This window comes from Lampetra planeri, chromosome 1 (genome assembly GCF_965212315.1).
Source record: "Lampetra planeri chromosome 1, kcLamPlan1.2.h2, whole genome shotgun sequence".
In the NCBI taxonomy this organism is placed as follows: Eukaryota; Metazoa; Chordata; class Hyperoartia; order Petromyzontiformes; family Petromyzontidae; genus Lampetra; species Lampetra planeri.
Genome location: NC_136107.1, coordinates 2,972,165 through 3,031,744, shown reverse-complemented (window position 1 = coordinate 3,031,744; position 59,580 = coordinate 2,972,165). Strand labels below are relative to the sequence as shown.

The 59,580-nt window shown below is 50.5% G+C and overlaps 2 protein-coding genes across 3 annotated transcripts; one reads left to right on the top strand and one right to left on the bottom strand.

The window, feature by feature from the left end:
- The first annotated feature begins 3,142 nt into the window (after nt 1-3,142).
- Nucleotides 3,143-25,278, top strand: LOC144728167 (TGF-beta receptor type-1-like). Of its 2 annotated transcripts, none has more exons than XM_078607588.1 (9): nt 3,143-3,306; nt 10,800-11,048; nt 11,798-12,040; nt 12,874-13,104; nt 13,771-13,938; nt 15,676-15,832; nt 17,516-17,640; nt 21,891-22,021; nt 22,562-25,278. In XM_078607588.1, exons 1-9 carry the CDS (start codon nt 3,186-3,188, stop codon nt 22,685-22,687), a joined length of 1,551 nt encoding a protein of 516 aa, XP_078463714.1. In that variant the 5' UTR covers nt 3,143-3,185; the 3' UTR covers nt 22,688-25,278. The 2 variants fall into 2 exon arrangements, with proteins under 2 accessions (XP_078463714.1, XP_078463668.1); XM_078607542.1 differs by having other exon boundaries at nt 3,144-3,306; nt 11,795-12,040.
- On the bottom strand, nt 25,265-51,068 carry LOC144723117 (uncharacterized). Its single transcript, XM_078601711.1, has 15 exons — nt 51,063-51,068; nt 50,844-51,011; nt 49,344-49,592; nt 48,522-48,755; nt 46,631-46,822; nt 44,584-44,742; nt 42,771-42,863; nt 42,465-42,606; nt 40,953-40,987; nt 35,874-36,058; nt 33,278-33,338; nt 30,269-30,325; nt 27,438-27,566; nt 26,593-26,676; nt 25,265-26,061 (listed from the first exon to the last, which is right to left on the bottom strand). The coding sequence occupies exons 1-14, from the start codon at nt 51,066-51,068 to the stop codon at nt 26,593-26,595; spliced, it is 1,794 nt and encodes a 597-aa protein (XP_078457837.1). The 3' UTR covers nt 25,265-26,061.
- Between the last annotated feature and the right edge of the window lie 8,512 nt (nt 51,069-59,580).

Below are 59,580 nucleotides of genomic sequence, written 5' to 3'. Positions count from 1 at the left end.
ATGAGAAAAAAAACCTAGTAAACTTAGAAATATAACGCAATACAACACAGAGAGTCGGCTAACATAACAGTCAACACCTTGCCTGGTTGATTACGTTCTTCCAAAGATTGCTACATTTGAGATAGAGACAAAACACAGACACGGAGACACATAGACAGACACATAAGCAGAGAGAGATAACACAGAGACACGCAGAGAGAGAGACACACACATCGGCACACAGAGAAACAACGCCTCTGTGTCGAGGCCTTAAATAGAGAGAGAGGGAGGCAGAGAGAGAGGGGGGGAGGGTAGAGAAATTAACATGCCAATGAGAGATTTTGAGCTTTCGTGACTGCAGGAAATACTAGAGATACAAAACAGAGACACAGAGAGAGAAAATCAACTTAATAAAACAAACTTAGTAAAATGTGGGAAAGTAATGCAATGCAACACAGATAGTCGGTCAACACACAATTAACGCATAGCCTGGTTGATTAAGTTTTTTTTCCACTTACCCAGTTCACCTACCTACACCAAATTGCATGCTAGCGATCTTGCACCATAGCCACGGACTGATTTAGGTGGTTTACAATTTACCTTCTATGGTGACACCATCACCGCCACATGCAATGTAAAGTCATACAACAATCGCCATTCGCCACGAAGTGGCAATGTCACCACGGCGCCCGTGCCAGGCCAGGTGTACTTTGAGGTCACGTGAAGCTTCCAGTGCTCTGTGGCAAGGCCACGGGTCAGACCCAGGTCCCGAGTGTTACGGGTTTGACCGAGATGACTCGCATTATGCATCTCAAAACGCAAATCCACTCCACGGTCGGTCAAATAAAGCAAAGTGTGCGTGGGGTGAAAGGGGCTTTTGAGGGTATCATGGACCTAACAACATCGAGCAAGATAGGCATCTCGTGGGTTTAACAGAGAACCGCCGTTGTGTCCGCATTAAAAAGAGCGAGGTTGTTGAGACGACAAGAGCTGGCCATTGAGATTAGAGGGTGCGACATCCTGTTGTGCAAGTCTGTCTTCGGTGGTCACAATGGGGAGACAAACACGAGGGGGTGGGTGGGTAGGGGGGGTTAGTTCGGGATCTTCTAGACACCTCGCCAGCTCCGTGGAAGAGAGAAAAAGCCCTCCCTGGGCGCTGGCATTGATAGTGATGAGGGGGCTTCAGGGAGGGGAGGGGATGGGAGGCATGGTTTGTTTGGTCAAGAGGAGGAGATGGATGGTTGGAGGAGGGGGGGGGTGATTGTGTGGGTTTGTTTGATGAGCACGAGATTAGGGGCGTATTTATTCTTTAACTAATCACACAACAACAGGCACGCTTCAACGTCGGGATCAGAATGCGTATGCTGGTGGAATCCGATGAGCTTTGAAGCTATTTTTTTCACAGACGTCCAGCAATGCAACTACGTGTTCATGAAACGTCGCTCACGTGAATGATTTCGCAATCGCCGCATTCTCGAGGATTAGAAGACGCTCCGGATATTAAGACGCACCCCCATCACCAACACGTGTGTGTCCCGGTGCCGAGAACACCATATAATACAAAAGACAAAGAGACCCCGTATAGCCTTAACAGACTGTACGAGCAAGTGCTGTTAGCGAGCACCTATCAAGGCCGGCACGGCACACGAGGGGGTGGGTGGCCAGCAACCACGCCCGGCCGCCTTTGTCTCCCCCAGTGGCGATGTGGGAGGAGGCCCAGATTTCGATTTAAAGCTTTCGTGGCTGCAGGGATTCATCTTCTTGGTTCTTTCGGTAAAGTCACGTAGAAGGGAAATAATAAAATAATAAAAATAAAACATAATAAAATACAATTCTCACGACGTTTCGACCACAACGCAAGGAGCCGTCCTCAGGTGAAGAACAGGTCTGTCGGAAAGACAGCGTCTGTCTTTCCGACAGACCAAGAAGAGGCCCAGATTGTTGTTGGACCGTGAGCGAGAGTCGAACCCGGGTGGCCAGGTTCGTAGCGCGGCGCGCTAACCATTACACCACCGTTCCCCCTTACGCCATATAAACGCACACACCCACACCCAACACACCTACCGGATAACAAGACGCACTCCCAACGTTTGCTTTGAAATACACAGGGGGGTGACATCAAGGACTATTGTAATCCGCTGGGGTCGTCTGTTTGCGCGCCCGTGTGACCACATTGCCTCGAGACATCGCGACGCGGCCTCAAAGTGCACCTAGCCTGGCACGGGGCACCGCGGTGACACCCCCGTCGCTTTTGCTGGTTAGTGGCGACCAGATTCGTGTCACTTGGCAGCGTATCACTCTCTTTCTCTCTCTCTCATCCCCGAGTGTCTTCTAAAGCCGCGAGAGTAACGGCGTCTGCTGAAATCCCTCGCTTTGGATTTCAAACAAAGTTTGGGAAATCTTGACTTAAAGCTTTCGTGGCTGCAGGAATTCATATTCTTAGTTGTTTTCGGTAAAGTCACGTAGATAGGTTTAAATTAATAAAAATATATAATTAACAAAAAACCACGACGTTTCGTTCACGACACAAGCGATCGTCCTGATGACGATGGCTTGTGTAGTGGTTTTTGTTTATTTTAATTTGTATTAATTTGAAACTATCTCCGTGACTTTACCGAATGACCCAAATAATTTAAATCTTGATTTTGAAGCTTTCGTGACTGCAGGAATCCATAGTTTTTGGTTCTTTCGGTAAAGTCACGTAGGTAGAAATAACATAATTTTATTTATTTTTTATTCACTTTATTTCTTTCGGTAAAGTCACGTAGGTAGAAATAAAATAATAAAATTATTTTATAATTTTTTTTATAAAATAATAAATTTATTTTATTTTATTTCTACCTACGCAGGAATAAAATAATGAAATAATTTTACTTCTTTTTTTTATTTCTTTCGGTAAAGTCACGTAGGTAGAAAATAAAATAATTCTATTTTATTTATTTTATTTCTACCTACGTGACTTTACCGAAACCACCAAAGAGTCAAAGAATATATAAAGTTTGAGAAATTGAAGGGGCGGGGCCGACGCTGCAGGGGGGGGGGAGATGGGGGAGGGGCGTGGGTAGCAGCGGGGGGTTAAGGGGGGGGCACAGAGTCGTATCCCTCCGCCTGCTCGGCTCATCCCCGCGGAAGCATTCGCGGCGGTGAAGAGGGAGGGGAGGGGGGGGCACCCAGCTGATTCGGACACTGCACAGCGGCCACGCGGCATGGCCAAGCGGTGGTGGTGGTGGCGGCTCTGTAGCCTCCAGGGCCCGCGGGCCTCCTGCCCGCCAGTGCTGGCCGCCCTGAGTCTCGCGTCTATCGCATGCCTCCTACAGCCAGCCACAGGTACGTGCTGTTGCTGCTGCTGCTGTGAAGGGGGGGCGCCCCCCCCCAGCAGCCCTCTGTCTCTGTCCCGCGGTGTGTGCGGAGGACGCTGGGAACGAGGAGGAGGAGGTAGTAGGGGCAGCAGTAGCAAGCATCGTCGTCTGTAACGGCGGCGACGGTGGAAGCGAGGGAGCGTGCTTGAGTGAGACTGTGTGACTGAGTGAGTGAGTGACTGTGAGACCGTGTGTCTGTGAGACCGTGTCTGTGAGACCGTGTCTGTGTGACTGGGACTGTGAGACCGTGTATCTGTGTGACTGTGAGACTGTGTGTATGTGTGTCTGAGACCGTGTGACTGTGAGACTGTGTGTATGTGTGTCTCAGACTTTGAGACTGTGTGTGCGTCTGTGAGACTGTGTGTGTGTCTGTGAGACTGTGTATGTGTGTCTGTGTGACTGTGTGTCTGAGGCTGTGTGGTTGTCTGTCTGTGGGACTGTGTGACTGTGTCTGTCTGTGTGAATGTGTGTCTGTGTGAGTGACTGTCTCTGTGACTGTGAGACTGTGAGACTGTGTGTCTGTGTGACTTACTGTGTGTCTGAGACTGTGGCTGTGTGTGTGACTGTGTGTCTGTGTGTGTGTGTCTGTGTGTTGGACGCGCGGTTGTGTATGGAGCGAACCCGCCACACTCGCACGTGCTCTGATGTCGTTGCGAGGAGGAGGAGGAGGAAGAGGAGGAGGCGCGGTGGGGGGTCCATCTCTCCTCTCTCTCCTCTCTCGTTCATTCATCACCTTTCACTTGGAGGCTTTAAAAGCGCGCACGCCGCGTTTCGAGCGGAGTAGTGGCGAGCCACTTGGCGGTTCCATGCACCTACCACCAATATATCTCGTGCGTTGTTGGTACGTACTCACGTGGCCGCCTGGTGTGTGCACGGATGTACGCGTGGTGCGGGTTTATGTTCTGCGTGCAGTATACCAGAGTGCGTGCGTACGCAGTCCTTGTCAATCCACTGCTGGATGAAGGAAGGTTGGGGGGGGGAGGGGGGGGTCCTTCCCCACGCTTTGATGGGTTACGTTTTTTTTTACCATATTTCAAACTGGTTTGTCCGGGTTGGTAAACAGGGGGGTGCCCAGGAACGGTATCGATATCGCTCGCGTTAGTCAGGGCCGGGAATCGAGCTGAGGTTGCATGATTCCTAACGCAGTGCGCTAACCACTGCGCCACCACTCCTTCCCACCCTTTCGACCGCAGGGCAGATCAACCCCACTCATCCGCTCTTAAGTGGTTCAAATACGTAGGCTCACTCTCATACATGTGGACCATTGACTCAAGCACAACATTAGTAAAACACGATCTAAACCATTCCCCATCCAGCAGTAGATGGAGGACGCCGTGGTTTGAGCATAATCCACGCTGATCATTGCGGGCTTGGTTGCCGTTCTTGCGCCTGATGGCAGCGAAGTGGTTCGGGGGTGTGGAGGGGTTCTGTCCGGCGCGGGAGGGCTTCAGGAGAGAGTTTTTGCTTTTCCCTTCTCCATATGAATTAGCGCAGACGACCGTGGCCCTGTAAGACCTGGGGGGGGAAGGGACACGGACTCACGACGCATGCCATCCACACCGTGTACGGTGTTTTTTCTGCCATATTTTGCTGTCTTTTCTTGGATTTTCTGTTTGCACTTAGTCACATATTCACTTTAAGATGTTTTCTTGTTCATGTTTTTGTTTTATGTTTGTTGCGGTTGCACCCGATTCAAGAGCCGAATGGCTCACAGGGCTATACCTAATAAATGAACTTGAATGAACTTGAATGAACCGACGTTCGCCACGTGGGTCGCCTGGTTCACTTACTGCTCCACTGCATTAAAGCAAGCCGCAATATTGCAGGTCACAATCAAACATTCACCCACCCACCCACTCGTACACTCTCGCTCGTTGTGAGTCACGTCGCTTCTAGCTCTGCGCCCTCACCTCGTTGCCACTGCTCTCCCATGGAATTCCCGTCCCACCGTCTCCTTTTCACAACATTGCCCGATGATAACCGTTGCTCAATTCAACTCGTAGCCACTGCAGTACAACGTTGACTGTGCGTCTTGTTGTTTGGCGTTTTGGGCCAGTGCTTTGCTGTGGTGGTAAAAAAAAATATGACACTGATCGCTCACAATCTTGCCTACAAATGTTCTCGCCACACGCCCACGTGTGCGTTCAAACACGTGCAAATACTCGCCGACATCGTCAAACACGGTCGTAGGAAATACAACAGCACCGAGCCTTATTGCCAGATTGCTTCAGCATAGTGCATTCAATCCCGCAGTCAAAAATACGAAGGTTCCCTACCCCCCCCCCCCCCAGTCGCGTGAAGAACGTTTGAGTTTGAGGTGCTGTTAGGTAGCAATCCATTCTAAGGTCACAACGAAACGCGTGAGGTTTTGGGGATTTCCATGCATGGGGCCTGAATCTGACCTTGCTGGGCATTTTGCCTTCCAAGCGGCCGCGTCAGTGGCTCACCGCTTGAGGGTTTAACCGTGGCCCTGCTGGAATCGAATTTGGGAATGCTGATGGGTTCGTTGCGCGGCGAGTGCGATAAACCACAACACACACACTGCTCTGCCCATGCATGCTGCACACAAACCTAAAACACGTGTGTATGTGTGTATATAGACACGCGTATAGACTCCCAAAAACAACCGCCGTTCGCCACCTATGTGGCGGCGATGTCACCCACGGGGCTTGTGCCAGGCTAAGTGCACTTTAAGGCCATGTGAAGTGAACCTTATGGCGGGACCCCGGGGTCCCATAAGCCCCCGGCTCTCGCATAAACTGCGTTGGGACGTCATTTTATGTCTGTTGAAGGCGAACGATACGGCAATCTATTCCTCTCGACGAGCTCGACACGATGCGCTAATCAAAGTTTTGTTTCTTCTGCGCATTCGTCCTCGCTGCTGCGCTTGGACACGACACGACAACGGAATGATCCTCAGCCAGGCGGGTCGCGCTGTTTATGTGCGCGATGGGCTGGCAACAGGTCACGGGAAAGACCCCAGGTGCCATGGGTTGACCGACTCGTACACACACACTAGCTCATACATACTCACACAGACCCCAGCACCTACAAACATACTCGTGTAATGGGTTCAACCGAGTCGCAGACGTAGACTTGGAGGCAACACATGTATTCAAGTCCAACACATGGGGTAACTTCCCCTTAACAGAATAACAACCTGTGGTGGTGACCACCAGGCTAGCTACACTAGTTACCATGTAACTGCTACTACAGACCGGGACCAACAGCTTCGGTCTGGGTCCACGTGTTGGAGACTCGTTGAATGGAGAACGTAGACGAAAGGTTTCTTCCAGGATGAACAACAACACCGGTCCCTCTCGGGACCCGGCTGATATTCTCTGCGGCGTGGCCGGCTCCGCCCTTGGCCACGCCCACCTTCCAGAATCCTCGGGAAGGATCTGGGTCCCAACCACGTGACCACCTCTAGTCCCCCACTTGGGGCCCCTTTGTAGACTTAACTGGTCACGTGTCCTCCCGGGTCAACCAGAGTGCCATGGCCTCGAGTAACCTCATCCGTCGGCCGGCACCCACACACCCTGTCCTGTAGGGGCTGGCACTGCATGTTGACGTACAGCGATGTCCACTACACTCGTACAGACTCCAGAACGTACACTCAAGCGAATGCTTATACACATAGATAGGCTTGGCGAACACACTCGTCGTAGGCATAGCTGTCACAAACCCCCAAGCATAAACAGTACCGCGTGTATATTAAGCAAGGCCTCTTCGCACATACACTTAACGAATTCCACACACACACACACGCACATCTAGATGGAGTAAAAATTCCGTTCAAACTGTTTTTTTGTGTTCAGTTCAGTTTGTCCTTCCCCCCGCACCTCCGATTAGCACAGTTGGACTACGTGTGGCGCGAAATAAGTTCAGCGCTACAGGAACGTGCGTGCGCACGTACGCGTGCTGCTCACAACGCGTGCATGCGCGACATACACGGAGCCGGTTGGGGAGGACGACCATTTGGCCACCTCGGCTCTGCCCGTGGTGCGAGGTGTTGACGGCCTCCAGCATCGCATCCGCGATTGCCAGCGAGCCAGCCAGTGAGCCAGCGAGCCAGCTAGCCAGTGAGCCAGCCAGTGAGCCAGCGAGCCAGCTAGCCAGTGAGCCAGCTAGCCAGTGAGCCAGCCAGTGAGCCAACGAGCCAGCCAGCCAGTGAGGCAGCCAGTGAGCCAGCAAGTAAGCCAGCCTGCCAGCGAGCCAGCCAGTGAGCCAGCCAGTGAGCCAGCCAGTCAACCAGCGGGCCAGCCAGTGAGCCAGCCATTGAGCCAGCGAGCCAGCCAGCGAGCCAGCTAGTGAGCCAGCGAGCCAGCCAGTGAGCCAGTGAGCCAGCCAGCCAGCGAGCCAGTGAGCCAGCCAGCGAGCCAGTGAGCCAGTGAGCCAGCCAGCGAGCCAGTGAGCCAGTGAACCAGCCAGTGAGCCAACCAGTGAGCCAGCCAGTGAGCCAGTCAGCCAGTGAACCAGCCAGCGAGCCCGCCAGCCAGCGAGCCCGCCAGCCAGCGAGGGTGGCTCCGTTTTGTCGCACGGTGTTTGTCTCCCTGTGGTTTTCTCCCTCCACCCCACCCAGATTTGCGTGTGATCGCCGCCGTGTTTGAACTTTCGTGTCCCACACCACCACCACCACCATCCTCATTGTGACCGTCTCGGCGTTTGTGGTCAAAATATCTCTTCCCCATTGTGTCAAAGTTGTCATCATCCTCCTCGTTGTATCCACCGCGTTTATCCCACACCCTTGCCCTGTGTGTTTGGCTGTGCACGTACCTGTGTCTCAGTCCATGCATGCCCCCGGGTGTATTTGTGCACGCTTACCCACCCTGTGCCTCTGTCCTGCCGTGTGTACTGCCCATGTCTGCCCCTGTGCGTTTGTCCATGCATGCCCCCGGTGTATTTGTGCACTCTTACCCACCCTGTGCCTCTGTCCTGCCGTGTGTACTGCCCATGTCTGCCCCTGTGCGTTTGTCCATGCATGCCCCCGGTGTATTTGTGCACGCTTACCCACCCTGTGCCTCTGTCCTGCCATGTGTACTGCCCATGTCTGCCCCTGTGCGTTTGTCCATGCATGCCCCCGGTGTATTTGTGCACGCTTACCCACCCTGTGCCTCTGTCCTGCCGTGTGTACTGCCCATGTCTGCCCCTGTGCGTTTGTCCATGCATGCCCCCGGGTGTATTTGTGCACGCTTACCCACCCTGTGCCTCTGTCCTGCCGTGTGTACTGCCCATGTCTGCCCCTGTGCGTTTGTCCATGCATGCCCCCGGGTGTATTTGTGCACGCTTACCCACCCTGTGCCTCTGTCCTGCCGTGTGTACTGCCCATGTCTGCCCCTGTGCGTTTGTCCATGCATGCCCCCGGTGTATTTGTGCACGCTTACCCACCCTGTGCCTCTGTCCTGCCGTGTGTACTGCCCATGTCTGCCCCTGTGCGTTTGTCCATGCATGCCCCCGGGTGTATTTGTGCACGCTTACCCACCCTGTGCCTCTGTCCTGCCGTGTGTACTGCCCATGTCTGCCCCTGTGCGTTTGTCCATGCATGCCCCCGGTGTATTTGTGCACGCTTACCCACCCTGTGCCTCTGTCCTGCCATGTGTACTGCCCATGTCTGCCCCTGTGCGTTTGTCCATGCATGCCCCACCAGTTTATTGGTGGGCTTGTGAGGGCATGCTAAGTATTAATAACTCGTGTGAGATGGACCCTGCATATTGCGGGCGGGCGGGCGATTCGTCAAAAGCCGCGCTCCCATAAGGGGACACACAAGGGCAGCGTTTTAATGTTTTCTATTTAAATGCAATGAATAGTAACCGAGGTGCAAGCAAAGCTGGTTGGAGATGTGGCTGTTTTCTATGTACAGTGCTACGCAACAAAATATACAACACTGCATACTCTGTTTGTCTGAAATAGCCGCCGGAGATTCAAGTACAGTATTAGATTTGAATCATGTATGTCTTTTTGTTTTAGTAAAGAGATTGCATACACCTGCAGTGATGAACGTTATCCTAAACGCCAAGTCTGTAAATTGGCTACTTATTCATGTCCGTTTCCTTATTTGAATTTAACTTTGTACGAATATCTACATTGGTGTGTGTGTGTGTGTGCCCCATTTATTTTCCCCCGCCCCCCCCCCCCCTGAATCAACAGTGCTTATCAATCTTGATTTGAATCCATACTCTTTGGTTCTTTCGGTAAAGTCACGTGGGTAGAAATGTTTTTTATTTTTTCTACCTACGTGACTTTACCGAAAGAACCAAAGAGTATAGTGCTTATCAAGTTCATAGAACCGGCCTGCATCACGGGAGTGGGAAATTTCCATCGCTGAACTCGGGACCACCAAACGCAGCCATGCAACCATCTAAGACCTGTTTTTTCGCATAGAGGCACATTGAATTCGGGCCTCGTGAAGCAATAGTATCACGCTTGTGAAGTTATTTCCGGCTGTGGTAGGTTTCAGCCAGCGGTACGCTGACTGTTCTCTTAAATGCGCCCACCGCGCTCAAACACCGGGCAATGTCGGAATTTACCGCACATTTTGGGTGCACAGACTAATCTTCACGTGCAGATTTTCCCGATAGAAACACTGGACGTCAGACACATCGTTTAGTATTGGATGTTTTGACGTAGGCCTTCAAAAGTACACGCAGCACGAAATGCAATTTTAATTTGTTTCATTTTGTTGTTACGATTCTGAAAAAATAGTCTGATACGTTTATGTGAAATAAAATTAAGTTCATACTGATAAGAAATAGATCCACACTTTTCATTCCCATAAAAAGGTAAACATTTTAAACTCAAGAAATGTCATCGTCCACCAGTCCAATAAATACTTCCAACTTGCTTTGACTGGACGTGTGGATTAAAGTTTAACTCGAACACAAAAGTCTTTCAAATGGCAACAATGTTTGGTCGGTATAATCAAGAATCACAATGCGAGTGTGGCAGTCCTGGGAGGCAGCCTCAAGTCACATCCCCTTGTTAATGTGCAGTTGTGTGTGTGTGTGTGCACCTCCATGAGTACCTGGTGCGGTGTGTAAACATCGCCACTGTGGAGACAAATGCGGTCGGGGCGCGGTGCTGGCCACCCCACCTCCTCGTGTGCCGTGGTTGCCTTCACAGGTGCTCGCTAACAGCACTTGCCCCAACAGTCTGTTGAAGGCTACACGGGGGACCTTTGTCTTTTTTCTTCTTGGTTCTTTCGGTAAAGTCACGTAGAATGGAAATAATAAAATAATAAAAATACAACATAATAAAATAATTCTCACGACGTTTCGGCCACAACGCAAGCAGCCGTCCTCAGGTGGAGAACAGGTCTGTCGAGGAGACATTTTTATTTATTTATTATTATTTTATTTCCATTCTACGTGACTTTACCGAAAGAACCAAGAAGATGAATCCCTGCAGTCACGAAAGCTTTAAATCGACCTTTGTCTTTGTTTGCTTGTGCGCGCCTCTTCGCAGGGCTGCGCTGCGTGTGTCAGCTGTGCGCTCGCAGCAATTTCACGTGCGAGACGGACGGCCTCTGCCTCGTGTCCGTCACGCACACCCCGGACAACGGGATGGCGTACATACGAGTGTGCATCCCGGCACGCGACCTGCAGCCACCCGACCGGCCGTTCTTCTGCGCCCGCTCGGCCCCGCCAAGCAGGACTCGCTGCTGCAACACCGACTTCTGTAACGACATCGACCTCAGCCTGTCCGACTCGGCCGGTGGGTGTTTTCGTGGACCAAACTGACGGTGTCGATGAATAGGCCTGGGCAGTTTCCATATCACATGGCTTCAAATATAGTCGCTGTACTGTACTTCAAATGCGCAGAGCCTTTTGACCGTCCGCGCTGATATCCAAGTTTTTATATCTTGGCGTGCCTTCTCGCAACTGTCCTCTGTGCCTGGCTGCTACGTTTACCTTTTATTAGTTTATTTATTTGTGACTTCCACACAAATGGTTTCCAAGAACCCAACGTATTTGGTATTCAAAACTTTTCCAATTACAGAAGCACACCTATTCGATGGATTGTAAGTGAATTAATTTTTTTAATTTTAGTTTGTTTTATCAATGTTGCGTGAACGTTTATAGTGAGCTAAAGGGAATTCATTGTTGCCATGGCTGCAGTCATCCGTATCAAGATGCCTCCACATAAAGGGATTCATACAGTGCTGTCTCTAAACCAGTGGTGTCTGGCCTGGAGAATGGGGGCTGCGGGACTTTGTCAGAGGAATAGGGGATGTTAAGTTAAACAACAGGGGAGGCGTAGAGATTAAGAGCTGCGTCTTTTGAGTGAAAGGCTTGTTGATTTAAAACCTAATCCCAGCCTGCGTTTCGTTTGTTTGTGGTTTGTATAGCACTAACTGGGAGATTTCAAAGCCCTTGCTTTAACGGCAAATCCCAAAACATTACTCCTTCAACAATTGTTTTGTTTCGGCCACTTTGATTTCAATGTTGCTCGTTACCCAGAAGAGCGTGAGGCCGACTCGGAATTTGGGCCGCTGGAGATGGTGGTGGCAGTGGGGGTGCCGGCCTGCCTGCTCTGCCTGCTTGTCACGGCCGGCCTGTGCATCCTTCGGGGACACCGGGGTACCCGCAGGGCCCTGCACGTGCCGCTGCACACCAAGGAGCCACTGCCGCTGGAGCAGGTGTTCATCGACGAGGGAACGAGCATCCGTGACCTCTACGACAACACCACCACCGGCTCGGGCTCTGGTATGCGCAACTGTGGCAATTCCTAAAACGTCGTAGAGGTGCAGCCGTGCAATTGCCCACTTACGGCTTAGGAGCCCCCACAAAAGGCAGCTTGAGGGATCCCCCCCCCCTCTCTGGGATTTTTTGGGCCTTGTCTACCACGATGGTCAGGCGTTGGAGTACCCACACTATCGCACAACACGCAATCTGCCACTCAACAAAAAACACTGAGCATGAATCTCCTTTAGCCCAAAGGTAACCTCTTCTCATCTTTCTAACACAATGTGCGAGTCTGCATACTAGTTAAGCTTTGGGTAGTGCTCATCTCTGTTGGCCAGGACCAGCGGTCTTATATAAATACCCGCTGCTGCTGCCCCGCAAACTGGCATTTATCTACCCTAGCAGGATGATGGGTTGAGATGACCCCTGAATCTGATGTGAGGTGAGCGCTTTTATCACGCTGCGACCCGGGCATGTTTTGAAATGTTGCCTTTGTACGACCCAAGCCGCTTCAGTCCCTGCAAATATCAGCTTTTGTTGAAGTGATAAGATTAACGGGGCTCAGTAGAGGGAATCTTGGCTTGCCCGAGTGCCCTCCCTGTGCCCGCATTTCTCCCCGCCACCCCCCCACCCCACCACAGCTAGATCCGTGCCCTGTTGGGGTTTGGTTCACACACAAGTGCTTATTACATTTGGCCACTGAAACTGAATACGGGGTATGCCACTGAAATGTTTCGATGCGCTCGCCCTACCCTGCGCTCACAAATGATTCCCTGCTGCCGGGGATCAATGTGCCAACGCGCGGCCGAAGTTCCCGCACGCATACGCAAACGCCGCTGAACCCCCGTGCGCAGGCCTGCCGCTACTGGTGCAGCGCACCATCGCGCGCACGATCATGCTGCAGGACAGTATCGGCAAGGGCCGCTTCGGCGAGGTGTGGCGCGGCCGGTGGCGCGGAGAGGACGTCGCCGTCAAGATCTTCTCGTCGCGCGAGGAGCGCTCGTGGTTCCGCGAGGCCGAGATCTACCAGACAGTCATGCTGCGCCACGAGAACATCCTGGGCTTCATCGCCGCCGACAACAAGGGTGACCTAACCCGCCACACCCCCCCCCTCCCGCCGCACCTACACAAATCCATGTTTTCTCACACGTCAGTGTTTGTGTGATACGGTGCAACGTTGCACTATCTAACCATCGCACATCCACCCTGGCAATTAACCGTCCAGTTTCGTACGGCGTTGTGGAAAGTTGGATGTTGATCGTATGGGTAGGTCGGCCTCTGCGGCAAACGTTTGAAATTCTAACCAACGGCTCTGGATTTTGCATGACAATTGGACCGTATAACCATGCTGCTTTGAGCAAGGTGACACTTTTTATTTTTGATAGGATTGTGATGTTTGGTTTCACTTTGTCTTGCCAAAGTTTGCTCCCGTATTGTGTGTGTGTGTGTGTGGGGAGTGGTGGCCCAGTAGCGATCTGAGTTTGATTCCCACTTCATGGCCAACACCAGCGATGATTATTTGAACCGATGCTGGACCTGCCCTAGGTCGACTCAGCCCTGAATGAGTACCCGGTGCGGTGTGTAAAGGTCGGCATGGGAGAGAATTCAAGGAGCCGGTGTGGTGTTGCCCACCCAGCACCCCGTGTGCCACGTTGGCCTTAATAGGTGTGCTCGCTACCACCAACACTGCCTCGAACAGTCTGTTAAAGTCCCATTGCGGGGGATCTTTTGTCCTTTTGGTATTTCCACAGACAACGGGACATGGACACAGCTGTGGCTGGTGTCCGATTACCACGAGCTTGGCTCACTCTTCGACTACCTGAATCGCTTCAGTCTGTCGGTGGAAGAGCTCGTCAAGTTCTCGCTGTCTGTGGCCAGCGGCCTTGCCCACCTTCACATGGATATCGTCGGCACGCAGGGTAAGAGCGCTGGTTTTTTCGCGGTTGTTGTCGCGTTACCCCCCTCCGACGTGCGTTTTGGGTCGTGCCGGGTATTGTTCGGCACGACGTCAAACGTCTCGTTCCATGTGCTGGGAACTTCTTCGGAAAACCGAATTGACTTTGGTCTCCCTACGTGTGAGAGCGAAACGTTGGACAACGTGGCGGAACAAGTCGAAGAACACATGGGGGGGGGCGGGGAGTGCTTCTTTGGCTGCCTGTGTTTGTGTTTGCTTTGGTAATTATTTCCCCTGGAAGGGGGCCCAGCTTGTGCATGTCACTGCTGTGTTTGCCAAACAGCTCGCATGTTACACTGTCATTCATTGGCTTTTTTGATTAATTAAATTGCATCTGTGTCAGAGCGATTTTGAAGAGGTGGTTTTATGTTCGCTATGATTGTGGTCTCACGTAAGCTCATATCGGTGCCCTTAACAGTCTCGCAAATTAATTGCCAAATTGTTTTGTTGTGAGCCGTGAAGTAGGTTGTGGGATTTTTTTTTACGTTGTGAAAGAGGTTATTTGTAAAATTAACAAATTGCGGTGCATTCTCATCTTTTGTTATTACATTTACAAAACTACTTGTTATAAAGCCCTTGACCAGTATTCCATCAAAACATTCATTCAAAGTGCGTCACTTGCGAATGAGTTTGTCTCGATTGTTCAATGTGTTTGTGTCCCTACATGTAGTCATAAAGACATTGAATTCAAAACATTCATACAATTTTCTACCTACGTGACTTTACCGAAAGAACCAAAGAGTATGGATCCTTGCAGTCACGAAAACTTCAAATCTAGATCAAAACATTCACTTTGTAAATACATCGTTTTTAGTCGAAATGAATGGCTTATATTTCACAAGCTTTTGTATGCACTCATGTTGAACTTCTCGCGCATCGTACGGAGCCCACCGTGCTAATCGGAGGTGCGGAGGGAAGGAACAAGTGGCATTAAGTGGCAGTTGCCACGTGTCACCATGCAGAAAGATTCCTGGTGGCATCATGGCAAAGCAACTGACGTTGCGGGAATTATTTATGAAATACGGCTTGTAAAATGGTTCTGAAATGACTATAGTTTAACTGTAACACATTGAAACAAAACACGCATGCTGTAGATGTATTTTCCTTGACTTAATTGTAACGTTTGAATGATTTGAAGTGAAATTCTTTGTCGCCAGTCAATTGAAATGCAAAAATATTTGTATTTTTTAATGACGGTTAACTCTTTCCCATTCCTATTTACATACTTGTTCCTTAATGGAAGTAAAATATTGATATAAAACTCATAAAATATATATCGTTACGTCATCTGACATGAAGATGTACCGAGGCTCCCACAAGGCCATGCAGGAGACTGTGTGGCTCAGTTTGGCACCAGCTATTGTAGAGTGTGGTCATGTCGCTATCATTCTCTGTGGTGTGGTCAGCGCTATTTTTGGCGCAATTTTTAAAATATTTAGTTTTCTTTTCCTTTCTGCATGAAAAGTAATAATTTCCCTTCAAAATTAGACCAAAATGAGTCTATCTTTAAAAACAACTGCGCTATGCCCCTCTAGATAAAATTAACGCTAACCGCTTGCGCGTTCCGAGATTCGGCGGTGAACAGGAACACCCAACCTGCAGCCTGCAGACGTCTCGGAAACGGGAAAGGGTTCAGGTGTCGTCACGTCAACGGGCGTTTCAGAGCATTGAGGTGGCGCTGTGCGTGGCGTTGCGTGCGCAGGGAAGCCGGCCATCGCCCATCGGGACATCAAGTCCAAGAACATCCTGGTGAAGCGGAACCGCACGTGCTGCATCGCAGACCTGGGCCTCGCCGTACGACACGACTCCACCACAGATTCCATCGATATCGCGCCCAACAACCGGGTGGGCACCAAGAGGTCAGTGAGGGCAGCCCTCCCATCGAATCGGTTCACGCAGAGCAGGGGCTGGGGCTCTACGTGAACCGATTTGATCCCCTGTCTGCGACCGTCTTTAGTCTGTACATTTGTGTGACTCGACTTTGCGGATTGATTCAATTCTTTATTCTGGCGAACGTAACAGCTTCTTGGGGTTGGATAGTTCACGTGAACCTAACCTGTTAAATACAACATACACGCACGGAAGAACGAAGATTACCCCACGTGCAATTCGATCCATGTATCGTGCGCTTAAGAAGTGACATTAATGTGTGAAGCGATGCCTCATTAGATCATTATAGGGCAGTCATTCGACCCAATTTTCGTATTGCCCAAGTGACGTCTGCTATTTGTAAATCACTTAAAAATGAATAACAGCGCAATGCAAGTAGAGCTTGTCAAATTGCTCATTCTGCTGTGATACTGCAGGATGGGCGAGCCGTAATGCACGCCTCTGATGTGAGATCCACTAAAACACATCGGTCGCTTTCACACAAATTCAAAATCTTACAATCGCGCTTGACCAAACTCCGTGCTATAATTAAGTTAAAAACACACCAACGCAGAGCGACCCAGAGAAAATTCGTGATTCCATTAATTACATAAGTTGGAAGTGTGGCAATTTCGAATGATTAATACATTTTTAAATCCTTTATATTAAGTTCACTTGCTTGCTTGCGCGCTTACGACCGTGCAAATCTTTCGGTCGTTTTTTAACCCACTTCCCGTGATCCAATCGAGCTGACATTTTGCACACAGACTAGTTGTGCGTGACAATTTATTTTCGTGAAAATTTTTTTCCAAAATTTTCCACTTTTTAGGAAAAATTCATTTCATATTTAATTTAAAATACCAATGTGATAAAAATGAAACTCTTACTCAAGAAAAACAGAAATGAATAATAAAATAAAACCGATGCCACGCATATGAAGGATTTATAGTGAAAAACTTTGTTTTTACGGGTTAATTTTTTTATAACATATATGTATAAAACAGAAATCTATACTCTTATGTTTTTTCGGTAAAGTCACGTAGGTAAAAAATTAATAAAAGTAAAATAAATCTATATTCGCATGATGCTGTATTTCAGCTGTTCGGACATGACCTGCTGATATTGACGAGCCACGCTTGTGCGTGTCTGCAACTTAATGGGTGAGGTTTCGCAGTTCAGGACAGCCAGGTGCATTGTCGTCATGGGCTGCACGTTAGCTGGGGACACGGGGTCAAGATACGAGACCCTGCGCTCCACATCATGGGAACAAAACACCGACGACAGCTTTTGGAGCTCTTGCCCTTCGCTTCGTTTTAAACTGGCTCCGTTCATGCAGCCTTCCGTGTAAAAACCTGTGGGGGCAAGTGCTGCGCTGTGGTTAGAGTGCTTGACGCACATTCAGAAGGGTTCAAATCCGGCGAGGAATTGACCCGTCATTTCGGTGTATTGATAAAGTCGAGCAGCACTTTGTGGGAATTTATCATTGTCTATTATTGCTGTTCCAGTTTTTCCCTTGGCGCTGGGCACCAGCTTCTGAGGATGTTGAAGGCGGTGATCTGTTCCTAGCGTCTACAGCCAGTGGACAAATGTGGGAGTTTTTTATTTTTTAGTTAGCCTTCATTTGCACACAATCGACCCTAAATATTCCCGCGCGTGGCGTACGTCTGCAACAGGTACATGGCACCAGAGGTCCTGGACGATACAATCAACATGAAGCACTTCGACTCGTTCAAGCGCGGAGACATCTACGCCCTTGGGCTGGTGCTGTGGGAGATCTCGTGGCGGTGCGTTGTGGGAGGTGAGGTCGCACTGCAAGGCGTGGCTTCGTGTGACCAGCAGGAGCTGTCCAGGGCTGAGCTCTAGAAAATATTTCCACCTTTTACGGGGTTGGTGGGGGCTCCCGACAAAACATATTCCGTGATAATGCAATCCCTGATTGCACGGGTTCGAGAAGGCACGGTCATAAATGCGCCTTCCGAGGCACTCGTGAGTCAGCGTTAATAGATTCCTAGAAATATGAAAGAAAATTGCAATGGGAGGATTCGTGGAAGCATTGACTTGCCTTATTCATCAGTCCCCGTCTCACTGTAGTGTCGTTTGGACATTCGCGTATTCATGCATTGATATCTGAATGGCAGGTGAAGGCACACGTTTAGCCCAACAGCTCAGAAATAACTTTTGCTGAAAGCCCTGGTTTGAAGCCAGTGAGTGTGCCAGTGGTGTCGTGGTTAGTGCACTGCTCTACGAACGGACTTGTCGAGCCAAGTTTGGTTCCCGCTCGCAGACGAACATCTAAACCGGTCCTGGGCATCTCCCGAGGTCGACTCAACCTCAAATGGGTAACTGGTGCGGTGTGTAAAAACACCGCCGCTGGGGATACAAAGGCGGTGGTGTTGGCCACCCACCCCGTTGTGTGCCGTGCCGACCTTCATAGATGCTCGCTATAAGCACTTGCCCCAACAGTCTGTTGAGGTTATAAGGGGACCTTTGTCTTTTTGTGTACAACCACACACGCCCAAGCGGTATAATGCTTGTTGTTGTGCCTGCATATGGTGCGATTTAACCTTTGGCAGTCACTGAAGAGCACCCTGGTTCCACAACCCTGCATAACCGATACTAATTTTACAATTGCCGTATAACACTGCCATTGTCAACCAAGGAAAATCACAATACTGTTGTCACTTTCGGAACAGCGATAGAAGACGCTGTGTGCTCATATTTTTATTGAGTTCTTAGCAGGGCACGCGTGAAAAAACCTGAAGGTGGGCTCGTCCATCGTCGGTCAAACATCGTTCGTAAAATAAATACCGAATGAGCTCACATTTTCAGATATTGACCCTTTTATTTTAATCTCTGCACCAAATAAAATTCTACTGGTTCTCCGTTATAAGGATACGTTAAGAATGAGGACAGCGTCAAGACCTTGTTGTCTTTGCCCATTCTTGTAATGGTAAAATTAGCCAGGAGTGCACGCTCATTGAGTGCACATTGGAGTAGCGGGGGGGGGAGGGGGGGGACACTCAGGGCTCTTTGACCTTGACGATGCATCTCCTCCCACCTGGAGGAGGTAGCGATGACTGCGGTAGATGCACACCACGCCTGTGCGTCATGCATCTTGAAGACAAAAGGTTGCGAGTTCAATTCCTGGTTCAGGGGTCGACGGGTCCCACTGTGGTGAGATGTTAGCTACCTCGACTGGTGTGCAGGAGGTCGTGGGTTTGATCCCAACCCTGACGCCTGCTGCTGTATATTTGGAGTCTGCGTGTCTCTATCCCCGTGGTCGTGTGGATTCTTTTCGGGGTCCTCTGGTTTTTCCCTCCACATTTAGAATCAACCTGCGTTTAGAGTTTTTGGCTACAATGCATGTCCGCGTGAAAAGCCACTTCGTTGAGCTAACATTTGTGGCCAGGTCACTTTTGAAAAAAGAGCTGCTATGTATATCTCGGTGGGCCTTACCTGCTGAACTAAAAATAGTAAAACAACATTATTTTATCATCCCTCCTGGGTCGATAAAGTGGGGTAGATGCTTTGTTGGAGACGTCAATACTGGTCTTTGGTTCCCGTTCACAGCCTAACATTTTGTGACAAACATCTGAACTGGTCGTGAGCCTCCCGTCGGTCGAATCCCCTGTATGAACATCAGCAAGAGGGGAGACGAAGGTGGCCAGACGTGGTGTTGACCACCCACGCCCCCTCGTGTGCCGTGCCGGCCTTCAGAGGGTGCTCGCTTAACAGCACTTGCCCCTACTAGTCTGTTAAAGGCTTTACGGTGGTGGTGGGGAGGGGGGGGGGGGTATCTTTGTCTTTTTGTACCAGAGTGGTGCCGTTGTTGGTGGGGCCCAGCGATGTGCTGCGCACGTGCACACCTAGGAATTTGTAAATGTAGCCAGCGTGGCTCCTTGAAGCGTTCAGAACCCGATCGTTGCTGGAGGCAAACGCAGAAACCCACCGCCACAGTGTTTAACATGCTGCCTCATCGCTTAACAGAACTATGGGAGGGTAACGGTGCAGGCAATGGCAAAGGGGTAATCGTGCTCCAAAAGTGGGCAACTGCACAAAACTTTAGATTACTTTTTGTTTGTTTCTTTTAATGCGGTGTGATTGATGGTATTAGAGACCCATTTAAAGTCTGCTTGCAAATGCACCACTGAAAGTGGATTACGGTTCGGGTTTGATTTGGGTAACCGTCACGACTGTAATACATCTCTTAGCAATCGTGTGAAACTTTCGGGAGTTTTTTAACCACTTAATTTTCGGTGGTCATTGACAGTGAAGTACAACATTGAGCAGTGGATGCATATCTGGCCTAACGGCTTTAAAAACATTGCCCTGTTGGTGGTGATGTCGATGCTTTTGGGCACACGCTGTTGGTCGCCACGTCGTGGATTTGACTAAATGTGTGCACAGAAAGCAACTACCAAGTGACAAATCCTTTCGGCACTGAATTGGTAATGATATACAAGCAGAGACCTATGACACATCATCATTTTCTTTAACATTGCCGAATAACAAACATTGCTGGCTAATAACTGGGCTCTAAAATAGGGATCTTGCATGACACACACACTGAATATATATATTTCTACTGGAGTGGTGGTATAGCCCAGCAGCAGCGCATTGGGCCTCCCTTGTTACAGAGGTCCATGGTTGGAATCCGGCAGGCCACCCTGGTTATTAATTACTGCGGGTATATTAACTGTTAAATATTAACTGTTAAATACGCGCGGTCCGCTTCATGGTGGGAGTTAGATCCCGTGATGTGATTTCAAACGTGTAGACCATTAATAATAGTGTTTTTCCCCTTTTTTCTGGCAACAAAACTGAAACCTTTTTACAAGGAATCACGTGTGCATTAACCACAATACTTGTGGTCAAAATGCAAACAAAAAACACACTGATAATATATGCATTGTCTTTGAAATTGATTGGTCTAATGATGTAGATGCTCACCCCGAGCTCTCATTACTCTGATAGTGTCATTGTCTTTGAGCTGTACGCCTTTTGGCGTCCTCTGGTCTAGCACCAATTGAGACGAGGCTCAAAAGAAAGCCGTCTCTGGTGTGGACCAATCAGTTTCAAGGACAATGCTTATTTGTTTTTTGTTTGCATTTTGACCACAAGTATTGTGGTTAATGCACACATGATTCCTTGTAAAAAGGTTTCAGTTTTGTTGCCAGAAAAAAGGGGAAAAACCCTATTATTATATTTTGGTCCTGGCAAAGGAGGTCTAATGGGCGTAGACCATTGTTTGATGGCGTTCACGGCCCAAATTTGCCAAATTCAAATAAAAACCCGGAAAATACTCGATTGGGACAAAACGGCAACATCACTCCCCTCCGTTGAAACTACTGCAGACTGTCATTGTAAAACATCAAATTCCTTCGTGCTAACCTTGCACCATAAGAATGATATAGTGATCACCAAATGTATTGAGTTATGAGTCAGCAAATAATACAAGATGGTAGTGAGATTTTTTTTGTTCGTGCGACATTGATACGCACACGTAATTAAATGAAAGACAAAATCTTTATATGCATGTTGAACTTCTTTCGCGCACCGTATACAGCCAGTCGTGCTAATTAGAGGTGCGAGGGAAGGACAACAAACTAAAACACAACAACAAGCAGTTCTCAAGAAATGAGTTTTCATTTTAGGTTCAAAAGTGCACGACTCCAGTGGCTTCCTACCATCGGAAGGAAGAGCGTTCCAGACGGCCGCAGAAGCGCACCTGAAAGAGGGCGATGCAGCGACCGACTTTGTGCGATGGTTAGCCAAAAAGTCGCTGCGAGAACGAGCGGAGGTTTCGTGATGGTTTATACTCCTTGACGAGATGAAGCTATTGTGGATCATTTGTGGCACGCGCTTTGTGCGTAACGAGCGCGAGCTTTTCACAAATTCGTTCAGCGACCGGAAGCCAATGCAGCTCGGGGAGCACCGGACGGACACGGTCCCGGATCTTGCAGTTACCCCGTCCCGGATCTTGCAGTTACCCCGTCAACGATATGCTTGCAGCTTGCTGTGAAGTCCTAAGACGTCTTCTCTTTGCAGGAATTACCGAGGACTACCAGCTGCCGTACTATGACATGGTATCCCCGGACCCCTCCGTGGATGACATGCGGAGAGTCGTGTGCGAGCAAAGTCTCCGGCCTAACGTCCCCAACCGCTGGCTGAGCTCCGAGGTATGCATGCGTGGTTCGTGCGCTGTACGCTGTGAACCCAGCTACCAGAGTTCGATTCTCGCTCGCGGCAAACCGGACCTGGGCATCTCCCGAGGTCGACTCGGCCTCAAATGAGTACCTGGTGCGGTGTGTAAAAACACTGGGGATGCAAAGGCGGTGGTGTTGGCCACCCACCCCGTCGTGTGCCCTTGCCGGCCCCGTGCTAATCAGAGGTGCAATGTTGCTTGATCCAAATAGATTATTTCGGGGGTACATTTCATAATTTGTACCGTGATGCCGGCACATAATTGCCCACAGCATGGGATCTTTAACGTTCTACAATTTAGCACGGTTGGTTACGTACGGTGCGAAAGAAGTTCAGCATGTACACACACATAGGGGCACTGTGGGGACGACACACACCACATATTATACACACGATCCAGCTGCGGTATTATCCAGAGCGGCCTGCCTGGATTCGAACCACGAACCTCTGCAACAAGCGGAGGAGCCACCCCAACCGCCTTGACTGTGACCTGTCTTTGTGCTGCCGCTCCGCAGAGCCTGTGCGTGATGGGGAGAGTCATGCGCGAGTGCTGGTATGCCAACGCCTCCGCCCGCCTCACCGCCCTGCGCGTCAAAAAGTCCCTCTCCCAACTCAGCCAACTGGAGGACATCAAGATGTAGCCAGTCGGAGGCAAAAACTTTATACAGCCGCACACCTCTGAAAAAAAGACAATCTTTTCTCTCTTGGATCTGAAAGTGGTGACCCAAAGTGGGAGTGGAAATTTCTTTTTGCAGCAATTGGGTAGGCCATTAAATATTCTCCGCGCAGCCCACAAGGTATGGCGGTCTATTGGGGGCTTATCTTCTTAGGTTTTTTCGGTAAAGTCACGTAGGTAAAACATCAAAATGAATGAAAATAAAATAAAATAAAATCAAAAATCACGACGTTTCGATTTTATTTTATTTTATTTTCATTCATTTTGATGTTTTACCTACGTGATTTTACCGAAAAAACCTAAAAAGATGATTCCTTGCAGTCACGAAAGCTTCAAATCTAGAATTATTGGGGGCTTGTTTCAGTATTCAGCACCGGCCGCCCCGAGGTATATTGGTCAAAATTAGGTGGGACATTTATTTTTGCCCATTTACTGCCAAAGTTGTTTGTTACATGACCGGTGAAAGTAGTTGGAGCCTTCACACATCGCTAGGCTGCATTGACTCATGTCAGACTGGACCAGTTCACGGCAACTGCTCACTTTTAAACACTGCAACCCACACTACTCAGGACAGTACCCTGGCCGTGTTGAGGCTGCTGTAACCGTCAAGACTTCACGATGAACCCTTGAATGTAAATGGTGTGTTTGCATCGCCCATTTTTCTATCTTTTTTAAATGTTGCCGAACACGGTTAACGAAAAACACATTTGCTAAACAAGTCACTCGCTGTGTAATTCACGATCGTGCCTTCATTGTTTCCGTAACTCATGGCTACTTAACGACACGCGCGCGCGCGCACAAACACACACGCACACACGTGCCATTCACTTGCTGTAACATGTGTTGTCATTTACATGCAGGGCTGTAGCTTGGTGGGGAATCGCCGATGTTCAAAGCAAAGGGGCAAAATTCCGTTACTCCCAAACCACAATTGTTTGGTATTGATTGTAGCAGTGCACGGTTACCGTGAAGAGAGGGGTGTCGAGTATTCACCTCGATGGACGCTCCTCCAAGACCGGTTTTCAACCCTTTTATGATACGAGTGTAATTATCGTGTACCTGCAGATTTTTTTTTTTTGGGGGGGTGGGGGGGCTTTTTTATATTACGATTCACCTCGTGTTCGCTGTCAGGTGAATTCGTATAATGAGCCCGAATCCAGCATAATTTACGCAGCAGTCGCAGATGTCGAAAAATACGATTGAAGGTGCAATTTACTTGAATGAATGAGAACGGCTTGATTGAAATTGTTTACCGCGTGTCCTGCAAGTCGGGTCGAGACAAACGGGGAGGGGGGGGGTGGTGAGGTTGAGTTTGTGTAATTGCGGTTGTTTTTGGAGCCCCGGTGGTGTAAATATCGTCGGGGGATGTAAGGCGTTGCAACGTACGCGAGCGAGTGCACTGTCCAATAATCCTGTTGATGCCTCCGGTGCGATGTTATTGGTGACTGAGACTGCGGCTTGAGAGGTGTGTCCTAATCATTGGGTTGCACCCTGTGGGGGGTGCGGGTTACATCCTAACAGTGATTGAACCCAGCGGTGAGCGTAGAGCCATTTTTTGTTATCTGATCGCCTGGTGTTATCACTGTGAAGTCGATGTCATTGTGAGGTACAACATGCAAACGCCATGAATGACAAAGGCATGTAGTAAATCTTTAACTCACTGAGTCGCTTGCTATAGTAGGCCGATGAATGATGGAAAGACTAATGGCAATGATTTTAAGGCCTGTGTACAAATTGATTTTTAAAACTCGCTTAGAGAGGCTGTGGTCGTTTAGCAATTATTTCTTTAATATTGATATTTATTGCATTCTTAAGTTGCTGCTATTCATCTGTATATTTTATTGATGTCGCGTGGATAAATAATGAATGTATCTGCCAAATGCATCCCTGCCAATGTTAAGCAAAGTGGTTTGAACTTTTCTCTCGACCACCCCAGAGATACATTTATGTACATCGCGTTTCAGCGTGACCTAATCACACTATTTTTAAAACGAGAAAATCTGTTTTAGAAGCGTTATAAAGAGTAGATATTTTTTTTATGTTTTTTTTTTTACTAAAGCCAGTGTTAAGTGTGTGTGATGCTTAAGTGTTAGAAATTCTAAGTCGGTGTGAGTGGCGGGCTTCGTGATCAATGGCACTGAATAAATTGCGCAAATGGGATGCAGTAAGATTGGCAGGCCCTGTGGAATTTTAATTACAGCTTGCCAATCAATGCCAAAGCTTATTTTTTTTGGTCGTGCGGGGTTAGGGGAAGAAAGTGCAATTGTCTGTAAACAGATAAGTATCGTGATCTTGGGAAAGCTCAACTTATATTCCAGAGATTATATCAGAGGCATATAAGTTTACTTGTGGGTTTGTTGTAAGCGTAATAGGTGTTTTTGTGGCTTTAATATGTTGGAAGCAGCTGCTTAAATGTTGATGAATAAAAAAACCAATGCGATTAAATATCTATTAATAGCTGTGACCTTTTGTATTAGCTCAAATCTGCATTCGGGTATTTTTGACTACTGTACAGCAGAGATCTAAATGTAATTACAATAAAAACATTTTTTCCAATTTATTTCTGGCGGTTTCGTTTGTGGATAATACATGGACTGCCGATCATTTTTCATAGGTACTTTAGGACCCCCCATGCCTTTATTACGATAATAATAATAGCTTTATCTCATATGGCATCATTCATGCAAATTGCATCTCAATAAGCTGGAGAGTGAAGCACATCAACAGAAAATGGTCGGAACACAACGGAGACGACGCATAAAACGAGATCCATGTGGTAGAGGAGGGGGGGGGAGGAACCCAGTATCATGGTAAACACGGGGGGGGGGGGGTAAGTCACAAGCGGGATTGTGGAAATCTGCACTGAACCATTAAAGCCTTCTTTTTGGTTATTTCGGTAAAGTCACGTAGAATGGAAATAATAAAATAAAAAAAATAAACCAATAAAATAATTCTCACGACGTTTCGGCCACAACGCAAGCATCCGTCCTCAGGTGGAGAACAGGTCTGTCGAGAAGACAGTCTGAATGACACGCCCTCGGCTTGGAGCGACCGAAAGAACCAATAAGATGAATCCCTGCAGTCACGAAAGCTTTAAATCATTAAAGCCTTGTTCACAAATGCAAAGCTTAGGAGAAGCACGCACCGCGGCCGCACACATTCGTCACGCTGCCAGTGGAATTGCAATTATACGGTGATGATGATGGTGCTTCGAGCGAGAGGTCTGGATGATGAACACTTGCGTCCGTGTGTTTGCTGACGTCGCTCGGGCAGCAATGGGAGGTTGCCTCCGCCGTCTCCATGGGGCCCAGGTGAATCTGAACGCTGCTACGCTCCAATCTGTAATTACATCCATGACGTTTGTTTTGTGTTTATATAATACGATTGTTTCAAACGGGGTAATTGGCGATCATGCTTGTACTGCTGAGGGTGTAATACGTGTCGTTAAAAGCCTTGGTGGCGTTGAAATAAATACGTTTCGTTGGCTTTCCCCCCCCCCCCCCGTAAATATGTAATTTCGCAACTTAACATTCTGCATCATCGCTATCGTAAAATTTTGCGACAATTTGAAACATCTGTTGAACGGACACATAGAGTTGAGTGAGAGTAGTTTGGGACTGCTTTTTTTGAAAACTGAACATCATCCGTTCGGATTAAAGGTATTCGTTTTAAATCATGAACAGCGTCATCAAACACGTTGCAATCATGCACAGCAGCTGCTCGGGAAATGATCAAAATTGGCGACGGAACCTCGTGTCGAGCGATGCGCGCGTCCGGCAGGAACCACGTGCCGCTCTGTAGCGAGGGAGGCTGCATTTGGAGTGTTGTTTATCTGCCGCTGCTGCTGCTGCTGTTGTTGTTGTTGTTTACCTACTCCTTCAACATCCGAGCGAGCTGCACGGTGGGCAGGAGCGTTGCCAGCAAGTCCTCCGCCGCCTGCATCACGGCCGCTACCTGAAACGAGACACGGAGGCACCTCACGGGAAGTTGTATCCCGGGGCGGGCGGGGGGTTTGCACCGCGCTCGCGTGCGCCCAACGATTCGCTCCCGGCACGAACGGAGCTCTCTTTCCCGAAACGTCGGACGCCACGACGAAACGGCGCGCGGTCCAACGAGAAAGGGCGGCCGCGAAAACGCCGCGCAAGTAGCGCAAATGCGGCAAGTCCGTTCATCGGCAATTGATGTTGCACATACATAAAATACCGTATGTTTACGTATTTGTAAACATATGGTATTTTCATGTTATGTTGACTTTACATATGATAAAAATATGTTTTTATCAAATAGTTCACGCTTGTCCATGTTTATATAGGGCGCCACGGTGGTGAGATGTTAACTATCTCGCATGGTATACAGGAGCGCATGGGTTCGATCCTGGCCCGCATGCCTCGAAATTTGGAGACCCCGTGGCCGCGTGGATTTTTTTCCGGATCCTCTGGTTTTCCCCTCCACATTTAGAATCAATACGCGGTAACCACCATCACGACGACGATAATATCAATCGTCAAAATGTGTCCCCCATTCTATTGCACCCGTAGAGCATAAACACAAACCCCCACACAGCCGGATTGCTGGCTTCCACAGCACACTTCACAAATCGGTGTCCTCACGTGAACCTGGACGGAGCGCTCGCCTCGGCTGGGCTCCTCTCTCCAGCACCCTCCACAATCCCCCACCACCACACCCCACCAGCCTACCACCACCACCAGAGTTACCTTTGCAGTTGCCTCCTGAACGGGGACAGTGCTTGCGTCTCGCACGGCCGTCACGCACAGCCTCGCCTGCTCCATGCCCAGCCTCGCCTGCTCCATGCCCAGCCTCGGCTGCCCCTCGCCGCGCGCCAGCTGAGACCGTCCCAGGCCCCGTCGGCACCCCAGTGGCCGATCCGCACAGATTCCGATTTGTGGACAGAGAGAGAGGTCAGCGTGGGGTTCCACGACGCGATGACCTCGTCCGTTGAGTTATCGCTGTCCCTCCCGGTAGGCCTCGGCAAGGTAAGGCAAAAGGTAAAAACAACGAGCCTATCTTTACCCTACCTTTTACCTTACCAGAATACAATTACTCTACCCTACCTTTTACCCTTTAGCAGGTAAGGTAAAAGGTAAAAAACAACGAGCCTACCTTTTACCCTACTTTTTACCCTTACTCCATACAAATTACCCGATTACAGGGTAATTACTAGGGAACTACACATGAACAAGGTTTATAACGGTAAATGCTAGGTAGAGCGCTTTATTCATATAGAATACTCTCGATGATTCCAATTTTACACGCTTGTTGTCGTTGTTGTCATTGTTGTTGTCGTTGTTGTATCCTCAAATCTTGTAACACAATTTTAACCCACTTCCTAATGTGGTATCGACTGCAAACTTGGTATACTTATGTCATACTGATGACAACACTATATTCTATCATAAAAAATATATATTTTTAAACATTAATTTTTATGTTATGTTTCGGCTTGGGTCTAATTGTCCACGCTCAACTAACGTTGGCTGCAATTGGCCACGGTCCCATACGTTATGGCAAGCTTCGGGGCCACTTCCTGGAGTCGTGGAGTTCTGCCATTACTAGTACATTTAATAAAAGCGTGTTTTTTTAAAAGTTTTTTTTAAAATTACTTATTAAATGGAGGCCACGGACTGCGCCACGGAGCTTTTAGTGGTAAACTAGGTATCGTATTTACCGGGTAATACTTCGCGCTACCTTTACCCTACAGGGTAATTCTTCCGTGCTACCTTTAACCTACTCTTTACCTTACCCCTTTGCATGTCGACACCTTTACCCTTTACCTTTACCCTTTTACCCGGTAAAAAGGGTAAATTACCCTACCTTGCCGAGGCCTACCTCCCGGTGCGTGTCTGTGTGGTGCGTGTGTGTGGTGCGTGTGGCGTGCGTGTGTGCTGTGTGTGGCGTGCGTGTGTGCTGTGTGTGTGGTGTGTGTGCTGTGGTGTGTCTGTGTGGTGCGTGTGTGTGGTGCGTGTGGCGTGCGTGTGTGCTGTGTGTGTGGTGTGTGTGCTGTGCTGTGTGTGTGGTGTGTGTGCTGTGGTGTGTGTGTGGCGTGCGTGTGTGCTGTGTGTGTGGTGTGTGTGCTGTGGTGTGTGTGTGGTGTGTGTGCTGTGGTGTGTCTGTGTGGTGCGTGTGTGTGGTGCGTGTGGCGTGCGTGTGTGCTGTGTGTGTGGTGTGTGTGCTGTGCTGTGTGTGTGGTGTGTGTGCTGTGGTGTGTGTGTGTGGGGTGCGTGTGGCGTGCGTGTGTGCTGTGTGTGTGGTGTGTGCTGTGGTGTGTGTGTGTGGGGTGTGTGTGGCGTGGTGTGTGCGGTGCGAATGGGGAGCGGTAGTGTAGCAGTTAGCGCAACGCTGCGCTACGACCCTGGCTACCCGAGTTCGATTCTCGCTCACGGCCAACACGCAGCGACGATTATCTGAACCGGTCATGGGCCTCCCCTAGGTCGACTCAGCCTCAAATAAGTACCTGGTGCGGTGCGTAGTGCAGCTGGGGGAGACAGAGGCGGCCGGGCGTGGTGCTGGCCACCTACCCACACCCTCGTTGTGCCGTTCTGGCCTTCATCAGGTGCTCGCTAACAGCACTTGCCCCAACAGTCTGCTGAGGCTATACGGGGGATCTTTTTTTACTTGCGTAGTAAAGTAATTGTATTTTTCCATTTGCTATACAGCCAGATATGACAAATCGCTAACCTTAAACACCTACGTCGTTCATAAAAGTTGAAGGCGGTATAGTACTTTAGTAATAGAGCAAGTGCAGAATCACTGACACGGAAATGATAGCTTGAAAGCATTTAGCGCAAGGGCCCTTGAAAGTCTTAGGATAATCCGGCACTGTAACCAGGGCGTGCTAATTTAAAGGAGGCGGTGCATGGCCCAGCGGTAGCGTGGGAGGCGGTTGCTGCAGAGGCTCGCGGTCGAATTCCGGCAGGCCGCCCTGGTTAATACTCTTAACAGAAAACTTTATACGTGGTGGTCCAAATTTGCCAGCGTCGTGGTCCAAAAGCGACTTGTAAAATTACTTAATTGTGGGAACTTAGCAGGACCCTGTTGAAAGGAGTTGAGCAGCAAAAGCCTGTCCTGGGTAGACACGTGTAATAATAATGATGAGTATTCTTGGTTCTTTCGGTAAAGTCACGTAGAAGGGAAATAATAAAATAATATAAATATAAAACAATACAAATTCTCACGACGTTTCGACAGCAACACAAGCAATCATCATCAGACCTGATGATGATTGCTTGACTTTACCGAAAGAACCAAGAATATGAATCCCTGCAATCACGAAAGCTTTAAATCTAAATAATGATGAGGTGAGAGTTTTATTGTGGTAAGTGGTAGAGCATGGATCAGCTGATCTTAATCTGGATGCATTGCACGCTCCGGTGTTGAATTGTCCCGGACCAGTGGAGTATGCATGTTGAACATCTTTCGCACCGCACGTTAGCCAACCGTGCGAATATGAGCTTTTAAATGCTTCACAAATCTGTGCGGAGCAAGCCAAACCACGTCTTGCAAAACAGCACAGCCAACGATTCCATACCTTACTCATAATGTTTTCCAACAAGGACGACAACTTCACGCACTCATCTGCAAGTACCTGTGGAGGCATAAGCAAGGAAATGTATGCTTCATTATTACATCAGCTGCTTCTGAACAATGTAAAACAAGATGCATGTTTTTGGGGAACTTGTATATACGTAAAAAAAAAATCACAACATCTTCTGGGTTCTTTCGGTAAAGTCACGTAGAAGGGAAGTAATAAAATATATAAAATAAAACATAATAAAATACAATTCTCACGACGTTTCGGCCACAACGCAAGCAGCCGTCCTCAGGTGAAGAACAGGGCTGTCGGAAAGACAGCGTCTGAATGAATTATTTCCCTTCTACGTGACTTTACCGAAAGAACCAAGAAGATGAATCCCTGCAGTCACGTAAGCTTTAAATCGAAATTAAAACTAAAATCACAACAGTTGTTTTTCTTTAAAATAGATGATTTATAAAGTCTTCGCAATGCTGGACGAAGGTCTTCGCACGCCTTCGTGACCCACCACGGTCCTGCGATGCCACAACCCATTTCGCGAACCTAAGGGGTTGTTCGTCCACAGTTCGACTCCACATTCAAGCGTGGCAGTCGACACAACGGCAAGTTTCTCAAATCGCCTCCGGTATAAATGGCTTCACCGCCATAGTCGACGCGCAGGTTAGCGTGTGGTGATGTGATAACGTGTGGATATGCCCACCTCTACCAAACACGCACAGCTGGTAGAACAAACACAGCCCCCCTCTCTCTCTAGAGCTCCTTCGAAGCGGAGGTCCCCTTTCCGCCAGCAGTGACGTGAGCAAGCAATTGCAGGGCTGCGCCTTTGGCCAGTACCCCGTGCGCGATGCGCTACACAACTCCCCAATTATGCGTTGCCACTGGATCTGCCCACGGGTGTCTTTTGTTGTTTTTGACACCTCAACGTAGACCCTCAGGGAAGAATAACCGCTGGCATATCCACACGCAGTGCCCTCTCTCTCTCAGGCTAATGCACGCAACGTGCTTCGGAGCCAAAGATCCCGCATGGAGCATTAATCAGGCGACTGGGACAGGTGTTGTAAGCGAGCAGCACCTATGAAGGCCGGCACGGCACACGAGAGGGTGGGCTGGCCGAGACCACGCCCGAACGCCTTTGTCTCCCCAGTGGCGATGTTCACACACCGCACCAGGTACTCACTTGAGGCCGAGTCCACCTAGGGGAGGCCCAGAACCGATTCAATATAATTCGTCACTGATGTGGACAGTGAACGGGAATCGAACCCCGGCTGGTCGAGGCTTGTAACGCAGCGCGCTAACCGCTGCACCACCGCTCCCCACTACACTACACACGCTCGAGGCGGAACGCGCGGGTGCCCAGCCACGAGCAGCATCCCACGGCTTCCTTTTCAAGGCAGAGACTGAACCCCCCAAATTGAGGGGCCCCCGTCGCGACCAGGAAGGCAGAGAGACCCGCGGAGGGAAACGTGGTGAGCGGGCTTGGAGCACGTTCAGTGGCGTTGTTGCGGAGGCTCGCGGGTTAGAATTTGGCAGTACCGCCCTGCTTATAACAAACGAATCACAATACCTTGCTGGATATCGTCGAGGGGCATAAAGCAGATTCTGGCTGGCCATCGAACAAAGGCGGCGGTCACCGCATCGCGCGCTTTTGCGGCCGTCTGGAACGTTCTTCCTTCCGATATTGGAAGCCACTGGTGCTATGCACTTCTAAATCATCTAGATATAAAACTCATTTTAGATTTGTGTGGTAGTCTGTTGTCCTTCACCCCGCACCTCCAATTAGCACGGTCGGCTACGTACGGTGCGAAAGAAGTTCAACAAACGTTAAAGAGGAGCCCCGTGAGGTCATTCGGAAATGGTAGGCCATTGTGTGCCGACGTCATAGTCCAATTTTTTGTTCTTCAAAATTAGAAAAATTACTCGATTGGGATTACACGAAGCAAGACGTGCAACCCGCCGCCCCCCCCCCACCCCCCGACTGAAACTACTGCAGACTGTGTCTGTGCAACATCGCGGCTTTCTTTGCGATAGCATTGCCGCTATAATAATGCGAGCGCGAATGCGCAATGGCAGCGACACATTATCCTGGATTAAAAACGAGTTCATTGTTTGAAATAGCCACTGTGCCAGTGCTCAAAGTGAACCGCTGGAGAACAATGGGCTCATCGCTCTGGGCAACGTTGAGTGGCTTCGCGATGAGAATGGACAAGCACGGTTGTAGTAGCAGCGGTCACGGTGATACACCGGCTAATATTCACAGCTTAGACGCGGTGTAGAGATGTTAACGACCTCGCCTGGTATGCAGGAGGTCGTGAGTTGGATCCCAACCCTGACGCCTGCTGTATATTTGGAGTTTGTGTGTGTCTCTCTCTCATCATCATCACGGTGGCTAGGAGATGTTAACGCCCTTGCCTGGTATGCAGGAGGTCGTGGGTTCGATCCTAACCCTGACGCCTGCTGCTGTATATTTGGAGTTTGCATGTTCTCCCCGTGGTCGCGTGGATTTTTTTCCAGGTCCTCCGGTTTTCTTTCCTCCACATCTATAAACATGCGCTTAAGAGTATTTGGCTGCTATAGTTTTCCACGTTATGAGCCAATTCGTTGACCTATCATTTGTGGCCAGGTCGCTTCTGAAAAAAAAAGCTGCAAAAGTCAGTGGTGCCTGACCTGTTGGTGGTATATTAAAACAAAAAGCTTAAGTTTTAGTTTATCAGAAACAGAGCGGAAAATTTTAGATGAACGCGCGCGCGAATATCAACGCAGGACACCTTGAAAACATTTCCCAGCGATGCATATTCAAGAGTTTGCAATCACCCCGCAATTCAGGCCTGCTCGGTGTTTTCTCTCTCTCTCTCCCCGAACATTTGCATGCATCATCTTTTGTTCTCCTAATGACACGTGCGTGCGTTCGTGCGTTCTGTTGACGCGCATTCATTGCCCGCGTTGCGCCATCGCCGCCCCCGCTGAATATTGACGGTGTGCGACGATCGTTCCGTGTTCACTCCTTACCGCGGCCTTCTTGAGAAGGTCGGGCGTGCATTTGTGCAGTCCTCCTCCTCCTCCACCTCCTCTGTAGGCGATACACAGATAGGGGCAGGCATTTGACGCGTGAGAGACACCACAGACAGCCGTCAAAGTCATTCGTCGCTTTGTAAGTCACGGACCAGACCCCGGTTGAGAACATTATACCGGGCATTCTTAGTCGTATTGTTATTATTTTTATTCTGCTTGTTTGCCCAGGAAAGCCTCGCCGAGTCTCGAGACTATTTTTCAGTCGGGTGAAGCCAACATTGTCAAAGCAGGTGTGGGGGGGGGGGGGGTTTCTCTGTGTGTAATCCCAATTGAGAAATGTGCAGGTAACCATTCAGCATTTGGAAGTGTTTGACAAAGAACAGTTACATCGGATTGATTTTTAGCTACGCGAGGAAACCAGAGAACCGGGAGGAAACCCATGCAGAACAGGGGGAGAACATACAAATTCCACTCGCACAAAGGCATCCGAGTCGGGAATCAAACCCAGGCACTTGTAGCCGAGAGGCACGCGGCGTGTTAGCACTGCGCCACCGCACCGCCCACAACTTTGTAGAGAGACGTCAAGCCCTCGGAGATCTGGTAACCCTGTCGTCAAATATACAAAAGCGTGCACAGAAAGGCACTCGGCCTGTGTGCTTCATGCGTAAAAAACCATCGGCAAAATGTGACGAGACTCGAAGCGGTAGTTACACAGTCCCTATGAGGACTAATCAGCACCGTTTTAGTCACCAACGCTGACTGAGAAAGACGATGACTCTGAATGCGGATGAAACGGGTGATGATGACTGAGAGGACCACAATGCATTTCTTCATAGAGCTGCTGCTGCTGATGATGATTTTTAAGACATAACGCACAGAGGCTGTGTGTGGTTTGTGTGCACGTTTCTGTGCGCTTATTGTCTGAACCTCAGCTTTTCCGGCCCGCACTATTTTGCTCTCGCGACTTTGCTTTTCTCGTCAATTGTTAAAGATTTTGATCGAACATTCACAAACACCGCGCTGTACTACGTGGTACCTTCCCTGTTCTAACTGTACTTCTCTCCCCCCCCCCCCCCCCCCCCCTATTTTCAGTTTTTTTAAAAATCAACTATCGAGTCTTTGCCATGCAGGTCAGTGCAGAGTTGCCCGTGGCTCAGAGGTTGCCCCGTCTCTTGCGTTCCATAAATGGAGCGATTTCACGGCGCAATTACCCGGACGGTTATGCAACCACGCGTTACGTGGGCACACGGCACGGGGGTCATCCCAAGCGGGTGGGCAACTCGGAGACAAACCGAGCCGCCACGTGAGGTCCACGCGGTTAACGTGTACGCCACGAACAAGATGATCAATCGCCACCTGGGAGCACCCGCTGTGCATTTGTTTCTGGTGTACGATCAACAACAGCTTGCCCTGAAAGTGCGGGGAGGGCCTGGCAATCACATCACGCCTGCGTGATAGAACCACTTGCCCTTCGTTTCATTTGAACTTTGCCGGGCGGTTACAGGTGGTTTGAGGACTCAACGCACAGGCGCGAGGTTTAGAATTAAAATTCCAGCCGTGGGTCGACTCAGCCCATTGTTCCTCTCTGGGGATCGATACAGTGAAGTGGATGTGTATATAAATGCATGCATGCACCGTACGTAGCCGACCGTGCAAATCGGAGGTGAGGGGGAAGGACAGCAAACGTAGCACACAAAAAGCAGTTCTAATTAAATGAGTTTCTAATCCAGATTTAAAAGCGCACAGCTCCAGTGGCTTCGTAACATCGGAAGGAAGAGCGTTCCAGACGGCCGCATAACACACACAAAACACACACTGTTATAAAAAGAAATAAAATCGTGAGGTTTTCCTGGATAACATTATTATTATTATCCTTGGTGTTATTACTCAGTGGTAGCGCGTTCACCGCTTGTTGCTGCAGGGGTTCGCGGTTGAAATCCGGCAGGCCGCCATGGTTAACACTGTGGCGTGTGTTGACCGTTAAAGATCCCGTGGCATCGCTCAAAAGCAGAGAAGGGCCATTGCGTGTCGGCGTCAGGCTCCAGATTTGGCAAAATTTTGCTCATTTACTCGGCAAATCGCTCGATTGGAAAGTGCATAGACATTGCCACCCAAAAAACTTGGCAGGGCCCTCCTGAATAAGGGTCTTGAGACTCGGCGAGAACCTTTGCTGGGGCAAAACAAGTCTTAAGATCGACAACAACAACAATAATGATTTCGATTTAAAGCTTTCGTGACTGCAGGGTTTCATCTTCTTGGTTCTTTCGGCAAAGTCACGTAGAAGGGAAGTAATAAAATACTAAAAATAAAACACAATAAAATAATATATATATGCTCCAAGCTCGTGTGCTGTTTCATTCAGACGCTGTCGCCTCGACGGACCTGGTTTTCACCTGAGGACGGCTGCTTGCGTTGTGGCCGAAACGTCGTGAGAATTATTTTATTGCGTTTTATTTTTATTATTTTATTACTTCCCTTCTACGTGACTTAACCGAAAGAACCAAGAAGAACAATAATGATATAAAAAAAACCAGTGACCACAATAACACGAAACTTTGCGGCGGCGGCGGTGGCGGCCACCAGATCGGCTCACTTGGCGAGGAGGCACGTGGCGTAGGCCGCGTTGCACACGTCCTGCACACAGAGGAGCACGGCCGCGTCCTCCTTCTCCTCCTGGCCACCGCCACCCCCACCACGGGGCCAGCGCTCCACCTCGGCCTCCAGCTCGCTCGTGCGCTCCCGCACGCCGCCGGCCAGGCGAGCCACCTCCGCCTCGTCCTGCGCGCGCGTCAGCCCAACAAGCCAGCGTCGTCGCCGTCATCTGTCACCAGCAGCAGCAGCAGCTGCACCTCCAGCCACCACTCAATTCTGAACTCCTGGGCGAGGGATGCTCTTCGTGCACCAAAGGATAAACTTGAACCGTGCAAATTTTGACTTGAAACTTTCGTGACTGTTGCGATCGAAACGTCGGGGTTTTTGTTTTTGCTTTTATTAAAAATGTAATTTTTTTTTTAATTTCTTTTCTATCTACGTGACTTTACCGAAAGAACCAAGAACAGAACCGTGCACTTATATGTCTTGTAAACGAGCCTCAGTGAATTATCAGCTTTAATACAGTAGCAGGAGGCCGCGGTAGAACTGCATTTGTATTCTTCTTAGGTTTTTTCGGTAAAGTCACGTAGAAAGTAAAATAAAATAAAAACAAAAATCACGACGTTTCGGAGGCAACACAAGTCTCCGTCATCAGGTGGGACCGTCACAGCCAGATTAGCTGTATCAAGTGAGGCAATGATTCAAGATGTAATCCCTTAAAAGCGAGTTGAGGGGGGAGGGAGAGGGAGGGGGGAGCTCATCAGACTATGGTAGCCAATGAAAGGAACGTATCGGGAGGGAGGGGGGCGAGGCCAAAAGGGTGGGCGATGGACGTGGAAGCGCTTGTGCGCAAGCGGCCAATTACCCATTTGTTTGTACCCATCATCATTTTCGTTCTTTTGTCTATCATGTGTATTAGACCTCCCCTCCTCCTCTCTGCCCATTGTGTTGGCGGGTGCAGTGGCTGGCCGCTTGCGCACAATCGCTCCATTGGTTGGCGTGTGCAGTAATTGGCCGCTAAAATTAAGATTGAACCACTTCTACGGGGAAGTTTTAAGCTTATCTTTTTTCTCTCTCTCTGGCGACTTGTTTTCTCTGCCTGTGTCCTCTTTAGAATGTTCACACTTAAATTCTAACTTAGCAATCTTTGAAATACGTAATCAACCAGGCTATGCGTTAATTGTGTGTTGACCGACCCTCTGTGTTGTATTACATTTCGATATTTTACTAGGTTATTTAATTTTAGTGTGTCTTTCTCCTGATTTTCAGGCTTGCTTGCTGTGCCATCGTACTCGCAGCACCACGTTTTCTTTTGGACCACTCATTGATATGCTAATTTTTTCTAACCCCCCTCCCTCTCTCTGCCTCCGCCCCCCCTCTGTCTATTTAAGGCCACCCCACAGAGACGATCACCCCTCTCTGTCACCTGTGTTGCTCTCGCTATGTATGTATCTTGTGATATCTGTCTGCTAATATGTCTGTCTATAGTTTTCTGGTTAGATATTATGTCGCTATTTCATTATACCTGATGATGATTGCTTGTGTTGCAATCGAAACGTCGTATTCTATTATTTAATTTATTATTTTATCTTTAGACGTGACTTAACCGAAAGAACCAAATAATAATTCCTGCAGTCACGAAAGTTCTAAAATTAAGATTGAACCACTTCTACGGGGAAGTTTTAAGCTTATCTTTTTTCTCTCTCTCTGGCGACTTGTTTTCTCTGCCTGTGTCCTCTTTAGAATGTTCACACTTAAATTCTAACTTAGCAATCTTTGAAATACGTAATCAACCAGGCTATGCGTTAATTGTGTGTTGACCGACCCTCTGTGTTGTATTACATTACATTTCGATATTTTACTAGGTTATTTAATTTTAGTGTGTCTTTCTCCTGATTTTCAGGCTTGCTTGCTGTGCCATCGTACTCGCAGCACCACGTTTTCTTTTGGACCACTCATTGATATGCTGATTTTTTCTAACCCCCCTCCCTCTCTCTGCCTCCGCCCCCCCTCTGTCTATTTGTGATATCTGTCTGCTAATATGTCTGTCTATAGTTTTCTGGTTAGATATTATGTCGCTATTTCATTATACCTGATGATGATTGCTTGTGTTGCAATCGAAACGTCGTATTCTATTATTTAATTTATTATTTTATCTTTAGACGTGACTTAACCGAAAGAACCAAATAACAGTACAAAACATGTTTACTCGAATTCATCGGAACGATATCGTGTCACGAATCTCATGCATTTGTGAAGCGACGGTTCGCGCAGGGCAAGGCAAACACGCGCAGACCCCCTCGCAGCGGTGCCTCGTTGGGCGTCACTGGAATTGGTTCAATTTGCCAGAGCGTTCAGGACGAATTCATTAACTCGTAAAACGAACGAAAACCCGATTCTCTGGGACGAAACCTGGCGATTTGGCATCCGAGCGGTGAATCTGAACCCCCCCCCCCCCCTCTCGAGCTGAGCCACTGCACATCCATCTACGAATGGGAAACGCAATTGCTCGTTTCAGCTCAACGCTATCACTCGTTGTTTAAGTTACAAGTGACAGGGCACTTATTGTGATCCCAGTGTTAGCGATGATATTTAAGAACTTAGGATTAACGCTCGGGTTAGGAGTATGATAAGCTCCCAGAGTTTGGGATTCAGTGTAAAATAATCGATTTAGGAATATAGTCCACCTGAGGAGTATGGTAAGGGTTAGTTATTTAAAAAATGGTGAGCCCTATGACGAGGTGTTTAATTAACTCCAAAGATTATGGTTGACATTCGGAGAAACCAAAGGATTATGGTTGGGGTTAACCATAGAGACGGAGCTTGGGTTAATCCTAGGTATGGGTTAAACACAGGGTTAACCCTATCTCTAAACACAACATTCATAGATAACGTGTGCGTGGCTTATCTCGCGAGTGACCCCCGTTTAAGAATTTGGACGCACAAGCAACAGATCTCATTGCCAGCAGCGTATCCACGGGGCTGCCCCGGGTTACGCCTCCGCCGCCGATGATTTGAATAATCGTGGAAAACATCGTGGGGGCAGGAGGCCCGAATCCAGCGCAGATGCGGAACTCGTGGCCGTGCAGAGTGACGTGGTGTCACTCCACACGTGGTGTCACTCCACACGCGGTGTCACTAATCGTGCCGGCCCCACGTGACACTCCGCCCGAGTGCAAAACCAACGAGATGGACGCACTCCGTAGGGAAACCGCTGCGAGGGTTCGCCACCGTAACAAAAAATAATCACGTAACGGATTTCATTTTTAAGACAAATTTAGGCCGCTTGAGTGGCTCGGGAGTGAGAGGGCTGAGCTGGCACTGCTGGGCTGCTGGGTTCAGGCCGATGGTGACGGTCGAACCGTGCCCCCTTCTCGTGTGACGAGTCAGCCACGTCACCAACGAGTGTACCAAGAAAAGCCATGACATCGAATGCGGTTTGTTCCACTTAGTTTGATGCATTCGGGAGCTCGGAGAGTGTAGAGTGTTGGTTAACTGACGTGCGTCTGAGACACCTGTATAAGCAGGGAATGTGCAGAGGCCAGAGGTCGGAGGTCACCTGAAGCAATCTCAGAAGTACTATGAGACCTCCTTTACCAGTGGCAAAATATAGTAATAGGTTTTTACCCTTTCAACTGGTACAAAACTGACACCTTTATACAAGGGATCATGTTTGCAATAACCACAACACAAGCAGTCAAAATGCAAACAAAAAGAAACAACTCTGATAATGATATGCATTGTCCTTGAAGTTGATTGGTCCACACAGCTGTCTCGGGTGTGGACCAATCAACTTCAAGGACAGTGCATATCATTATCAGAGTTGTTTCTTTTTGTTTGCATTTTGACTGCTTGTGTTGTGGTTATTGCAAACATGATCCCTTGTATAAAGGTGTCAGTTTTGTACCAGTTGAAAGGGTAAAAACCTATTACTACTACAATCTCACAAGTAGTTCTGCGATGCCAGTGGCAACGCACCACGCGGGCCCTTCAAACAGCACGGGGTGGTGCACCGGCTCTACGGGGATTCCAAACGCCTTCTCAGTCCCATTAGGCCAGCGGTCGGGAACCTATGGCTCGCGAGCCATATATGGCTCTTCCAGTGACGGCATATGGCTCCCAGACAATTTTGAGTTGAAAAAAAAAATCAGTTTGGAACTGATTTTAAAATACTTGTGATACTACTTAATTATACTGTGTCATTTTTAAGTAAACAGAAATTAGTTTTGAAGATAAATTTCACGGGTCACGCCTGCATGAAGCTCAACCTCACCACGTATGAACCAGACTACAAGGCCATCAGCAAAACCATGCAGCACCAGAAGTCGCATTAAAAGTAAGACATTTAATTTATTATACGTTAAAAATATTATATGGCTCTCAATGAAATATATTTAGAAATATTTGGCTTTTATGACTCTCCCAGTCAAAAAGGTTCCCGACCCCTGCATTAGGCCATGGGCCACAGCAGAAATCGGTACCAATTAAGGGAGCAAATCCTTGCCAGTGCGGTACCGGTGTATTTAAACGGCCAATGAGAACGAACAATTTCGTAACTCGCCCATTTCAAAAGGTGCCTCTTGTTGGCCACACAGGAAAAATTGGAACCCGCCTCAGGGTCATGCCACCTCAGCTGGTACCGACAAGTGAAATGCGGACAACGTGTAAACGACGCCGATGGCGCCACTACAATAGAAAAAAATTACGTGAAATAAACAGATGAATGGGGAGCAGGTTGGAGCGCCGTTGGAATAAGCCGAACACGATCGTGAAAAATGTCATCCAAGGTTGCCAACGGAAGAAAGCTTTTCAATCATTGCGCACGACCAGCTGCGATGCGTGAGTAAATAAGTGCGTGCGTGCGTGCGTCAACGACAATTTGAAAGCAACAAGTTTGACGACGGAAAATGGGAGCTCTCAATGCGTGCAAGTGGATTGACCCCATGTTCAAGGCAACCCGACGGGGGGTGGAGCCACTGTGTTGTCAACAAATACGATCGCGGCGCATTACAGATCCATCGTCACGAGGTCCACAAAAGCACTCATGCACCGCGCACAGCAGCAGCGGCCCTCGTCTTACCCCGTGGCTGTGAAGCGATTGGCTCGAGCCTTTCTCTGGAGGAAGGAAAACAAACACAAAAGAGGAAGAAGAAAAAAAAAGCCAACACGGAGTTTTTAAAAAAATGTGTAAATTACCTCGTTCTCACCGTCGAAAATGCTTTTAAAATCTCTGCGAGGCCACCGCTTCTGTTTTCAATGCCGCGACCTCCACCCCCCACGCCCCCGCCCGCTAGCCACCCGGCTGAAACGCGACCACGCGGCAGAAGAGGGGAGCGGCGTGGTCTCTTACCTATTGCCACATTACGCGCGTTGTGTTGAGGGGGTGGGGGCTCTGCCAATATGGGGTGGGGAGAAAGGGGTCGTGTCCTTGCAGAACAACACGGGCGTGGAGAGCGGCGAGGCCGCTCGTCCGCGCTCCGCGCTCAGCACGGCGGTACGACATGCAGAGCATCCAGCAGCTCTCGGTTGAGAAAGTCACGGAGGGGGGATGGAGGGTGGGGCGGGAGGGATACGGGGGGCAGGGGAGGCAGTCTCGCCAACGACACGAAGCCCGTGCCGAACGTTGATTTGTGACAGCAGCACGGCAAGAGTGGCACTACCACGTGGGCGCATTGCTGACGCGTCTTGACAAGCGTGCCAGCTATGTTAGCGTTGCAAAACAGTAATAATACTATGACAATAATTATTATTCTTTGGACAAGCCGCACTGAGTCTCGAGACTATTTTTCAGGAGGGCACCGTCAAGTTGTTTGGAGTCGGCGGCGATGTTGCTGTGTGGAATCGAAATTGAGTAATTTGCGAGTATTTTTTTTTTTATAATTGGCATTTGCCGATGCCAGTGACACTGTGTTTCTTTCAGCTATGAGAGGAAAACCGCATAGCCCAGAGGCAATGCATGCAGAACAGGGGGAGAAGATACAATCTCCGTGCAGAAAAACACCCTCGTCAGGAATCGAACCCAGGGTCTTATTTCTGTGAGGCACGCTGACATCCAAAATTAGATGTAGCTTTTGCAGAGACATCAAGGCCTAGGAGATATGATAATCCTGTCATTAGATATACAAACGCGTCTACAAAAAGCACTTGTGTGCATTACGCAAAAACCATCAGCAGTCTTTGAAGAACTGCACTTCGGTCAACATCAAAATAAATGCGAGCATGAGAATACTCGGATGCATGGAGACAAACACACACACACACGGTCCCACAACCCCCCGTACACATCTCTACGTGTGCCACCAAGCCAGGCCACGTGTGTGCGCGCGCTAGCTCCACGCATGCCCACAGCTTCCAAGTTCACAGCGGAGCCGCAGAGCGACGCCAGAGGTCAAACAGTGGGTCACGATGCGCAACCGAAAACAGCGCCGTCATCTCGTTCCATGTGTTCTGCTGCGGCTGTCCGGCTAGTGCCGGAGGTTGGGAGCGAGAGCCTGGGCCCTATCCCCTACCCCTCTGACCCCAGACCACCTGCCCTATCTCCCACTTGCCCTCTCCTGACCCATTCGTCCCGCCCGCCGCCGCACCCGCGCACCGTAGGAGGTGTCGACGGTGTCACGCACGAGCACGGTGAGTGCCGCCAGGCACTCGGCCCACGCCTGGCGGCAAACTTCGAGGAGCTCGAACGCCGCTCGGCTCTCGGGGTTCTGCACCAGCACCTGGCTCGCGGAGAGAATCTGGAGTGGGGGAACAGCGACGAAAACAAATGAACGATAGCCCCCAGGGCGAACGCGGTGGGCGTTCTCCCCCAGGGCGACTTCTTCACCAAGCCACAGCCTCTTTTTGGAGTCTCAGAAAAATGTGCGATGACCGGAGGAGAAAGTGACCGTGGGTGTGGTACCTGTTGCACGGTGGACTGGATGCAGTCGTCGAGGTGAGAGCACCTGATGCCAAGAGGCTCCGTCTCCGCCACGTGACGCAGCAGCCGGCAAACCTGCAAGCCGCACATTTCCGGTGAACGGGCCATCGTTAAATGTCACCGGTGGACGAGATGTCATTATACCTGGTGGATAAGCCATCATTATTCCTCGTGGATCCTGCAGAACACGAATCGCCGCGATCTGATGAGGTGTTAAAATGTATAGTTTAAAAGAACGATCTATTTTTACCATTGTAAAAATCGAATCAAGGGTATGACTAGTGCATACATGCACACATATGCTCTAGGAATCGAAAGTGCTTCATTTAATTCTTGCACAGACAATCTATCATGGGACCTTTTTTGCAAGAAACAAAGTATGAAAAATAAGGCAAATCGGTTTCAAAGGCAATTCATGTATAATCAGAGCATGTTTGTTTGCATGTTCGTCACAATTACCGTGTGCGCGGTTAATGCAGTACTTGATTGCTAGCAAAAAGATTCCTATTTGGTGTTTGAACATCTTAACACCTCCTCTGTTTTATTGCCAGGCAGGGCATAAACCTATTACGCTTGAAAACCCGGCGAAGTCCCCACTCAGCTCCACACCAATTAGGGGAGTTAGTGCCTGGAATGAGGAAGAGGGGGGAGCGATTGAAGTTCCACCCGGCCCACAGAAGCCACGGCGAAGCGAGTATCTGTCAGGCGAGCCGGCAGCGATGGATCCCCATCGTATTTGGGATATTTCACCGAAACGATGGCAATGAAAAAAAAACGCAACCGCCAACACGGCAGAGGTCGCAACCGGGTACCCGATACCCGTACCCTACCCGATACCCGGCTACCCGTACCCGGCGTACCCGTTTGCGACCCTGGTGCGGCCGGTTACGGGTACGGGTAGACCGTGAGTCACTGGTGAGTAACCGTTTGTCACTCATTTCCCAACGTCTTGTCTCTTCTCACAATTCAAGTTCCTAGAATCAACCCACCCGCGCCTGCAACATGGCTTCATCCCAGAGGTCGCAATCAGGTACCCGATACCCGTACCCTACCCGTACCCGGCCAGGTACGGGTACGGCTGGGTACGGGTACCCGTTTGCCGACCGCTCAACGAGGGCTCCGGAGCAAGTCGGGGGGGCGGAGAGGGGTGGGGGCGGCGGGCAGCGAGAATTCCAATTTGCCGTGGATTGACGGTGGCCGAAACAAGAATTATAATCAGATCGATGGCAACTGAGACCGAGATGTGCAGACGGGCGCACGCCGGCTCGTCCCAGCGTCCCCACCGGCCTTGCCTCGCGAAACCAGCGTCTGGCGACCGTGCCCCGTGACCCCCGCGAGGGAAACCGGGTCGGTCAGGTCCCTGACGGATGGCGATTGTGATCGCGCTGGCCCTTGTCGACGAGACCGTGAGAATCGCACGCGAGGGAGAGAGACATTACGCAATGGCCGCGTACTCATTCGAAGCCGAGATACGCTCAGCTTTGAACGAGTACCTGGCGCAATGTGTGAATACGAGCACTGGGGAGAAAAAGACGGCCGGGCCGGGCGTGATGCTGGCCACCCCCTCGTGTACCGTGCCGCCAGGCCATCGTAAGGTGCTACTCGTTAACAGCACTCTTAAAGGCTTCACGGGGAATCGTTGTCTTCGTTTGTATACGAGCCCACACGCGAATGCGGGTCTCCGTGCGAATGAATACGGATCTAGGGCGTGACCCGAAAGATGCGGGCACGTGAGCGCGACGACGATGATGTTGTGCGATGGCGAGGTGAGCGAGCGAGGTGAGCGAGCGAGCACCTCGGAGAGGGCCTCCTGCCGCTCGGAGAGGCTGGCGGCCAGCTCGCGCACGGCGCCTGCGTGGCCCGTGGCGGCCTCCTCGGGCAGGCGAGCCAGGGTGCGCTCCCCCGGCCGTGATGACAGCAGACGCATGGCGCCCGCCACGGCCGCCACCTGCAGCTGGGACGGCGGCGGGAGGCCGGACACGGGCGGGAGAGACCGGGGGGGCACGGCGCGCCGGTTCAGACGAGGGACGCACGCAAGCGCAGCCGTGTCAGTCACAATACCACCCCCTCATTCTGCCGCGTCTGCTATGAGCACGGTTGGCCAGGTACGGTGCGAAAGAAGTTCAATGCGCATACAACAACAATACGCACCCCGTGCCCTTTAACAAAACCAGACCTTGGACGCACATTCTAAAGAGTCGGTGCTCACTTGATACAGCAATCGTGCTGTGACGGTTCCACCTGACGAAACGTCGTGATTTTATTTTATTTTACTTTTTATTAATTTCAATTTTTTACCTACGTGACTTTACCGAAAAAACCTAAGAATATGCTCACCTCCTGTGTATTTTTTTTTTAAGAACTTAAAACATTGCCTGTTCAGCCTGGCTTTCACAGACGACAATTGAAGAATCGTTGATCAAATCTGTGGTTGCAGCTCAACGCAATCGCTACTTTAATAAAGGCGCCTTTAAATGAATGAAGTTTGATTGCTCCTGGTTACAGAACCTCAGGCAGTGGTGGAAATTCAAGCTTGCACTCCATTGTTCAGTTTATCGGTGGTGTCATGGGAGGCGCGGAAAAGCGTTACAAAATATCTTCATCAAAAGTAGCAGAAACCTGTGACCGAAATTACACGTTGTTGCGAAAGCTGGCGAAACGTCGCTTTGCGCCTTTGCACCCAGAAGCAACTTCCAATTTGGCTATCGAGAGGGCGGTGACCCGGCCTGGAAAGAGCGAGAAATGTTCACGCTCGGTTAGTTGCGATTACTCACCAAATTACTGTACAATTTCAAATCATCACGCGACTCCTTGTGCGTCATTGTGCCGTCATCGCCAGACTCAGAAGCCAGAGCAAATTCCCGCTCGCATAAGCACAGAGGCAGTGTTTGTATATCCAGATTGTAGCCGGCGGTAGGAATTACATGTTCCCCTGCCGGGTCTGAGTACATCCATGGCACAACCACTGTTGGACTTCCCCCACCAGGCGGTGTCTATTTTGTCGACCTCGGAGGAATGATGGGACGAGTTTAACCTCCAACCAGGATTTCGAACTCACCGCCCTTCTACCACCCCGACAACAGAAACCAGTGCTACGAACTGTGCTACGAGCACGGCTAACATCAGCGGCGAGCAATGGCCGAGCCGGTCCATGAGCCCCCTCCTTCACCGACCCGTACTGACCAGCATGGTGAAGTATGGTCAAACAATCCCCCCCCCCCACCCACGATCGACACGGCGTGGAGAGGCATTCATCCAGCAGTGGATTGATAGAGGGCCTGTGGTGCATGCAGACGGGTATGACGCGTGCATGTTTGTGCATCTGCCATTGTGTTCGTATTTCTGGCCTTGCAAGCCCTACTTCTAAGTGACAGACTCCTTATTTTATTCATACAAAACCCTATTTTTATTCATATAAAAAAGCTTGTTTTTACAACAGTCTGCAAGCTTCTGCCCTCACGGAAATTAGTGAGTCTTAATAATAAGTATCGTCTTACTTGGAACCAGGCTGGAATATTACATGACAATGACATTTTCTTGAAAAGGGTGTAAGGAATGCACGGGTTTAACGCATGCCACGAATTACAGCAAAATCATTTACAAGCTTCTCGTTTAAGCCAACGTGGTGGATTTTTTTTTCTCTTTTAATTTACCGCGTGCGCTTTTCATTAAAGATCAATCGCCCCGTTCTGAGGCGGCGTTCTCAGAATACAACGCAAGCGTGTGCGAGCATCGTCAAAATCTCCGTCGTTAAATTGATATAAACGGGCTCGATAATTTTCCCGGAATGAGCCAATCTAGGACCGAGCGGTCCCAAGGCGCTCCCTAATGGCGTGAGTCACCGCCACCGCCGCCGCCACCACCACAGCCGCCGTCGTGTTAAGCGCTCCGTGCGATGTGGGCATTTTTCCTGCGGCGGTGACGGCGACGCACGGCTGGGGCCAAACCTGTCTCTTGAGCTGATCCAGAGTCTGGCACGCGGCGATGAGAGTCAGCTCCATCTCGTGGCCGCGCTGGAACTGCTCCAGGGGAACCTGCAACGGCGGGGTCAGAGTCAGTCTCGCTGGCGAGGCCGTCGGACGAAGACGGTGGTAGTCGCGTCGTCGCGCTTTTCGGATGCGCTTCCGCGCCCGTCTGGAATGCTCTCCCTTCGATATGAGGAAGCCACTGGAGCCGTGCACTTTTAAATAATTTAGATTGATAAAAAAAAACTTATTTGGAACTGCTTGTTGTTGTGCTTAGTTTGTTGTCATTCGCCCGCACCTCTGATTAGCACTGTTGGTTACATGCGGTGCGAAAGGAGTTGAACAAATCTACATCATGGGACCTCCTTTTCCAATACCAAAATATGAGAATAGGGTTTTCCCCTTTTATCTGCCAACAAAACAGGTGTTAAGTTGTTAAAACACCAAACTGAAACCTTTTACAAGGAATCATGTCTGCATTAGCCACAATACTTGTGGTCAGAATGCAAAAAAAAACATTCTCTGATAATATACTGTTCGCATGGTCTTTTAAACTGATTGGTCCACACCAGAGACAGCTTTATTTACACCTACATACACTGTAACCTAGGCTTGCCAGAATCAGAATGTCTATTTATCCTGAAGGAATCCAGTGAGCTATAAAGTTTTTTTTTTCCACTGTCCAGATCATAAACCGACTGGGACATTATCGTGGGATGACGATCTCACAAGACCAGACGAGGGGAGATCGACATCTACATTCTATCATCTTGAGCGGTGGATTATTGTGGTGGATTATTATGCAACATGACGCCCTTGCAAATTAAATGCTCCATCTCAAGAGAATGTCCCGGTGAAATATTTATCTTGCAAAATTAACTCATGTTACATAATCGCTTAGGTTTACCACCTACGTTCAAATAAACTAAGGGACGTGTTCGCGTAAGGCGCGCTATTCGACCGGCCATTGCAATATCAATGTCCCCGGCGAAGACTTTCACAGATTTTCCAGGAGAGCCTCCTCGAAAGGAGGACGTCTTGGGGAGACCGGCACGGGGGTGAAGTGTACGGTTTATTTTGCTTAACGAGTCGCGAAAGCTACAGAGTGCAGGAAAGACCCCATTTGTATATGTAGGGGTGTCAGGGGAAGGATTCCCACCAATAGGAGGGTTAGTGGGAGGGGTTATCGAGGAGATATAAGGGGAGAACGGGCGGGAAGAAGGGGCCTTTGGCGGGAACGAGATTGGGACGGCTGGGGACAGGTGTGGATGGGAGAAAAGGATTAAAAGACGAAACCCCTGCAATCTTGTGTCGGCTCTCCTTTACATATACGTCAACCTGGGGGTCACCAAAATGCCAAAGAAATGACGTCGCACGAAGCGCAACGACGAAGCGAATAGAAACCAGCGCGAAAACCAACCGCATTTATGGAAGAAACAGAAAAAGGCGCGCCAACACGAACGGACGTTAAAGTCAAGTTAAAGTATAAACGTCTTCGCTGCAAGTGCAACGGATCCGCTCTATTTCCGAGCCCGCTACCCGATGAAGCTCAAAGCTGTCCGAGCGACGCGTCGCCTCGCGTTGGCGACGCGAGTTGGTCGCGAGGGGACCTTTAACCGGTTGGAATTTGATCGACACTTTTGGCAACGACTCTGCGAGGACGACACAACGGGTCGGTCGGTCGGGCGGCGGAGGAGGAGGAGGAGGGGGGGTTCACGACAACGACTATTTTTTTAGGCCAGGAACTACGACGCGGTCCCCTCGAAACCGACGGCGAGCCCTCGGCGCTCACCGCTTGCTCGACGGCCCCGGCGATCGCGTCGACGCGGACCTGCGCCTCCGCCCACAGCCGCAGCAGCCGGTCGCGGTGCTCGCCGCTCACGCACGCCGCCTCCGTGAAGTCGCGGACGCCGCTCTGCGCCGGGCCCAGCAGCAGCAGCAGCCGCGCGCGCTCCAGATGCCTCGCTTGCAGGCGGCCCTCGCGCAGGCCCTCCACGTGCGTCTGTCGGCCGGCCGCGGGGAGCGAGGGAGGCAGGGTTAGTGTGACAACGGCAGCCGGAGGTGCGATCGCGAGCGCCGGGGGGAATCGCGAGGTTGGATCGGTATTTAACCGGATAGGAATTGCGCCAGTGGCGCGGTACCGTGGCAGAGGAAACGAATCTCGGTGAAAAGGTTCAATTCTGTTTGTGACCAGCTTCTGTTTGCCACCCGAGTTCATTATCCCAGGGCTGTACACAAAGGTGGAGGGGCAGGGGGTAAGTTACTCCCAGGTCTCACTTCTAAGGAGGCTTCAGAAAGAGCCGAGGGGATGGCGCACGTGGTGTCCGCGTACATCATTTTACACTTGGCCTCCAGAAAAGCTTTTTAGCAAACCCTGCATCGTACACCCAGAACCCACACAGCCAGGGCCACTTTGTGGGTAGTCTACGGCAACTCTCTAAGTCCGGGCAAATTTCCACGGGCCGGGCCCAGCCCCAGCCGCGATCCCCCCCTGCCCCCCCCCCCCCCTCCACGCGTGCTGGTGTCGAGCAGGGCAACGCTCTGCTCCGCGACTCCTCCGCGAGGCCGTCGCATAGCGGCCTACGCCGACCTTGACCGCGTCCACGGCGCCGCACAGCCAGGGAAGAGCTTCGTCGCGAGCGTCCTCCTCCCTCCGGGCCCCGTCTGTCGCAGCCTGCCCGGGGACGCCGGCCCACGTGCCGGGGCCCGACCCCGTCACCGACGGCGCCGACGCGGGCCGCTCCTCGTCCCGCCGGAGCGTGGGGCCCCACGGAGGGGAGCCGGGTGGGCTCGTCGCCACGGCGGGGGACAACGACGCAGCCGTGCCGTCGGGCAAGAGCTGTGGGAGTCCGTGGCCAAGCGTGCCAGTCGGAGGAGGTGCGGGGGAAGGACAAACTGAAGACAACAAGAAGCAGTTCTAAAGAAATGGAGTTTGTCGATCTAAATGATTTTACGAATATCGGAAGGAAGAAGGTTTCAGACGGCCGCAGCAGCTCGCCTGAATGCGCGCGCGATGCGGTGGCCGTCTTTGTTGGACGGTTTGCCAAAAGCCGCTGCTGCTGCTGCTGCGGCGAGGATGACCGTGAGAGTTCGCGTGACGATGGTTGATGCTCCTTGACGACATCAGCAAGGTACCGTGGTTCTCTTTGTGGCGAGCACTTTGCGTGTAATGAGCGCGACCGGAAGCCAACGCAGCTCAGCGGGCACTGAACGGACACGGTCGGATCTTTGCAGCACGGCCAATTAGTCGATGCAGCTTGGGATCTCCTCCCATCAGTATGCTAATGACAGGACCGTTAAGGGTTAGGATTTGCATTGATTGCAGTGCTTAATTCCACAGCGTTTCGAAGCACGCGTCACGTTAGAATGCGATTTGGATGATAATAATAATGATGATGAATAATTTTCGCTGGTGACTGGGTAAATACACCTTTGGAGTTAAAAGGCGCACGAATGCGACTGTGGATGAAGAACAGGCTAATTGAATGTGGCAACGAGCGCTGTGAAGCGTTCCAATCAGCGGCCGAGCCAACAGGGATGCAGGATTCATCTTCTTGGTTCTTTCGGTAAAGTCACGTAGAATGGAAATAATAAAAGAATAAAAATAAAACATAATAAAATAATTCTCACGACGTTTTGGCCACAACGCAAGCAGCCGTCCTCAGGTGAAGAACAGGTCTGTCGAGAAGACTCTGTCTGTTCTTCACCTGAGGACGGCTGCTTGCGTTGTGGCCGAAACGTCGTGAGAATTATTTTATTATGTTTAATTTTTTTTATTTTATTATCTCCATTCTACGTGACTTTACCGAAAGAACCAAGAAGATGAATCCCTGCAGTCACGAACGCTTTAAATCGACATTTAGGGATGCAGGATCCTTGTACGCTCCCTCGGGCCCTTCCGCTGCTCCGTCTTTCATCGTCCTCGCGACTAAACTGAAGCGGCGACGATTCATCCCTGGGCCGTGCAGCCCACCGCGAAAGCCCGAGTATGCTTGTCACGTCCCGAAATATGCACATGTGCATATATATGCGCTCGGGCTACTTAACGAAAATCGTTTCTGAAGAAAGTGCGGTCTTGTATGGAACTCACCGTGGTGCCGGTGGGGCCGCGGTTCCCGCCGCCGCCACCGCCGCCTGCCGCGTGGGTCGTCTCGGCGGCGACGATGTCGACCACTCGGCACGTGGCTGAGCGCACGCGGCCCAGCACGCGCTCTCGCGCCGCCCGCGCATCCCCGCAGCCGCCGTGCGACAGCAGCGTCTGCGAGCGACGAGCGCCACCGGGTCATTGCAAACACAATTTTTTTTTTACTTGCATAGCAAAGTAATTGGATTTTTTCATTTGCTATACAGCCAGATAATACGACAAATCGCTCAACTTTAGCCACCCAGTCGTTCGTAAAAGTCGAAGGCGGTATAGTACTACAGTAATAGAGCAAGTGCAGTATCACTGAACCGGAATTGATAGCTCGAAAGCATTTAGCGCGGGGCCCTTGAAAGTGCGGGGCCCGTAGCTACTACATATGTAGCTACTACACATGTAGCTACTACATTAGTAGCTACTACTACACATGTAGTAGTAGCTACCAGAGGTGTGGACTCGAGTCATGTGACTTGGACTCGAGTCAGACTCGAGTCATGAATTTGATGACTTGCGACTCGACTTGGACTTGCATAACAATGACTTTGTCCCACCTATGAGATGTGGACTCGAGTCATGTGACTTGGACTCGAGTCAGACTCGAGTCATGAATTTGATGACTTGCGACTCGACTTGGACTTGCATAACAATGACTTTGTCCCACCTCTGGTAGCTACTACACATGTAGCTACTTTTGCTCCTAGGATAATCCGGCGCTGCGGTTGCAGCGCGCGCAGCAGGCAACCGCACTTGCCTTGCACGCAGCAGGCAAGCGCACTTGCCTTGCACGCAGAAGGCAAGCGCACTTGCCTTGCACGCAGCGAGCATCATCATGGGGGCCTTCTCCAGCACATCCCGAGCGACTCCGATCCGCGCCGCCTGCCGCGCGTCCTTGAGATCCTGAGCGCCGGCGAGGAGGGAACGATTCTCACGAGTGAACGCCCCCCCCCCCACGGCCCCCCCCCCCCGACCCCGCAAGCCAGGAGAGCACGCCTATTGTTGTGCGCACGTACGCTTGGATTTCTTTCGCGCCGTACGTAGCCGAAACCCGAGGCGCAACAAACTGACCGCAAGTGTTTTGGACCGTGCTCATCTCTGTCGGTCAGTCTTGAGCTCGTGGCGGAAATTCCACATTACAATTGCAGGGACAATTCATGGAACGGCCTGACAGCAGCGCTACCGATTTAACCGAGTGTAGGGAGGCGAAAAGTTGACCCTTGACAGGGATTTATGATCTGCCCACCGCAGGCCAAGTGCAGTAGAGACACGACCTCTGAGATAGCACATCTGGTGTTAGGCTGCCAAAATTGTGGAGACAGACGTCGATCATCATCATCATCACTATCATCATCGGTTAAGGTCAATCCACTGCTGGATGAAGGCCTCCCCAATACACCGTCTACTCTCATGATCTTGCCATGCATCAATCCATTCAGCACCAGCACACGAACTGCATAGATCCCTAATGGGGCGAAAGCAAATTGTGACTACGACGAATATGATTGCGATGATGATGATGATGTAGGAGATGATGATGATGTAGGTGTAGGTGATGATCATGATGTCGGAGATGATGATGATGATGTAGGTGATGATAATGATGTCGGAAATGATGATTACGATGATGTAGGTGATGATCATGATGTCGGAGATGATGATGATGATGATGTAGGTGATGATCATGATGTCGGAGATGATGATGATGATGTAGGTGATGATCATGATGTCGGAGATGATTATGATGATGTAGGTGATGATCATGATGTCGGAGATGATGATCATGATGATGTAGGTGATGATCATGATGTCGAAGATGATGATTATGATGATGTAGGTGATGATCATGATGTCGAAGATGATGATTATGATGATGTAGGTGATGATCATGATGTCGGAGATGATGATTATGATGATGTAGGTGATGATCATGATGTCGGAGATGATGATTATGATGATGTAGGTGATGATCATGATGTCGGAGATGATGATCATGATGATGTAGGTGATGATCATGATGTCGGAGGTGATTATGATGATGTAGGTGATGATCATGATGTCGGAGATGATTATGATGATGTAGGTGATGATCATGATGTCGGAGGTGATTATGATGATGTAGGTGATGATGGTGTGAGAGGCACACCCTCTCCCGCTCGGCCGAGAGGTTGACGAAGGGCTCGATGGCTTCGGTGAAGTCGTTGAAGGCCAGCACCATCTCCGCAGGGCTCTCTGCACTCTCCAGGCCCTCCAGACTCTGCAGCACCTGCACCCAGCCACGCCGCGGTGAGACACCCTCGCCACGGCGTGTCGGCCACGCCACAGCGCCACCGCTCCCCAATGACAGGTGCACACAAGACAAAGATAAAGATCCCCCATATAACCTTAACAGACTGTAGGGGCAAGTGCTGTTAGCGAGCACCTATGAAGGCCAGAACGGTACACGAGGGGGTGGGTGGCCAGCACCACGCCCGACCGCCTTTGTCTCCCCAGTGGCGATGTTTACACGCCGCACCAGGTACTCATTTGAGGCTGAGTCTACCTAGGGGAGGCCCAGGACCGGTTCAGATAATCGTCACCGGTGTTGGCCGTGAGCAGGAATCGAACCCGTGTCGCCGGGTTCATAGCGCAACGTAGCGCTAACCGCTACACCACCGCTCCCCACTGCAGCACCTGCACCCAGCCACGCCGCGGTGTGACACCCTCGCCACGGCGTGTCGGCCACGCCACAGCGCCACCGCTCCCCACTGACAGGCGCGCACACACACGCACACACGCACACGCGCAGGCGCTCGCACCTGATTGCGGAATCCGACGATGTGCTTAATGGCTGCGCGGTCGGCCAGGAGCAGGGTGCGTGCCACGGAGGAGAGCAGCAGGCGGGCCGCTCGCGCCAGCCCGGGCTGCTCCGGCGCGGCGTCCGGGAGCCCTGACCTCTGACCTCGATCCAGAGAAGGGTCGTCCTCCTTCTCCTGCCCTCCGGGGACACCTGCGCCCATCAGCTCCGCGATCCTCCTTCCTGCGAGCGCGCGCGCCCGAGACGCCGCCGAAACAAACTCCATCGGACACGAACCTCGCGGATAAACGACCGACGATTATGAGCGTACACTGGGGAGGGGGCCTTGCTTTACATGCCCATTCAATTCACCGTTGGATGAGGGCTCCGCGTAGGTGGTCTCCATTAGGAGATGCCACACGTGCCCTTGGCCGCAGACAGACGGGCTAATTGATGCGCGTCACTGGAAACTAATTTTACGTTGATTACCCGCGAAAAAATCCCGCCCATCCAAAATCGGTGGGGAAAAGAAAAAAAATCAAATAACAATCCGATCGTTTTTCTGCCAAGCGTGAGAAGCAGCTGCCTCTCCACCAACGCGAGCCTTTGGCCCCGATGCTCAGCAGCCACCGCTGCGTGGCGCCGAGGTATCAAATCAAATCGTCAGCGCATTTAGCGTTTGAGCCGCGGTCACGGCGCAAGGCTGAGCTCATTGTAAAACGTTGAAATTTGGCAAATTTGGACCACGAGCACCGGCACACACGGCACCTTCAACGTCTGCTGCGACGCAGACGGCACGCGGTCGTTGCGTTTCATACGCCCTCGGTATTAGCCAGGACGGCCACAGGGTTCGAACCACCGCAACAAGCTGACGCGTGAAGTCATCACTGCTTCACGTGTCCCCCCCCCCCCCGTGACTCCCACGTCCCACCGCCTCTGAACCCCCCCCCCACTTCCCCTCTCCCCCCCCCGTCCCCCCCCCCCGTCCCCCCCCGCCCCCCCCACTTCCCCCCCCCCACTTCCCCCCCCCACCCCCCCCACTTCCCCCCCCACCCCGTCCCCCCTCCACCCCCGTGTCCCCGCCCCCACCCCAGCCCCCAACCGCCGCGTCTCCCCGTACCCGCCCCGCGGACATCGGCACTGGCCCGCAGTGCGGCCGGCTCCAGCTCGTGTTCCTGGGCGGCCAGCAGCTCCCCGAGGCGGGCGAAGCGCTCCACGGCGTGCAGGAGGTCGCGCCCGGCACGCGCCGCCCCTGCCGCCTCTGACGCCGCCGCCGCCGCCGCCGCCGGCGGCCCGGCTGCCCAGCGCCGGGCCGCCTGCCAGCTGACGAGGGTCGTGGTCTGCGGGGAGCGAGTTGCGTTGGCCGTTAAAGCGCGGACTTGTAAACGATGTTTATTTTTGGCCAGGTGAGGCCCGCTGAGGGGCCGTCCGTAAATGACGTCTGGCGATTTTGGAAGATTTTTGATCCCCCCCCCTCCACCCCCCCCCCCCCCATCGTCAGGCGGCGTCACAAAAAGTCAGACCCCCCCCCCTCCTCAAATGACGTCACAAAGCTCTGCCCCCCCCAAAAAAAAAATGCTTCAAATCGCTTTAAACTATTGCCATTGTAGTGCGTATTTAATGTGGCGCTGCACTCTGATGTTGTAGGAAAAAACATTTATTTTAAAAAAGTCTATTTAATTAAGTAGAACGTGTTGTCTATATTTATTTAAAGTTGCGCATTTTGATGTGACGTCACATTTCTCACCCCCCCCCCCTCGTCCCCCCTAGGTGCGTGACGTCATTTATGGATGGCCCCTGAGCTACGTGTGTGGATCCATTTTTCAGGAGCGACCTGGCTATCACAAGTGAAGTGGCCTATCATCATCACACGTGGACATTTATATCGGACGAATTTCTCTAAACGCGTGATGTTGATTCTAAACGTGGAGGGGAAAAATCGGAGGACCCGGAGGAAAAATCCACGAGACCACCTGGAAAGAAAGAGACATGCACACTCCAAATATACAGCAGCAGGTGTCAGGGTCGGGATCGAAGCCACGACCTCCTGTACACCAGGCGAGGTCGTTAACATCTCCTAGCCACCGTGATGATGATAAGAAAGACACACAAACTCCAAACATACAGCAGCAGGCGTCAGGGTCGTAATCGAACCCACGACCTCCTGCACACCAGGCGAGGTAGTTAACATCTCGCCACCGCCAGCGGTAGTGAATAGTGGGTGAGTGGGTGAGGGGGAGGTCCTAATCCATGGAGGTGCTGCCGCAGGGTTCTAGAGCTGTCGCGCTGGCTTTGCGATCCCCAAGTCACCGGTTCCACCGTCCGGCGCGGCAGTTGAAAGTTTCTTGAATCTCCCCAGGCACCTTTGTCCATCAAGCCAGTCGTGTAAACTGTCAACTGGGTTCGTCCTCGGGCAGATGATCGGCAGATCACGAGTAAGCGGGGAGTGTAAAGTGTTCGGTTTGTTTTCTTTCACCAAGGGGGCGAGGATTGCTGCTTTTTTTATTATTCCCATTGGATAATTTGCGTGCAATTCCCACGTGTTCCAAGATGTCCTGGCCAGTGTGAAATATTAGCCCAAATGCCATTCTGGAGGGGCTCTCTAAAGTGCTCCCTCTAGCGGAGCCACCACCCCCCCCACCCCCCACCCACCCTTGCGTGCCTGCAGTGGCGCGAGCGAGCGATTTCAGCGCTAGCGCCTTTAACTTCGCGGCGCCGAGTCTCCTGCAGGACGTGCCGCACCCTTCGCAGGGCTGCCCGCTTCTGGCAAAGCGAGCGCCACACGGCCGCAAGCTCCGATTGCGGTTCTCGGGCGCGGGTGGTGGGGGAGGGGGGTCAACTTTTCCCCGGCCATTCCTCCGAGGCTGATTGAAACAAAGTAGCAGCTTTCCCCGAGACCTGTGCATGGCATAGGAATGCGGAATATTTGAGCCCCCTGACGTTGACAACGGCCAGCAGAAGAGACTGCTGTTCCATCGCTCGTTTAGCGCAGGGAGACACCTGAACTCTGTGTGACCTTGCTATGTGTGAGTCTCTCTCTGCTTGTCTCTGTGTGTCTCTCTCTCAAATTTAGCAATCTTTGGAGGAACGTGATCAACCAGGTGGGGTGTTGACTGTTGTGTTGGCCGACTCTCTGTGTTGTATCGCATTATATTTCCAAGTTTACTACGTTTGTTTTCTCATTAATTTGTACCTGACGATGGTTGCTTGTGTTGCAATCGCAACGTCGTATTCTATTATTTAATTGAATTTCTTTCCACGTGACTTTACCGAAAAGAACCAAAGAGTAATTCCTGCGGTCACGAAAGCGTCGAATCTACTTTGACCTTACACACTTAGTCCACACAAAAGGGACCAACGCAAAAAAATATCTGACGCGTGGTCGGCTTGTAAAATGAAAGAGATGTCTATTTCACCCACCAGGGAACCCATATTTTGGTCACAGCACCCTCCCCTCCACCCCCCCAACACCGGGTCGTGAGAGAGGCAAGCAGCTGTCTACGCCGCGTCAAAGAAGGCGCGGATTTTACGGGCCTGAATGCCAGCCATTCCCCTGGCCTCGTCACACCGAGGCAGCAGTGGAAGGATCAAGGCAGGGCCTGGTCACGTGCGCGATCCCCTTACAGCGGCTAAAACCGGACGTGCCGCTCGCCCGTGTGAGTGTGTGTGAATCTAGGACACGTGGCGTTGTGGTGGTAGTCTCTGAAAGTGCTTGTTGCAGTGGTTAGAGCCTGGCGACACGAGTTTGATTTCTTGCCAGGTGAAATATGAGCGGTGAGCGATATCCAAAACTGACGCTAAGTCTCCCCGCGTTTCGCCGACCCACACTGTCCGGTGTGGTGAAGTATGGTCAAACATCTGACCTTTGAGAAATAACAACAAAAATTTAGACATTTGTAAATAACACTGTGTGTGGTCTTGAGAGGAATACATATAGTATACGCTACATTTTGGAAAATAGCTTTTCATAGCACAAAGGCCAGAGATGAGAGGATGCTAAGAGTTGCAAACTTTACACAATGGGGCCTTGAAAAAAAAAACATTTATGATGACGAATTTTTTTATTGACATATGGATAGTTACACTAACAGTCGCAACTAAGTACCAGACATACACCGTCCAGCAGACGATGACCTCCTCTCTCCAGCATGGAGAGAGGAGGTCATCGTCAGCATGGAGAGATGTTCTCATCTGACAGTGAACTGACAAAGCTACCGGTAAGATCACGACTAACGGGCTTAGTGTTATCAAATTATCAGAGGAGGCAGGTGGTATTGGTAATTTCATATTTGTACTCTCGTGTTTAGCACGCAATCAGATTAATGTCACCGAGCGATGCATCGGTTGATTACATTTTCATGATTACTGTAACCTTTTATTTTCTGAGCGTGTCGGCGGCTGGGTCTGAACGCAAGAACAGCTGCTGCTCATCCAAGCGCAGATCACGTTACGAAACGATGCGAACTTAGCGGAGTGCCGTGACTTCCCCAACTAATAAACATGCGTTTAAGAAAAAAAAATATGACCTTACTTTTGAAAATAACCGATTAAAGCGTGACGTTATGGGAGACAATTACTCTATTGCTCCATGGCGTAATCAGCAAATTATGAATGTCCTAAACAAACTCTCTCAACACTTATATACAGCAGTGCTGGTATGTAAGCCTCTAATTGGACACCATAATACGTCAAGTTCTATCCACTGCTGTATTAAATACTTCCCCACCATCTCGCATGGTCTAGTCACGCTGTACTGAATCTCGCTCCCACACGTGAACTAAAATTCCATCGCTCCGTCTCCGCGACGGGCGTCCTCCCGTTTGCAATCCCACCCTTGGCTAGGAGGAGTTCGAAGGGATTTGATGGACGAGAGCAGCGGCGACCCACGGAGGGAACTCTGTCCGAGAGGGCGTCCTCCGCGGAGATGGAGTGACCAGACTCGCTCTTGCACAGGAGCACGATTGATTGTTGAACCTTGATGTATATTTTTAAAAGGGCTTGGAGAAGACGGCATCCAGCTGCTGCTGCTGCTGATGATGATCAAGTCGACTTTGCATGAGGAGTGGGACTTCCACGGTGCCTTCTCTCTGTGCGCATGCAAAAACGACCGTGCGGAGATTCATTTGCGCGAATGTTTTTTGCGAACATCGTGAACCGGTGTTGCTAACACAACGGAGACACCCCGATACCGTGGTTGTAGAAGTATCCACTGCCGCAAGCGTTTAGCACCGCAACACCGCAGCACCGCAACACCACCACCGCCACGTCCACGCAACTTGTGTCAATGAAAATAGCTGCGCCCTAAAATTGGACGGACGTTCTTGCAAGTTCTTCGCATCTGCGGGTCGGTTTTCAGAAATGATCCCCCCGGGCCTCCCAGAATGCCGAGAGGACGGGAGTGGTCTTGCGTACGCGCAAAGTTTGCGGTACGGCGACGGCGTCCAACTTCGCGAGCCCCTCCTGCACCTCGTCACTTTCACGAGTGGATTCAACATTCAGGAGAAGGGGCGCGAGATGCCGCGCCTCCACATCGGGAATAGACAAATGCGGTTCGGCCCCATCGGCCTTCCCGGTAAACGTGCCAACGTCCCGTGTTTGCCGTGGGCTACGTTGTATGCACGTTGAACTTCTTTCAACACAAAGAGCAGTTCGAAGGAAACGAGTGTGGCTGTCCAGGGCAATATCGAAGGAAGCAAGCAAACTGTGCACCGCTTTCTTTGGACAAATACACATTTGTAATAACACGTGGAGACGCAAGCCTCACAACAACTAGTGGAGTTTGAACAATCATTAATTATGGTTGATCAGTTATTGGGGTCCAAAATGTGTGGAACTTTCAAAGCAAGTCAAAGTGTCGTCCCTGAGTCTATCCTCATCTCAATAGAGCATGGCCCTTGAGCCCGTGGTGGAAACTCC

What these genes read in the sequence shown, in the direction of transcription:
- LOC144723117 (XM_078601711.1), bottom strand. An exon ending in CACCGTCGACACCTCCTACG is followed by an intron (nt 40,988 to 42,464) that starts GTGCGCGGGTGC and finishes TCCTTCCTCCAG; the next exon opens with AGAAAGGCTCGAGCCAATCG. An exon ending in AATCGCTTCACAGCCACGGG is followed by an intron (nt 36,059 to 40,952) that starts GTAAGACGAGGG and finishes ACGCGCGCGCAG; the next exon opens with GACGAGGCGGAGGTGGCTCG.
- LOC144728167 (XM_078607542.1), top strand. Translation starts at nt 3,186, where the DNA reads ATGGCCAAGCGGTGGTGGTGGTGGCGGCTCTGTAGCCTCCAGGGCCCG. An exon ending in CACCACCGGCTCGGGCTCTG is followed by an intron (nt 12,041 to 12,873) that starts GTATGCGCAACT and finishes CCCCGTGCGCAG; the next exon opens with GCCTGCCGCTACTGGTGCAG. An exon ending in GGATATCGTCGGCACGCAGG is followed by an intron (nt 13,939 to 15,675) that starts GTAAGAGCGCTG and finishes TTGCGTGCGCAG; the next exon opens with GGAAGCCGGCCATCGCCCAT.